The 72,089-nt window shown below is 33.2% G+C and overlaps 1 protein-coding gene and 1 long non-coding RNA gene across 2 annotated transcripts; one reads left to right on the top strand and one right to left on the bottom strand.

Annotated features, from left to right (window-relative positions):
- Positions 1-19,979: 19,979 nt before the first annotated feature.
- On the bottom strand, positions 19,980-21,020 carry LOC107261026. Its single transcript, XR_007216548.1, has 2 exons — positions 20,382-21,020; positions 19,980-20,204 (listed from the first exon to the last, which is right to left on the bottom strand). It is a non-coding gene; the product is annotated as an uncharacterized LOC107261026 (long non-coding RNA).
- A 9,747-nt stretch (positions 21,021-30,767) lies between these two features.
- Positions 30,768-54,766, top strand: LOC8281224 (tRNA uridine 5-carboxymethylaminomethyl modification enzyme MnmG). The gene is made up of 13 exons (XM_048376868.1): positions 30,768-31,268; positions 31,362-31,528; positions 31,906-31,997; positions 33,327-33,440; positions 40,719-41,049; positions 41,550-41,729; positions 45,564-45,644; positions 47,625-47,843; positions 48,038-48,180; positions 49,566-49,732; positions 51,294-51,511; positions 52,552-52,644; positions 53,869-54,766. The coding sequence occupies exons 1-13, from the start codon at positions 31,073-31,075 to the stop codon at positions 54,061-54,063; spliced, it is 2,196 nt and encodes a 731-aa protein (XP_048232825.1). The 5' UTR covers positions 30,768-31,072; the 3' UTR covers positions 54,064-54,766.
- Positions 54,767-72,089: the final 17,323 nt, after the last annotated feature.

The following is a 72,089-nucleotide window of genomic DNA, read 5'->3' as shown; positions in this document are numbered from 1 at the left end:
GACTTAGTAGACTTTTTCCATGCTTTTTAATTAATTAATGGGCTTAGTTAGAATAAGATTATCTAATTAGAGTTTAGTATATAAAAAAGATAGTCCATTTAGGATAAAAGGTTTGACAATCAAAAAACATAATTTGTAATTGGATTAGATTAGATTGGCCTCTATTTATAATTAAATAGTTAAATTAGGCTAACAAATTAAATTGAGATTAGGTCTAAATAAAATACGCTAGATCTAGGTAGACCTCACATGTTGTAATGTTTATTTATAAGAATATAACTGTTACATTTATAGGAAATAACCTGTTAAGCAATAAAATTAAAAATGAGAATACACAAATAAGGAAATTGACATCTGGATCCATCTTTGAATGTGATGAAGCTTCCTTATGAAATCAAAAAATATCATTCAAATAGTAAAAGTATCTTGAGAATTACCTAAGTGGCGACTTTCATCTCAGCGCTAGGCTTTTGTAACTACTTATCATGTTTCCTATTAGGTTGAAAAGTATTGCAGTGTTGTAGTCACTATAGATATTTGGGTGAGCGCCTGAAACCGTAACCCATAAAAATAAATTTATAAAATAGTAATTTTAAATATGATTGATTTGATTTTCATTTAAACTATATTTTCATTTTTAATAAATGATGATTGAATTAAATATGATGAGATTTTAGAAAAAAGTATTTAATTAAAAATAAAAATGGTAAAATATCTGTAAAATATAGCATATTCATATCTCAATCTGCTTATAAAAAAATAATTAAATTAATTTATAAAAGAAGTTATTCTTAGATATGATTATAAATAATTCATGGTTACGAAAATATAAAATGATGTTATAATGTCAAGTAAAAGTGATAATAATTATTAATCTAATAGAATAATATAAGAATATTAGATAAATCTAATTTTAAAGAGTAAAATATGATTGTATAAAAAATATATTATAATCACACATTGATTTTAAAATATATTATACTAATAGTATAAAATAATAACATAGAAAGTCAAGTATTACATTATGAAGAAAAAATAACTAAATAAAAAACAGATAGTAGTAATATTATTAAAAATTTAAAAACATTAGTGTATTTAGAAGAATATTTATATTCAAATAGTGAAACTCTGTTGAATATATTTTTATTTGTGAAATCAATACTTATACTTATGAGGTAATATGAATTTTGAAATTATTATAAAAACTAATATAATAAATTGAATGCTCAAATATATTATCTCAAGTAAAGTACAATTGTAGAAATATGTAAATATACATACTTTATATAAATACTATCAAAACTTTAAGATTGTACGAATGATAATAAATTTATAATGTAATAAAAATAAATAAAATATTATTTTTATATTTAAATTATTATTACAATTTAAAAAAAAAAGAAAATAGTAATAATATATAAAATATATTTGTATGATGTATTAAATTACTATTTTAATATGATATAAATATTTTTTTGAAAAATATATATATAACAATTCGGAATCAAATTACATGAGATAATGTTTGCTTTGGGCCCCCACTGGCCTCATGGTTTTGTCCCTTTGGCGGGTTTAAAAATTTTCTAGAAGGTCACCCATCCTGAAATTTCGGGTCCCCTACTAGCCTCACGGTTTTGTCCCTTTGGCAGGTTCGAGAACTTTCTAGAAGGTCACCCATATTGAAATTTCTCCGAACTAAGAATGTTTAACTTTAGAGTTCCTATAACTCCATAGCCAAACAATTAAAAGATGCCTCATGTGATTAGTTCCAACTCTTTACATATATGTTATCAACTATTTCCTGCCCCATTTTGATGTGCAATTCGATTCATTCATGTACCCCGTATTTTAGAGTATTGCCATCCTAGAAGCTTGCCAGAAGCCGCTCCTTGTCCATGTATCCTACCTTTGCCCCGGCTTCCACTTCCTGCCCTCATCGGATCGCTTCTCTAGCTGTCACATGCCCACCAGCTTCCGCTTGGTTCGTCCTCGAAACACATCTCTACTAGAGGGGTCATTGCCAAGTATCATAGGGGACCCGGATTTGAATACTCTTCTTTAGAAAAAGGGGTTGCATGCTCTGATACCATTTGTAACGATCCAGAACCATATCACATAAGATATTGTCCGCTTTGGCACCCCACTGGCCTCATAGTTTTGTCCCTTTGGTGGGTTCGAGAACTTCCTAGGAGGTCAGCCATCCTGAAATTTTTCCGAATTAACCATGTTTAACTTTGGAGTTCCTATAACTCCACATTCAAACAATCAAAAGGCTCCTCATGTGATCTAGTTCTGGATCGTTATAATATATGTTAGAAGAGATTTATGTATAGCGTATTTTTAGCAATAAAATATGTAAGTTAAATGATCCTATCACTAAGCAACTAACAATGGTATTAGCATTTTTCTAATTTTTGTTATTGTCATTGTAATATAATAAATAAATAAATAGAATTAAATTGTTTGTCTTTTGTTATGAATAAAGAATGTAATTCTTATATGTCATTTATATCATATTGTCAACTATACGGTAACATTATAGAAATATGTTATAATTATTTATATTCATGATTAATGTTTGTTATTGATTGTATTTGACAATTATGACATGAAAATAAGTGATATTTTTAGTCAATTACATATTTGAGTTTTGTGAATTTTGTGTGTAGTATACAAAACAATCATATTGTATTAAACTCATTAGAGGCTCTAAATTTTTCTATCTTTTCCATTGTCCAATGGTATTATTTTTTGACTTTAAATAACTCAGTTGTTATATTTCTAATGGCTATAATTTAAGAAAGCCCAACATATTAAAAATAATGACAAAATGAATTTTGAAGTTGGTTTTTGCTCTTACATTGATACAGAACTATTTTGTAATGTTCTTTTAGGCATTGATGTCTAATTTTGGATGAGTTTACAATGTATATATGTTTTATATGTTATAATAATAATTTAGATGATTGCATAGTAATGATACTATGCTTCTTCTTTTTTAATCTTTTCCCTTTAATTTAGAAAGTTTAAATTTTAATCTTAGTCTTAATAAAATGATTTATTTTAATTGGAATTAAATAATCTTTTGATACTACAAACCTACACTTTTTAGTTTGATACTACGAATATCTTTTTTGGTACTAAAAAATGTATTTTTCCCCTTTTTTAAGTTGTAGAAAAATAAAACTTGTGCATCAAATATTTAGTAATTTGCTATCCGCATAATAAGACATCACAGATTTATATTTACACAATTGGCTTATGAGAAACACATATCAGACCACATAGACCTATAGATACAAATATCTATATAGTTCATTTTCTCAATTCATTGCAGCTTTTCATATTGTGAACATATACATTTTTAAGTGCAAGCTATATTTTATGCAATACATGGATTAAAACGCACTAATTTCTAGTACGAATCTTTGCATTCATCACTCAAATTTGACACAAATTTCTTTTTAATTTTTTTTTACAATTTTGGTTAAGAAACTTTTATTTGCATAATTTTTAATTTTTTAAAAATTTTGTGAGAAAAAATAAACTAAAAGTATACATAAAGGATATCATTTAACTTTCATCATTGTCAAACCAGCAAGTGAGATAGATTCATCATCTTTTTTGCATCTTTATATTTAGTATCCATGGATTAACGGATATTACATGTTTTTCTATAGCAGCTTATGTGTTTTGACAACAATGGAGATGTGTGTTTTACCAAAAATATACTCAAAATGCAATTAAAAATACATAAAGATAAAATTAAAATAAAATAAAAATATCATTTTAATATGCAAAAAAAGGATAATAGTTTTGTATTTATAATAGGTATTTAGATTTTTATGACAATAAAAACGTGAATAGAAATGAAGAATGAATTTGATTTTGTCATCACTTTACTAAGAAAAATAATACTAAAAGAATATCAAAAGTATACCAATAAGATACCATAATACAATTCAAACAATAAGGTCGTATAAATAAAAAAAATTAAATTATAAAAAAATTGAGCTGTTAAAAAAATTATGTAGCTCTTTTCCCATATATATAACTCGAAAAACAATCCATAGAAAGCTATACAAGGAAAAAATTCAAAGTGTCATTTTGAGGAACTTCTAGACGTGCAATTTTGTTTATGATAAAGAAATATGCAATTCTAATTACAAGAATGAATTGGAAAGAATCTATTGTAACCAATAATAGTAGTGATCACAATCCAGTTTCAATCTTTGAGTTATTCTATAAACCGAATTAAAATTATTAATTTTTCATTAATAAAACTTAAACCAAACAAAATTAGAATTTAGTTTTTTTATTTATAAAAACTTGAATCAGACGGTTCGATGTCGTATAACCGGTATATTTTCTTTATAATTTTCTATTAATTTTCATAAGTCGCTAAAGCACAATAATAATAATAATAATAATAATAATAAATTGATTATTAAATATAATTTATAACAGTAAATAATAATATAAATAACTACAAATGTCCAACCATAATTCACCTGATTATGAAAAAATGACATTACTCATAGTCTACAAATCTAAATAATAAAAGAAGACCTTAAAAAAAATGATACAAATTCGAATGATACATGGAGACCTCCAAAAATTGTAAGGGGTAAGATAGTTTAACAGTCCCAACATATTTTCTCAATCCATAAATAACCAAAAGTCTTGGCAAATGTAGCCAAAATTTTTATTTATATAAAAGTCTCCTAAATTACATCCATTGCTTCCTCGGTCCCAAAACTTAAAACAATCACAAGGGGATAAAAAATAAACCAATGAGAATAATAATATTCTCTTTGAACAATAAATAACTAACTTTTGATACAAAAAAATAAGCCCATCCACCAGCTTTTACTGCAATCTTACTTCTGAATCTTGAGCATAGGAAAAGCAATCATGTTATATGACCCGATCTGTGGGCCCGTGACCAGCGCTAGGAAATTGGTAGGCATAAGGCCACCGAAACCCGTAGCAAGCCTGACCATTCGCTATCTCAATCAAAGAATAATCCAAACTCTATCCATTGAACACTAATTCATAATTAACTTTTAACCACCAGATACTACATAACTAATTCAGTGTGCCAGCATAAATAGGCAATACCTGAATTTACATGCCATTACAAAATGATAAGTTTTGAGATTACTACTACGGAGAATCTAGAATTTAAAATCAAACATACCAATAAAATTAATTAAATTAAAACCCGAAGATGAAGGAAGTCGGGTTGCTAGAGGAAAAGAACTGCGGAAACTAACAAACACCTAAAAAACAGTTAAATTTGAGACTATTAGTCTCGAAAGTGAGTTAAAATCATATATCCAAAAATAAATACAAGCACTTTACTAAAATATTTTTTTAATTAAATAGAATATTAGGTCATGTAAAAATACGTGTCATACCAATAATTCAATAAAATATATTTTTTGAGCTATGGGACAAGTACCTCAGCAAAATCCTAACCCCAACACTTTTTGCTCTCTCATTCCAACAGAACTGGTGCCTAAAAAGCGAAGCTCGACCAACGTCCTTAAATCTAGTCTAGTCACTTAATTTCTCATAAAGTCGGAGCCCAGAGAGCAGCGCTCGACCAAGAACCTTTAATCCAACACTCAAACTCTACATAGCCGAGAGAGTTGAACTCGCCCAGGACAAGTCTTACAATATTCTTTTACTACCTGTCTCAAATCTATATCGGTGCGTACGCGATCCTGATGCAACCCATCAGATAGTCTGTCCTACTGCCGTCTCATCCCGAGTCAACATGCAATTACAATGTCAATGATAATACATATATATGAATAGTAAATAAATAAATAATTTAAATCTTTAAATCATTCAATCAGAATTGCTACGTAGAATTTTAGCATGAATATGTATAGCGGGATATAATAGATATATGACTTTAACTCACAGTTCTAACGACTAAGGTTGAGCACGGATCGGTCCAATTCGGTTATCTATAAATCACCAGTACCATACCAAAACTCACTTCTTTTAAAACTGAAGGTACCAGTACCGTCCCAAACATAAAAGGATCCGTATCGTATTGTACCAATTTTTACGGTTAAATACAGTTCGTTTCGGTGCTATTTTCGGTTCTAAAAAATTTAAAAAATACAACTTTAGTCTCATCTTTAATCAAATGCATTTAGAGAAAATATGATTACCAACCTAAAGAAAGTAGCATGAAAATCTGAATTAGAATTGCAATCACATTCTTGAACAATCTGTTTTCTAATTCAGTCACTTGCAAGTATAATAATTCATTCAATGTTCAAATATAAACTATTAAAATATATGTTAATATATGTTACTGCTAGCATAAAAATATTTTGCAGATGGCAATCATTAAAATAAAATATTTTTCATAGTTGCAGCCAATAATCTACCCATCAAAAATAAAAATAAAAAAAATAAAAAAGAAAATAAAAATACCCAGGACTAAGCAACAACGACACAGTTATGGAAAGAGAGAGTACTAAAGAGGAAGACGTCTACGCGAGCCAATTATACGTGGCGCTAAAGAGGAAGACGTCTAAGCGAGCCAATTTCTTCTTTCTTCCTTTTTATTTTCTGTCTAGAAATTTACCTTAGGGATTTTGTCTTTCTAAATTGAAAATTAAGAGGTGCGGCGGTGTGTTTCTATAGAGGAAGACGTCTACGCGAGCGAATTTCTTCCTTCTTCCTTTTAATTTTCTGTCCAGAGATTTGCCTTAAGGATTTTATCTTTTTGAATTGCGAAATCGGAGATGCGGCGGTGTGTTCTAAAGAGGAAGACGGTGTATTCAAATTGTTAGGTGTAGGCTTGTAGTATGTGGTAAGAACGGGCATTAGGGTTCAATTAGTAGATAGTAAATTATAAATTTAGTATTAGAGTATGTATATTAGTATCAGTATACTATATGATATATTAATATATCACTTATATTTTTTTTATAGAGTATAAGATACATTATAATATTATAGTTATTTTTAATATGTAGTATTTTTTTCTTATTTCGATAATAATTGCTTGAATTATATAAAATGATAAATATAAAATAATTTTTTTTATAGAGTATAAAATATTTTATAATATTATATTTATTTTTAATAGGTATTATTTATATAATATAAATAGTTATTAATAAATATATATACAAAATTCGGTTCTATGGTTTGGTCCATATCAGTACAAGATGGATCAGTTCTGTTATGGTTATGGTACGGTTTTTACTAAAGAACCAGTACCATACCATAATAAAAAAAAATTTGGATCAGTTCAATTCGGATCAGTTCAATTCGGTTATAAAAAATTTTGATTATTTCGGTTCTAGTATTTTTCGATATGGTTATTCGGTTCGGGCGGAAATTACCGAGATCCTTGCTCTGCTCCTATGCCTCGGGTGAAATGAGTTGAATTGATGGATTATCTATTCACGGAAATAATTCAATCAATAAAAGTAAAACATTTAATAAATAACCTTAAGCCTAGACTCCTAGAACTGACTATCAAAGAATTTCGACTCTGATAAATTCTATTAAAAATTCGGCAGAATCTCCCCTTAAAATACAGATGTTTACCCCCTGTATAACAGGTCTAGGACCTGCCATAAACACTTCTAATATTCATCAATTAATTAACGGGAGTCAGGCCACCAAAACTACATTATCTTTTTCGACTCTGTAACACGCCACAGATCACAATTATTAGCAGACGGTCCTACAAACTATTATTTTGACAATCAATCCACATATAATTTTTTTTTTCTAGTAGTAAACTAATTTGACTCCATCACATCCACCACACAACAACACAATAACTAATCAAATAATATTTAATTAACAATCTCTAAAAATCAAGGGCTAGAAAATTATCAAGACGCATGATAAATCGGTCGACTCGCCTTCAGCCGCCGGAGTCCGATAGATGATTCGAGCGCGCCTACGGACTCGAAATAACACGCAGACGATGATTCTAGCATCTAATTCTTTCATCCATTCTCCGATCATCCGAAGAAAATCACGGACAGTATAGACCGTTGATTTTCAAATGGAGTTCGATCGCTGCAAAATTAGTGCCATTGAAAAACTTGTGACGCATAGGTCCTGAATATGTCCTCTGATCAACCGAGGCATGACAGCATTGGCCGGAAAACCTCAAAAGCCAACCCTTATAGCTTTCTTTCGCCAAAACTCTCTTCTCTGGCCACCCCTACTCCAACTGCTACCCTTAGATGGAAGCCCACTCTCCCACAAGTCGATCGCCACTACAAGTAGGCGATTCGCCTCTTCTCCTTTTTTTTTTCTTCACTCACTACTACGGTCGCTACTGCTGTACTCGCTGGCATCTACTCTTCCACCTGCCATCACCACCGTGCCTCGAGCAGGCCTCCTTCTCCACTTGCCATGGATGCAGCCCCGAGCTCTCCTCTCCCTCTTCTTCTTCTCTGATTTCTTTTTCTCTTTTCTTTCTTTTCTTATCACAAAATGGTCCCTAAATTTTTGCTCAATAACTAATTAGACCCCTCATTCTTTTTAATTAGTAACTATTACCCTCTGCAAAATTTATGTTTAACCCTCTAGCTTTCCTTTAGTATTTCAATTAAGCCCCTAACTACTTAATTTGGGCCAAATTAAAATTATTAAAAATAGAGAATTACTTATTCACCCTTGCTTTTAATAGTAAAATTATTAAAATGCCCTTACCGACATATTTAATTACAAAAAATAGCACCCTTAAAAATTCTTATTTAAACCCCCATTTTAATGCAATTATACTTTTAGCTCTTATTTCATAATTAATTGTCAAACTAATCCTAACATTTAATTAACTTAACTAATCAATTTGTTGACTATTTTCCAATTTGATCCAATACTATTGCTAATTAAAATTTTACCATTCCTAAATCAATTCATTTATAAGAATATTATTTACTTACTATTTCTTTCATAACTTTCAAATATAATATTTAATTCATATTTGAAGGAAATTTGAGTTTGACCTTATAAAATATAATTTATGCTCTATGGAACTCACTTAATTAATTTCTGGAAAAAAATCAAACTAATTAGATATAGTTAAATAAATCCCTTTATTTTTATCTGGCATTAAAATTCTATTTTAATTAATCCCAATTAAATTAATTAAAATAAAGTAAAATTAAATTAAATGAAAACTCGTTATTACTAATATTATTATTATTTTTAAAAAGAAAAAACTTCAGGTATTACATTTTTTCCCCTTAAGAAAATTAGTCCTCAAATTTTAAAAGAAAAAAAGGCTTATATTAAGACTGAAACTAATGAGAGTAGGAATCTCTTATCTCCTACTCGGCTTTCTGGGTACTTTTCTCGATAGAGTAATTCAGCCACAACACAATAACCATCGGAATAACCTTAGTGCAAGTTGGCGAACTTGAGTATCCACGATCATGACTGGTTATTCCTCGCAAGTCAAATCTTCACTCACTTCCACATACTAAGGTTGCAACACATGTGAAGGATCAAAAATATACTTCCTCAACACGGATAAATGAAATATCGGATGGACATGCGAGAAAATTGGCGGCAAGTCCAACTTGTACGCCACCTCACCAAACCGCATCACTTCTTGTATAAGAGACGCCTTAGGAATACCTAATACTAATCTCCACGCGCTCCCACTTCGGGTCCGCATAACTTCTCTGCCTACTGAAAGCTGTCTTTAATCGCTCGCGGATAATATGAATCTTGTCCAAAATAAATGATCTGAACCAACTCTGCTCCTGCCAAATTCCATTTGCCAACTTCTTTCCTAATGACGCGTCCCTTACACGTACTGAATGTCTTTAATATCCACATCATATCATCCATCTGGTTATGATAACTGATTCAAGATTATCTGGGTATGAAATCATGTCATCCTGAAACAGAACTCCACCTCAATTGGAATCTAGAAAGTCTCCTATATTCCTCTATAGTCTAAAATGGAGCATGCTGAGACACAGATCCATTCTCATAGCAACTAAGCTTGTCATCCAGATAACCCCAAGCTAACACAATTTACTTATAATCATTATTAATAAAAATTATTATTATCTTAAAAAAATACTTTTATAAAATCGTAAAATATCTAGTCATTCTTCTTTTTATAAAATCCTATAATATCGCGCACCAGGGTGATGATACCCCTTATCACCAAGAGTTGCAATGCATGTCCTGAAACTGAGTTCTGGAAATGTGCATGCCTAAATGATCAAATGCTATAATGAGTTTCTTACAGGACTGGGCACAATATTGTAGTTTAAAATACTTTTGTTTCTACTTAGAAAAATAAGTAGTGTTCGCTTAAACTTCTCTAGATTTCGAGCGCCTGAAACATACACGCTAATAACTATTCTTATTCTTTTTACAACCATAAGACTCAATCTTAATGCTCTGAATTCTACTCGATATTCTAAGTACTGAGGTCGACTTTACCCATTAAGATGATAACTAATGTGATGAGAGGCAATTTATGGCACAACCGCAACTACAGGTTGGGGATGTCGACAGGCGACGAAAAGGAAAGAAAGCAGCAGCCTTTTTTGACATCGTTCATGGCATTTCTGGCGTGGGTAGCCACTTTTATTGGTGGCAAACAACTCCTCTCGACCTGAGCTTCAATTCTGCGGTGGTAGTAATGCAAATGGTGTTCGGAGTTGGAAGTTACGGTGGAGAGAGAAGATAGGAGCAATTTAGCTTTTTCTCTTTTTCTAGTGAGTTTCGGCGAAGGATGCTGATTAAAGGGTATATTCAAACTCCTCTCAGGTCAAGCTTTCTACTAGTACTAGTTTTACGGCGATCGAACTTCATTTGAAAATCGATGGCCGAGATTGTCTGTAAATTTCTCTGGATGATCGGGGGTCGGATCAAAGGATTGGGTACTGGAATCATCATCAGCGCATTATCTTAAGTCCATAGGCACGCTCGGATCGTCGATCGGACTTTTGCTGCTGGAGGTGAGTCGATCGAGTGATTAAGCGTCTCAGTAATTCTCCAACCTGTTGATTAAAAATTATGTGATTAATTATTGTATTGAGCATTAGAAAAATTATATGAGGTTTTTTGTCAAAATAAATAGTGTTAGACCGTCTGCCAATTTGTGATTTGTGATGTGTGGCGGAGTCGGGAATAATAATGTAGTTTTGGTGGCCGACTCCCGTTAAATAAATTATTGAAATGTTTGAAGCATTTTATGGAAGGTCCTGGACCGGTTATACAGGGGGTAGACGTCCGTGTTTAGGGGAGGTTCTGTCAAATTTTTGGTAGAATCTACCCGAGTCGAAATTCTTAGACAGTCTATTCTAGGAGTCTAGGCCTAGGGGTATTTGTTAAATGTTTTACTTTTATTGATTGAATTGTTTTCGTTAATAGATAATCTGCCAGTTCAACTCACTCCACCCGAGGCTTAGGAGCAGAGTAAGGAAGTCGTCAGAGTTAAAGTGATATATTTGCTACATGTGTGTCATGCCAAAGTTTTACATAAGTAATTCTGATTAAATGTTTTAAGTTGTTAATTATTTGTTTTAAGTACTATTCATATATGTATCATTTTCTACAATATTGCATATTGACCCGGGATGAGGTGACGGTAGAACATGCCACCTGATGGGTTGCATCAGGACCGCATGCGCATCGATGTGAATCTTAGATAGGTAGTAAAAGGTAAATTTGGGACTTGCCCTGGTCGAGTTCAACTCTCTGGGCTGTGTAGAGTGTGTTTGTCGGAGTAAAGGTCCATGGTCGAGCGTTGCTCTCTAGGCGCCTGCTTTATTAGAAATTAAGTGACCAAACTAGATTTAAGGACCCTAGTCGAGCTTCGCTCTCTGGGCGCCAGTCTCATTCGAGTGAGAGAGCCAAGAGGCTAAGACTGTTAGTGTTGGGAGTTAGGGTTCTGCTGAGGTACTCGTCCCGTAGTATTTAAAATTTATTTTATAAAAGCATGGAATGACACGTGTTTTTGCATGATTTAGAATTTTATTTCAATTGCGTTCGTTTTTTGATATATAATTTTAACTCACTATCGAGACTGACAGTCTTAATTTAACTGTTTTTCAGGTATTTGTTAGTTTTCTGCAGTTCTTTCCTCTAGCAGCCCGATTCCTTCATCTCTAGGTTAATGTAGAATTCAAACCATTAGCACTATTCCACAACTCAGCTCTATGCAGAGTTGGTCGGCTCTACATAGTATCGATTGACTATTTTCCAAAATTTAACGCTGTTTCACACGTATTTTTTACCTAAAATACCAAAATTGGTAAAAAGAAGTTTTTAAAAGATATTTATGATAATTATTAGGACTTTCAAATATATTTAGTTATAATTATTTAAATTTTAAATATTTTATTTTATTTTACTGGATATTAATATGATAAAGGAAAAGACAATCAATTTATTTTTTGATTTAAATAATTAAGTATTTATCTACTCCTTTAGGATTTCCTAACCTTACTACTATAAATAGAATATGATATCTTAGGTCTAGGGCTAGCTACATTCCTTAAGTAATAGACTTGCAACCTAGGAGAATTCATAGACGTACATTAAAGTAGAGAGTTTTAAGAAATGGAGAGAGAAGTTACTAAAAAGAGCTATGAAGTAGGAAAGCTTTTCTTTAGAATGACAAAAGATTCTCTCAATCCTAAACAACGCTGGATTCTCATCCGATCTTCAATTCAACTGCCTCATCATCTCTAGACTCGCAGATCAACAATCTACAGTGACAACTTGAGGATTCCCTTAAATCCCAACATCTCTTTCTCCTTTACCGATTCTTTTGGTTTTATGAATCTAGAAACATGTTAGGATTTATTTCAAATGCTTTATATCCTTTATGTGATTAAATCTAAAGTTTTTATATGTCTCTGTAATGTTTATGTATGTTGGATTTTGAACATGATAATATGAATGTCTTGGATTTTGAATATGATAATATGAATGTATTAGATTTTGGATTTGATAATTGAAATAGTTAGAGTAGCATATTAGATTTATGGCTTTTTCTATAATAATTATATGATTGTGTCAATTTTTAGGATTGAATGATTAAAATCTAGAATTTGCCATATGAAATTTTATTTATCTTATATCAGTTTTTTTTTTTTGCGTTCTAGGATTTGTATTATTTTATGTTTACTGGTTTAATTTAATTTGTTGCTATGTCCTTGGTCTTATTTTTTCGAGTTTAATTTATCTCTTGTGCATGTTAAATTAGCTTTAAGATGAGAGGATCGAAGAAAAAGTGCAAAACCGACTGTTACTAAGCTCTAAAGCCAATCAGCTCTGTGCAGTGCTGATTCGGCTCTAAGCTAAATCGACTTTGCATCAATTTTGACCATATTTTCATATTTTTATGCACTTTTTAAAAAATTTTATACACTATGACTTAGTTTATGCATTTATCTTTTGATTTTAGTTGTAGGAAGGTTGTAATAGTTAGATTTACTGCTTTCTTTATTTGTATTTATTTATTTATTACTTTATTTTGATAATGGCAAATAACTTTTATATGATTGTTAACTAAAATTGGACATCTAAACTTAGGCTAAAATTTGGACTTTGACATGCAATTTGTAGTCCATTCGGTTAACATATTGGTATGTTTGTGCTTAAATTAAAATCTAATTAGACTTAGTGAGTTTTTCCATGTATAGTTAATTAATTAACTCATTTAGAATAGGATCACTGAATAAGGTCTTTGTAAGCAACATGTAGCCCGTTTAAATTTAAAACTTGGTAATTAAAGCATAATTTTTAATTGCGCTAGACTAGGTGGGTCTTTATACATAATTGGATAGATAATTAGATTAATTATTTGATTGAGAATTGGGCTTAAAATAGGCTAGACCTAGACAAACCTCACATGCTGTAATGGATGCTTTTAGAAATACAACTATCGTATTTATAGGGAATAACTAGTTAAACAACAAAATTAAAGACAAAGATACACAAATAAGGAAGTTGGCTTCCAGATCCATCTTTGAATGTGGCGAAGCTTTCTTATAGAATCGAGAAACAACACTCAATTAAAAAAATAGAGAATTAACCCGGTGGCGACTCCTATCTCCTTGCTAGTCTTTGTGATTAGTCAGCATGTTCTTATTAGGTTGAAAAGCTTTGCAGTGTCGTAGTCGCTAAAGATACTTGGGTGAGTGCTCGAAACTGTTGCCCATAGTGACGACTCCATTAGGGATAATAGAAGTTGATTTCAGTATATCCTTCTTTTCAATTTTATTATTTAACAGTCCATTCTTTCATCATTACACCATTTTCATACATTGTGCACTTTGGTTCCCTATAGCCCTAATGGTTTTGGTTAGTGTTTCTTTAGTTCTACCCGAACCTTGAATTACGATACTGGCTAACCATCACTCACAAGTAATGATTGAATTTTCTTTGTTGCATGGATCCTTTAGTGGGGAGACGAACCAAAGAAGGACACTTTTTTAGTTGTGGGAGCCTTTAATCCTTACCCAAAACTCAACTAATGGTAATTACTGTAGTAATCTTCCTTAGGAACTCTATTGCTTGCTATTTAAGATGTTTCTCTTTTAAGTACTTAGCCCACATATTGAAAAGCTTTGGCCCAGGAACATGCAGAATTAGGCCCTATGCCCAAAATATGCAAGCTTTATATTTATACTAAGAAATATCATATTGTTTGTTTTAAATTTGCTTTAAGAGTTTATGATATACGCGTCGGGCCTAATATCCCTTGTTGATAATAAGCCCATACCTAAAATTCTAGGAAAGAAAGACTCACATTGAATCATGTGTAAAAATAAAAAGGTTGGAAGGATGATTGTATAGTACTTTGTAAATTTCTTTGTGTTTTCTAACCTTTGTGCATCTTATGTGCATCATGCATACCATACATCTCATGCATCAATCTAACTTATTATTTTTAAGCCATTTTAGATTATCATCCTTAGTCTTAGATAAGACAAGAATGAATATCAAGAGGGTCCATTTCACTAGTAATCAAGACAAGAACCCAAGAAGTAGCACTTCAAAAGTTGACACAAAGATAGCCCACAAGCAAGACTATCAAGATTATAATAATAGCTAACCTAAGGATTATGATCCCAGAGGAACTCTAGCAAGCTTTGGCTGAGATTTTTAGGAAACAAACTATCCAAAAAGATTACTAATGCCCCTGCAATAACTACTCACGATGAAGAAGCACATGGTGAGAACCTCTAGAATCTATAAGACTATATGCTAGAACAAGTTAAAAAAAAATGTGCTTTTACTGCAAAAGCTGTTATGGAATCCAAGATTGTGCATAGTCTGGCTAAAAGACTTGACAAGATACAAGATATGCTGAAAGATCAAGGTTTAGATTCAATCTTTTATTTTGACGAATTGATGCTGATTGGAGAAGACAAGTTGCCTCCCAAATTTCACATGTCTGAAATACAAAAGTTCAATGAAATTGGAAATCTAAAAGTGCACTTGAAGCAATATGTTATTTTCATGAGTACTACTCATTTGGCTAAGACCCAAATTATCAAGTTGTTTGTACTTTCATGAGAAGAGCTAGCTGTGAACTGGTACCATGAGTTGGAAATGCCTATCAAGTCTGATTAGAAAAAACTTTATGATGCTTTTGTGTAACAATATGACTACAACACTCAGCTAGAGTCTCTATAAAAGATTTAAAACCGACTTATGAATCTTTTTATGACTATTTGACTAGATGGAGAAACAAAGTAATTTTAATTAAGAACAAGCCTTCTGAAAAAGGATCAAGTTCTGATGATAGTCCAAATGTTCTCCCATCTTTGGTGAAAAAGCTGCAAATGATGAATCCAAAGACTTTCGCAGGCTTGTATGATGATGGCTTATAAATAGAAAAAATTGAAAATGCTAAAGTTGATTGGAGCATGGAAAACTTTGAATATACAGAGATTGAAAAGCTACCATCTGAATATGATGAAACTTCACAAGATTCAGCTCCTGATTTGTTTTAAGATAAAAATTTGATTATGCTTTTAGGATCAATAATATAACTTTGATTTTCGCTAGTTTTATAATGTTTATCTTAATGGTATTTTGCATGACAATGATTACTATATGAGTATGTTAGATATTAATTCTATTGGAATTGGTTTATTTAATATGGGCACAAATGATAAATCCCATGTATATTTCTACTATACATAATATAACTCTTGAACAGAGAAAAAAGTAAGAATAAAAAGAAAAGCAAGGAGATAGTATTTGACATGCAAGACTGAATTCAAGGTAGTGTAGCCATTTAGCACATTGGGGGTAAACAAGTTCAACCCTCATTACATTAATTACAACCTTGAAGCAAGGACCCTTAAAGATTAGTGCTCTAACCCTAAAAAATGCAAAACCAAGTGTATTTGACTCCAAAGGAAATTTAGATCGAGCTGGAAAACTTCCATATTAAAGAAAGTAAAGATTAAGCTCAAAGATGCTGAAAGGAGTTTAAATCTCAAGGGCAATAAGTTCCCAAGTCAATCTCGACTATATCAGATACTATCTTTAAAAAAAGAAATAAATAGAAAAAAAGTCTTGTTGATTAGAAAACTTGTATAGGCTGGCCATAAGGAAATAAAGTGAGGATAAAATATTCGACTAGAAAATCTGAACGAACTAGTTGATAATAAGAGTAGTATTATGTAAAATAGAAAATGTACTCGTTTGTGCGCTTATTAAATGAAAAAAATTTGATAAGAATTTTTGTCAAACTTGCGTATCAATTTTCATTACTTGCACGCTACCGTAAAGAAAAAATAAAATAAGAAGCAGAATCTATGAGATCTAAATAGGAGCAGGATCATTGTTTCTTCAACTTTTGTTCTTGTATTTATCATAAGAAAATCTAAAAAGTTATAACACTTAGGTTTCTATCAATCTTGACATCGCTTAATGAATTAGCAGAGCTAGAGTCTTTCAATCTTGCCTCAAGAGAAGTCTTGAAAATTAGTGGAATCATCTATAAACTTGACAAAGGGGACTATGAGTGCTTTAGTTCACACTTCTCAAGCAATCAAATCTCGAAAAAGAAAAAAAGAAGAGAAAAGTCTACTAAGTCAAAAACCTGAAAGGGCAGTTTAGACAAAAGTTGAGGCATAAAAGTAAGAAAAGAAAATACTATGTTGAAAATCCGAAAGGGCGGGTTAGGTAAAAATGAAGTCTGATAAGTTGAAAATCCGAAAAGGCAATTTAAGCAAAAGTTATGATATTAGCCTGCTAAGTTAAAAACTTAAAAAGACGATTTAGGCAAAAGTTAAGGCGTCAAAGTAAAAAAAAAAAAAAGAGAAGAGATTTGGTTGTTATTTGCATGAGATTATGGCAAAACCAATTGTCATTGCAGAAATATCATCGAGCATGTTTTCCAAGTTAATGGGCATGGTCCCTAAACCAAACGGGTATGGTTCCTAAGTCAAAGCCAGATAAAAAGTCTGCACCAGCACGAGCTAAAATTGAGAATAATTGAACTAAAATTGCTTTCATAGAATCAATTTGGACCCAATTGCTAGAAAAAATTAAGTTTGAGGGGTGAAACAGTAGTTTTTTTATAAGTTCAGGGACTAAATCGTTAAAATTTTTAGAACTTTTTACCCTTGAAGCTAATGTGCTCTGCGTACAGCCGAATTGGCTCTACCTAGAGCCAATCAGCTTAGCGTAGAGTCAAATCAGCTCTATACAGTGCCGATTGGCTATTTTTCAAAATTTGATATTGTTTCATGCGTATTTTAACCTAAAATGCCAAGATAAAAAAGTTCTTAGAAGATATTTATGATAATTATTAGAACTTTAAAATATATTTATTTATAATTATTTCATGATAATTATTGGAACTTTAAAATATATTTAGTGATAATTATTTAAATTTTAAAGATTTTATTGGATTTTAATCTGATAGAGAAAAAAGATAATCGATTCATTTTTTAATTTAAATAATTAAGTATTTATCTGCTCCTCTAGGGTTTCCTAACACTACTACTATAAATAGAATATGATATCCTAGGTCTAGGGTTAGCTACATTCATTAAGAAATAGACTAGCAACCTAGGAGAATTCACAGACGTTCATTAAAGTAGAGAGTTTTAGGAAATGGAGAGAGAAGTCACTAAAAAAGAGCTATAAAGTAGGAAAGTTTTTTTTTAGAACGATAAAAGATTTTCTCGACCCTAGACAACACTAGATTCTCATTCAATCTTCAATTCAACCGCCTCATCATCTTTAGAGACTCGTAGATCAATAATCTATAGTGACAACCTGAGGGTTCCCTCAAATACAATATCATCAACATCTATTTTCCCTTTACTGGTTCTTTTATTTTTATGATTCTAGAAACATGTTAGGATTGATTTCAAATATTTTATATCACTTTATGTGATTAAATCTAAGGTTTTTATATGTCTTTGTGATGTTTATGTATGCTCGGATTTAAATATGATAACATGAGTGTCTTGGATTTTGAATATGATAATTTGAATGTATTGGATTTTAGATGATAATTGGAATAGTTAGAGTAGAATGTTAGATTTATGGCTTTTCTTTAATAATTATGTGATTGCATAAATTTTTTAGGGTTGAATGATTAAAATCTAGAATATGCCATGTGAAGTTTTATTTAACTTATATCAGTATTTTTTGCTTTCTAGGTGTAGGCGGCAGTTTCGAACGTGCACCCAAATGTCTTTAGCGACTACGGCACATAAGACTTTTTAACCTAATTAGAAACACGCTAACTAGTCACTGAGACTAGCGCGGGGATGGGAGTAGCCACCCGGTAATCATAGAGACGCTTTTACTAATGAGTGACATTTTTTAGATTCCATACAGAAGCTTACGCCACAAATTCCAGAGATGGATCAGAAGCCAACTTTCTATTTGTGTTTATTAGCTTTAATTTTATTGTTTAACAAATTATTCCCTATAAACACAAGAATTTACACACGGGCATATCGAATAATACACATAATTCACCTTAGAGTTGTTAGTCTAATTTACTAATAAATTATGTATATAGTCCATTTAATCTAGCCCAATTACATATTATGCTTTTAATTTCCAACCTTTAGGCTTAATGAACTACTTATCATGACAAGGATCGTTCCATGTGAATCTAATTCTAATAAAGCGTAGTTCTAACTAAAACATGCCAAGGTCCATTGAGTCTGCTTCAATTTTAGAGTTTAAACCCGATTAACATTGATTAGCCTATTGGACTATAATGTTCATGTTGGGTTCAATTTTAATCCTAAGTCTATATGGCCTATTTTAATTAATCAATTACATAACACATATTTAGTCATACAATAAAAAATAAACAAAATAAGATATAGGAAATAAATCTAGCTATTATAACCCGGCCTAAGACCTAAAAACCTAATATAGTATACAAAATACATCAAAACTCGGCAGAAGCCAAAAATTGTGACAAAATATTGCATAGTCGATCGGCATTACGCATAAAGCCGATCGTATGCCGATTAACTCAACGTAAAGCTAATTGGCTTTGCCTTGAGTCAATCAGCTCTAGGGTTCCAAGTAGGTTTTTCTGATTCGTTAGTGTATTCCCCGCATCCCAGATTCTCACATGCACATAGAATAAAAATTAATTAGATATGAAAGAAGTAAAATAAAAAAAATAAAATAGAAATCACAGAAACCAATCGATTGATCAAAAATCCTAGAAACTAAGAATGTACAGTAAACAAAGATGGCAAATTAATCATGTAATCCCATTAAACATACTTAATTATTGAATTATAATAAAAATATAAATCTAATGCATGTCTCTAATCAGATTCAAAATCCTAATTGGCAAAATTATCAGATTCAAAATCCTAGTTGTCATGACCCATTCTGTGGGCCCGTGACCGGCACCTAGAAAATGGGTAAGCTTAAGGCCACCGAATCCCATAGTAAGCCATACAGACCAATAATTCAAATAAACAGTTAACAAAATATAATTAATCATGACTGACATTTCATAAGTAATTCTATCAGGTCTTTATAACATCCCACGTCCAATATGGACCAGAATAATCACAACAAAATTAAAAGTTCTCTACTGCGGGCAGTCTAGAGTAAACAATAACAAAAGTATGAAGTACAAGTTATTTACAAAAAAGTCCGAAGGAGAAGAAGTCAGACTGTCAAAATGCAGGATGACGAGGAACTCTAACTGTCACCTGAAAAATAAAACTGAGACTATCAATCTCGAGAGTGAGTTAAAATCAAATAATCTTGTGACTATTGAAGTCTTCACAAAAAATAATAATTATTCAATCAGTATAACAAACCATGTACATCAAATACGAATCATATTATAATCATACCATAATTTTAAAAATAAAATAAATTTTTACATTTGCAGGACGAGTGGCTCAGTAGAACCTTAACTCCAATTACTAGTAGCCTTTCGGCTCTTTTAATCCAACAGGTCTGGCCCAGAGAGCAAACCTCGACCAGGGTCCTTACCTCCAGCCTGAACACTTAATTTCTAACCAAGCCGACGCCCAGAGAGCATCGGTCGACCAAGGCCTTACCTCCGACAATCAACTCTACTCAGCCCAGAGAGCAATGCTCGACCAGGGCAAAAATCCATAATAACCTCGTTAACTGTCTTTAATCATTACCGGTGCGCACACAGTCCTGATGTAACCCATCAGGGGGCATGTTCTACTAAAGCCTCATCCCTAAATCACAATCAACAAATATAATAATAATAATCATGGTCTAATAAAATCATTCAACACATTGAAATAAAGATTTAAAATTTCGAGGATCATGCAATTTGTGTGAAAAAATAATAAAGATCGTATTAATATAATATTAACTATCAAAATAACAATATATTATTACTAATAATAATATTAAAATTATTCTCAGTAATTAATAATTAAATGAAATTATTTATATTACGATACTAATAATCATATTAAACATGATTTTTAAAGTAGCATATCAAATTAGACTTGGCAATAATGCAGAGATTATGTGACTTTAACTCAAGGCTGGATTATCTAGTCACGACAAATATTCAATTAATAGACATTCTTAAATTTCTCTTAGACCTAGACTCCTAGAGTAGACTGCCTAAAATTAAATTAGACTCGAGAAATCTGTCGAAAATTCGAAAAAACTTTTCCTAAATTACAGACATTTAGCCCTCGTAAAATGGGTCCAGAACCTGCCAAAGACACATCAAATATGCTGCAATTAAATAACAGGAGCCGGGCCACAAGAACAACATTAATATTTTCCGACTCCGCAACACCACAACACAAAAAATTAAATTAAATTTATTTTTAAACTAGCCATCACAAGTAATTAATAGTCAAAGTAATTTTCTAATATTACAACATAATTTTTAGAGTCCAAATAAAATTATAAAAACAGAGTTGAAATTGAAATACTTCGGGCGTTTGGAAAACACCGGCGTCCGGTAGCCGGTCCTGCCAAAGGTGTCAAAATTCGAATCCGGAAGCGCCTGCCCAAAGCTCGAGTTGCGGAAAGTCCGGAAGTACAAGAATTTCAGCCGGAAAGTGGTTGGAAGGCGGCGGATCGGGGCCGGAAAGGTGATGCTTCGGTGACACTTCCCAAGGCTGTCGGCGGAGGAGAGTTGATTCCGGGGTTTTCTGGGGTGAGGAGCTCATTTCCAGCATCGGATCGCTGAAAACACACCGGCAAGAGGGCGAATGGCAAAACAGGCCCCTTGCTCTTGAAGGCGCCGGCGGAAAGGAGGAAGGGGAAGGGGGAGCTGCTGCTGGGCGGTGGGAGGGGAGGAGGGCGCTGGCGGCGGCACGCAGGCGGCGGGGAAGGGTGGGGCTGCCTGCGGGAAGGAGAAGAAAATGGGGGAGGAAGAGAAGAAGAGGAGGGAGGAGCGGGAAAGAAAAAGAGAAAAGAGAAGGAAAGGGGAGGGGAAGAAAAAGAGGGAAAAATAATTTTCTTTTCTTTTTTTATATATATATAAATATTATTATTATTATTATTATATTATTATTTAAAAATAAAATACTAGATATTACACTAGTGTTCTTATTATCAAATTTCAAAACTCAATTAACTAATAAATATGCATATCCATAAGAAATTCTAATCTAATCATATTAATTATAAAAAATAACAACAACCTTAATCATGTGTCTAAGAATAAAAAAATTAAAAAAAAAGGCAAAAAAACCAGTTTAGGATGGTGATAGATGTATGTTTAGAGGAATCCTCAGGTTGTCATTATAGTTGATGGTTTTGCAAGTCTCAGGTGATGAGGATGTAATTGAATCAAATATTGACTGGAAATCAAGTGTTGGACTTGAGATTGAAAATCTTATCTCTATAAAAATGTTTTCAAAAAATGACACTTTCATGACTGACCTTCTTTCTTAGTATTTCTTAAGTCTTCTGCCTAATAAATATCGATAATTTATTTTCTCTTTTTCTCTCTTGCTTGTTTTCTCTGAGTGTCATTCCCTTCAAAATCCTAAATGCCTTTTTCTATTTATAGAGGCAATATCGATAATCTCTATTTTTTAAAAAAAATAAGTTGATAAATTTCCAAATTTAATTCTTTAAATTAAAAATAATTATCATTAAAAATCCATAATTATCATAAGAAACCTTTTAGAATCTGTTGGACGTAAAATCGTTAAGAAAAATGACATCGAAGTAAAAAAAGCCCCAATCAGCACTGTGTACAGCCATTGGCTCTACACAAGGAAAGTCTAAGAACAAAAATTTGCAATTAGGTCCAGAATTTTGACCCTTGAATTTTATTTTTCTTAACAATTTAAGTCCAAATTGATTTTGAAAGGTAATTCCAATTGGATTAACCTCAATCCTAATCTCAGATTCGCCCGCCCTTCATCTCCTCAGACTCGAGAAGGCAGTAACTTTTATCATAGGACTTTCTATATTTTCCTCGATATCTAGATCCGACAAAATGGGTGGCGACACAAGAGTTTGTATTATTTTATTTTTTTTCTGGTTTAAATTAATTTGTTTTATGTCTTTGACCTTGTTTTTTTGAGTTTTAATCATGTTTTTATCTCTTGTGCATGTTCAATTGGCTTCAGAGTGAGACAATCGAAGTAAAGATGCAAAACTAACTATTACTAAGCCCTAAAGCCGATCGGCTCTGCGCTGAGCCAATAGGCTCTGTGTAGTGCCAATTCGGCTCTACATTAAGCCAAATCAGCTATGCACCAATTTTTGCCATATTTTTAGATTTTTTATTTTAGGAACTATTATACACTGTAACTTAGTTTATACATTATTCTTTTGATTTTTAGTTGTAGGAGGATTGTAATAGTTAGATTTACTGCAATCTTTATTTTTATTTATTTCTTACTTTATTTTGATAATAGAAAATAATTGTTATATGATTGTTAACTAGAATTGGACATCTAAACTTTGGCCCTAAAACTTGAACTTTGGCATGCAATTTGTAGTCCATTGGTTTAACATATTGGTAAGTTTAGACTTAAATTAAAATTCAATTAAACTCAGTGGGTCTTGCCATATTTAGTTAATTAATTAACTCACTAAGAATAGGATCAATAAATAAGGTCTTAATATGTAAGATGTAACCCATTTAGGTTTAAAACTTGATAATTAAAGCATAAATTGTAATTGGGCTTAGACTATATGGGCATTTGTACATAATTGGATAGATAATTAGCCTAATTATTTGATTGGGAATTGGGCTTAAAACGGGCCAGACCTAGGTAGACCTCACATACTTTAATGGATGCTTGTAGAAAATACAACTGTCGCATTTATAGAGAATAACCAATTAATTAAAGATAAAGATACACAAATAAAAAAGTTGGCTTCCGGATCCATCTTTAGATATGGTGAAGCTTCCTTATGGAATTAAGAAACGTAACTTAATTAGAAAAAGTATGCTGGAGAATTACCCGGGTGGTGAATCCCATCTCCGCGTTAGTTTCTGTGATTAGTTAGTGTGTTCCTATTAGGTTGAAAAGTCTTGCAGTGCTGTAGTCGCTAAAGACACTTGGGTGCATGCTGAAACCGCCGTCCACAATGACCTTGACATACACGAGCAAGGTGATGTACTAGGTAAGAGCTATTTGATAGATTTTGTAGCTTTTTGAAAGGAGGCAAGACATTTATTCGATGCTACTATCAGTGATTCTAATGCTTTTGATAAGTTTGCAGCCATGAACAACAAGCTTAAGCAAGCTAGGTATCTCTCTAGATTTTATGTACTTAAGCTGCCAGGATCCTCATTAAAGTTAGCTCATCAAGAACAAGCAAATTCAACACCTTTTTAGTCGAGTTGTTAGAGAAATGTAGTGATTCAAGTAACAAATTGAGTAAAAGAGTTTAATCTTTCACTTTTCTTTAGGTTAATATAATTTGGAAAGGATGAGTATCTTGTTTACTTGAATTTTACTCAAATTAGAGAGATCAAAATTCGAACGTACCAAAAGGATTAATGCTTCTTCTTTTTTTCTTAAATTTCAGTACTACTGAATGACAATGAGCTTAACATAATAATTAAAAAAAAAATTGAAATGGAAATAAATCTTAGAAATTGAAGACAAATTATATAAGAAGACCTTAAATTTGAAAAATATGACAAAACTATTCAACAATGCTAATAAAAGAAATTGAGAAAGAGAAATACAAATGTTGATTAGTAGTTATTTATAAAAAGAAGAGTAGTATGCTGTTACTTTTGGCTCCTTTTCTATCCCACATTGAAAGCTAAGAAAAGGAAGAAGTGGTCCCAAGTCTATAAATAATGGGTCTTCTCTCATTTTCCAAGTGTTAAGAATAACAATTGGCCTTATATTTCTATGGGCTAAATTGTATTTCTCTTCTTTCTGTTCTTAGTAATATTTCCTTGTAATTCTATTGAATTAAAGAAATATTATTTTGGTAGTGTCCGAGGAAGTAAGCATAATTTTGGCCGAACCTCGTTAAAGTTCTGGTGTTCCTTTTCTTATTATTTATTTAATAGTTTATTTATTGGGTAATTTTATAGGCAATGTATTGTACCTAAAGTTACCTAAGAATTTATTTATTAGTTGTAATTTTTCGTATAATTTATCCAATTGCAGTGGAAACTAATCCAATTTCCACAACAATTGATACTAGAGCCAGGTTGCTAAGTATGGTTTGTGGTTGCAGTTTAAATTGATCTTCCATATCAGAAAATAATCTAGGTCCTTCCGCATTGTATTTGAAAGCTACTAAATATAGGTCGGAGCAGAAATGGCTGACGGTGAAAGTACCTCTACACCAACCATAATAGTAGCACCAAATTCGTTAATTTTAATGAGAAATGCAGTGGTGAATTCCAGAATTGTGGTGGAGATAGTTGATGGTACTGGTCATTTCAGTATATGGCAAGGTGAGGTTCTAGATGCCTTATTCCAACAAGGTCTAGATGTTGCCATTGAAGATGAGAAACCAGACTGTATGGAGGAGAAGAAGCGAAAAATAATTAATGGATTGGCATGTAGTACAATTCGATCGTGCTTGTCCAAAGAGCAGAAATATGCATTCTGTAAAGAAACTTCTGCTAGTAAATTATGGAAAGCACTAGAGGAAAAATTTCTAAAAAAGAGTAGTAAAAATAAACTCCATATGAAGAAAAGATTGTTCAGATTCACATATGTTCCTGGTAGCATAATGAATGATCACATAACAAACTTCAATCAGCTTGTTGCTGACTTGATGAATTTAGATGTGACATTTGAAGATGAAGATTTGGCCTTGATGTTGTTGGGATCTCTTCTAGAAGAATTTGAATTCCTTGAGACTACTTTACTCCATGGGAAGGCTGAGGTGTCTCTCAGTGAGGTTTGTGCTGCTTTATACAGTTATGAATTACGAAGAAAAGATAAAAAAGATAGCTCCAATGGTGCAGTGGAAGCTTTGGTAGTGAGAGGCTGTTCAAAGAAAAGAAATAAAGGGAAGAAGGGAAGATCGAAGTCCAGAGTTTGGAAAGACCAATGCACCTTTTGCTGGAAAAAGGGACACTAGAAGAAAGATTGTCCGAAGCTGAAAGAAAAAGCCAAAGGGGCAGCTGTTGTAGATACAAATGTAGCTGAATGTGATTCTAATCTTTCATGAGTAATGATGCCATCAACCAGCAATTTAGGAGCTTGGATTCTTGATTTAGGCTGTAGCCACCATACGTGTCCCAACCGGAAGTGGTTTTCTGATTTCAAAGAAACAGAGGGTGGAGTTGTCTACACAGCAAATGACAACACTTGCAAAACTGTTGGAATTGGTTCAGTTCGATTGAGGAATCATGATGGATCAATTAGAATTCTGACTGATATCAGATATGTGCCGAGTTTGACAAGAGACCTTATTTCTTTGGGAGTTCTGGCAAGAAAGGGCTTCACTATTATCATTAAAAATGAAACTTTGAAGGTTATCTCTAGGGCATTTGTTATGATGAAAAGTGTTCAGCAAAGTAATAACTTGTATTACTATCTTGGTAATCCAGTTATTAGTACAACAACAACAGTTTCTAGTTATAATCAGGAACTAGAAGCAACCAGTTTATGGCATATGCGCTTGGGGCATGCAGACAAAAAATCCTTGAAACTTCTGGCAAATCAAGGATTATTACAGGGAGTGAAAGTTTGCAAATTTCTGTGAACATTATGTCAAGGGGAAACAAACAAAAAAGATTGAAGTTTAGTACTGCAATCCATGATACTAAGGGTATTCTGGATTATGTTCACTCAAATGTATGAGGACCCTCCAAGATAGCTTCAATGGGAGGCAAACATTATTATGTTTCTTTCGTTAATGATTTTTTCCGGAGAGTGTGGGTGTACACTATGAAGACAAAGGATGAAATGCTAGGAGTTTTTCTCACCTAGAAAAGGATGGTAGAAACTCAGATGGGCAGAAAGATCAAACTTCTCCGAACAGATAATGGAGGAGAGTATATAAGTGATCCTTTTATGAAAGTCTGCCAAGATGAAGGTATTGTGAGACACTTCACTGTCAGAAATATACCACAACAAAATAGGGTGGCAGAAAGGAGGAACCAGACTTTACTGGAGAAAGTTTAGTGTATGTTGTCCAATGCTGGGTTGGGCAGACAGTTCTGGGCTGAGGCTGTAACATATGCATTTCATCTCATTAATCGTTTGCCATCAACTACTATCAATAGTAAAACACCTTTAGAGGTATAGTATGAAAAACCTGCTACAGATTATAATTCTTTACATGTTTTTGGTTCCATTGCATATTATCATGTTAAGGAATCAAAGTTGGATCCGAGGGCAAGAAAAGTAATTTTCATGAGGATATCATCAGGTGTAAAAGGATATCGCCTATGATGCCCAGATTTAAAGAAGATAATATTCAATATAGATGTTATCTTTGAAGAATTTACTATGGTGAAAAAGGTATAAGAGCAGGATACAAATGGAGCTCCACAGCAGGTGGAGCATTCTCTCAAACAGGTGCAGTTTGATGATAGTAGAAGTACTGAACCAACAGTAGATCAGTCTGATAAATCTACTTCTATAGAAGAAGGGGAGTTAGAGGATGAATTAGATGATGAAGTAGAGGTTCCAGCATAAGAACCTCCACGACAACATGAATCAATTGCATTGAGTAAGACAAAGAGAAACACCAGAAAACCTGCTCATTTTGAAGATTTTGTAACCTTAGTATCTTCAAATGTTGATGTTCCGGCAACTTATATTGAACCTGTATAGAGCTCTGAGGCAGATAAGTGGAAAATGGCTATGGAGGAAGAAATGCAATCCCTTGAGAAAAACTAGACATGGAAGTTAGCTAGTTTGTCTTAGAGAAAGAAGGAAATTAGTTGTAAATGGGTATTTGTAAAGAAGGATGGATTTCCTAACAAGAATGATGTTCGCTACAAGGCAAGATTGGTAGCTGAGGGCTATGCTCAGAAGGAAGGAGTTGACTACAGTGAAGTTTTTTCTCCAATGATGAAGCATTCTTCCATTAGAATATTATTGGCCTTGGTAGCACAATTGAATTTGAAACTAGTTCAAATGGATGTAAAAACTGTATTCTTGCATGGTGATTTGGAAGAGGAAATCTACATGGATCAGCTTGAAGGATTTAGGGTTGCCGGAAAAGAAAATTTGGTGTGCAAATTGAATAAATCATTATATAGTTTGAAACAATCACCAAGGCAGTGGTACAAACGATTTGATAAGTTTATGATAAGGCAAAGATGCACAGAAGCAAATATGATCATTGTGTATTCTTGAAAAGGCTATAGGATGGATCCTTTATCTATCTTCTCTTTTATGTTGATGATATACTGATTATATCGAAGAACAGAGGAGAAATTGAATAGATAAAAGGCTCAATTAAATCAAGAGTTTGAGATGAAGGATTTAAGTGAAGCTAGAAAGATTCTTGGTATGGAGATAAGCAGAGATAAAAAATTTGGGAGACTTTGTTTAACTCAGAAGGAATATCTGAGAAAGGTACTGAAGCGATTTGGAATTGATCAAACGATAAAGCCTATTAGTATACCACTTGCTCCTCATTTTAAACTTAGTGCTTCTCAATCTCCAAAGAATGATGAAGACTGAGAATATATGTCGAAGGTTCCATATGCAAATACAATTGTTAGCTTGATGTATGCTATGGTATGCACAAGGCTTGACATTTCACAAGCAGTCGGAGTTGTGAGTAGGTATATGCATGATCTTGGAAAAGGATATTGGCAAGCTGTGAAATGGATCCTAAGGTATATTCAGAATATTGTGGATGTTAGATTAATGTTTGAGCAGGATGAGAAGTTTGATTTGAGTGTGGTTGGATATTGTGATTTGGATAAATATCGGTCAACTACTGGTTATGTGTTTACACTTGCAAAAGCACCAGTTAGTTGGAAGTCTATTTTACAGTTAACGGTTGCTTTGTCTACAACAAAGGTAGAATATATGGCAGTTACAAAAGCTGTAAAGGAGGCAATTTGGCTTCAGGGGTTGATGAAAGACTTGAGAATTGATTAGAAGCACATCAAAGTACATTGTGATAGTCAGAGTGCTATCTGTTTAGCTAAAAACCAAGTCTATCATTCAAGGACAAAGCATATCGATGTTCGTTATCACTTCATGAGAGAAATTCTTAAAGAAGGTGAGATACTTCTTCAAAAGATCCCAATTGCTAAAAATCATGCAGATATGACTACGAAAGTAGTAACTGGAGTCAAGTTCCAATATTGTTTGGACTTGATAAATGTTTTGAAAATTTGAAGATGGGCGCTTCAAGCGCATTTGGAGGCATTGTTAAATTTGTGATGAGAGAAAACAAAGAAAATTTAATTGGGCTTAGGAAGTCGCTAAGGTAGAGATTTGTTATTTTTGGCTCCTTTTCTATCCCACATTGAAAGCTAAGAAAATGAAGAAGTAGTCCCAAGTCTATAAATTGTAGACCTTCTTTCATTTTTTAAGTGTTAAAAAAACAACTGGCCTTATATTTCTATAGGCTAAATTGTATTTCTCTTCTTAGTAATATTTTCTTGTAATTCTATTGAATTAAAGAAATATTATTTTGGTAGTGCTCGAGGAAGTAAGCATAATTTTGACCGAACTTCGTTAAAGTTCTGGTGTTCTTTTTCTTATTGTTTATTTAATAGCTTATTTATCGGGTAATTTTATAAGTGATTTATTGTACCTAGAATTACCTAAGAATTTATTTCTTAGTTATAATTTTTTGTATAATTTATCCAATTGTAGTGGAAACTAACCCAATTTCCACAACATATGCATCTAAAGATGTCGTATAAGAGAAGGGAATATCAAGTTAAAAATAGTAACAAGGCAATTTTAGATAGAAATATTGAAATGACTTTTCTTTTCTTTTAATTTTTTAATTTTTCTTATTCTAGCATCAGATTATAAAAGAAAAGAAAGAAAAGAAAACAAAAAGAAGAAGAAAGATTTGAGATAGGGATGAGAGAACCTGATGAGCTATATGTCGTCTTTTTATTATTTGTATACTAAAAGAGTAGATCCCACATCATAAATGTTTGAATTTTATTGATGGTTGGGTCCTTGAGGCATATTTTAGGTCCAATTTGTACCTTTATCTGTTAGTAAATATGCGGTAAAATTCATTATTAAATTTCTAAATTTTTCAGTTTTATTTTATTAAGTCATTGAAATTTTAATTGATTTTATTGAGCCTTTATATTTTTATTTTTGGTTTAATTAAAAATTATTTTTATATATTTTATAAAATTTTTATTTATTCTATTGAGTTTTTATATTTTTATTTTTGCTGTGATTAAGAACTATTAAATATGCAATATAATTAAAAATAGAAAAAAAATATAAAAAAATATCTTGTGGTTTAATGCTTTTACATTTAGGGGACTGTTGATTTTTAGTAATAAAGAAATGTCTTATGATTTAATTTTTTTATATTTTTACTACTTTACAAACTAATATTTTTAAAATTTTATATCTTAATATTAATATAATATTCATTTTTAATAACAAAATCACTTATTAAATGAATTAGCATATAACTAACTATTAAATTCATAATTAACGAAATTAATATTTTTTTTTTAAATTTTATTAGAAGTAAAATAAAATAAATTTTAAAATAAAATTATAATATTTTTAGAAATATCATAATATTTAATTAAATAGTAAATCACCTATAAAATAATTTTATTATTAAAAAATTTAAAAATAATAATTTGTAAGCAGAAAAAATTTAAGAAAATTAAATCATAAAGTATTTCTTTGTCACAAAAAAATCATAACCCTCTAAATTTAAAAACACTTAATTATAAAACATATTTTTATACTTTTTTCAAATAAAAATAAAAAAAATTAAATAAAATAAAAATAAAACCGAAAAATCTAATGACTTACATATACAAGCAGGCGGAAATGAAAGAAGAAAAGATTGCAAGGACGCCATGGGACGACAAAAGTGTTAACCAACTCCCTTAGTCACTCGCTCTTTGCTGCACATTACATTATTTCCTCCCCAAACACCAAATTATACATAACAAAAAACAAACCAAGAAAAAACAGAAAAAAACGAAGAAACAATGGCAACGGTTACCCTCAATCTCTGTCGCCTTACCCGCCACTACTTCCCGCTCTTCGCACCTTTCCTATTTCGCTCCTCTCTCATCCCCTCCAAATCCCCTCCTGCTCTCTCCCGCAATTCCCACTCAATCCCTTCTGCATTGCGCTTCTCCCGCCGTCGAATCTCTATTGTATCGGCTTCAACAAGCTCTCCAGGTCTCTGTCGACTCACTTTTGGAATTCAATTTATGCTTTTTTTTTTTGTTTGTTTGGTGTTGCTTTCTTACTGAAATTATGAACATTTTGCAGAGTGGAGTTGTAGTAATAGAAATAGCAGCGATGGAACAATTGAAGAAAGATATGATGTGATTGTGGTTGGAGGAGGACATGCGGGTTGTGAAGCAGCCCTTGCATCTGCTCGTTTAGGGGCTAAAACTCTTCTTCTCACTCTTAATTTAGATCGAATTGCATGGCAGGTCAGGATATCAATTGTTTACCAGTAATTGTTATGTACTGTTAATTTTCATTTTAAGAACAGTTCTATTCGTTGTTTTTTGCACCAAATTTGTAAGAATTTTTTCTAAATAAAATTCTTATTTTAGGGTTACTAACAAAAAGGAAAGGCCTGCACCTTATCTGGCCATGACACTCAAACGAACAAATATTAAAACAATTTCCATTCTGTCCTTCTCCTTTCTCTCCACTTCCATCGTATCATGAAGAGCTTAACTGTTGACTATCAATCTCTTAGATACTCAATCGTACATGCATATGCACACACACACACTCACACGAATAAAGAAAGATGGTGCTTCAGAAATGATTATTATCGAGAAGATTTTTTGTTTTACAGCCTTGCAACCCAGCAGTGGGTGGACCTGCAAAATCACAGTTAGTTCATGAAGTGGATGCACTTGGAGGTGAAATTGGGAAGGCTGCAGATAGGTAATTTCTAGTTGTTTTGTTATGCATGCTATAGAGAATTTGAGCGCTATATTCAAAATGTGCTGCATCTGCTTTTGCTGTGAGCAATGTTGCTAAAGTGCGGATTACTTCAGTACAATGAATGAAAACAGAAGCATAAAAAAAATTTCTTTAAAAATGTTGCGTAATTGGGGTTCGGCTTCTCCAGGTTGATTAGTATGAAAAAGTGCTGTTTTCCAGAGTATAGAACATGCTTTGTGGAATTAATCATGTAACGCATTTGTGAAAAATGCTAATGATTTGCTAATATTGAGAAAGATCTTCTTATATCCTACAACTATTATGTTGTTTTTATAGAAATTCTATCTAAATACTTTAGTGCTCTATAAAAATGTTGGAATTTCAATTTTTTTAACAAAGTAATAATGTAACTAAAGAAGGAAGATTGCAGCCATATTTTGAAATTGTGTCAATTAACGTAAGAAAGTAGAGAAAACTGATGGCGGTTGGGAGTACTGTGAACAGTACCTGGGATATTGTAGAAGGTAGGAGAGAAAAGAGAATAAGAGAAAAAAAGAGGAAGGAAAAAACTAGGGATGCATGCCTTCCAAGCCAAATAAAAAAGTCACATTTCCATTATGAAAAACCTTAAAAGTAACTAGTCTGTTACGTGTTTATATGTATTACTGTTCCTTCTTCAGCTTATACTATGACCGGAAAATATGGAAGATCCCTACACTTGCTATACAAGAAGAACATAATTTTGTGGTTGAAAAAAGCTTTTAAATGAAAATTAAGTCACTCATTAATAAAGCAAATTTTTATGAGTTGCAATCAGCTCTAATATGGAAAACTTTTGCAAGAAAAATCTAATTGTTTATTCAAAATTGAGAAGTAAACCAAAATACTTCTGAAATTCTTTTAGTTGGGCTGCATCAATGACAGTTTCCTGAAATTGTTTTCAAGGGTGGTAACTGAAAAATCGTTGAATTTCTACCTTTTAGCTTGGTTTGAAAGGTGTGATAATTGGGCATATCATAAATTATAAGGATTTGCCTTAGTGAAATTTGGTGATGAGGTAGGCATGAGGCAACCATGGAATGAGTGTTTTGACTTGTAGTTATGCTCTCTTCCATTCGGCCATGGGGCTTATTGATTCTATTGGATCAACAATGGTAATTGAGTCAATAGTTAGTGCATAAGGATGCGCTCCTTAAAAGTAAAAATAAGTATAAAATGATTCTAAATTTACTTGCAATTAGTGCATAAGGATGCGATCCTTAAAAGTAGAAATAAGTATAACATGATTCTAAATTTAATTGCAATTGCCTTTTGTGATTAATGTTTTAGGTGCTATTTACAAAAGCGTGTGCTGAACATCTCAAGAGGCCCCGCAGTTCGAGCTTTGCGTGCCCAAACTGACAAAAGGGAATATGCTATGCTGTTGAAAAAGATAGTGGAGAGGCAAGTTAATTTATTTAATATTTTTATTCACCTTTCTTGTACCTATTTAATTTGCTTGATGTGCCTTATAAAAAATACTATCCATTCTCATCTTTTTCGAAGTGTTAGATTGATGTTGCTAATTTTCTGTTGCATCTCAACTTTTCCAAATGCTTAATTTGGGGCTAGATTAATTCTTCAATGAGCAATTTTGGTTATTGTAAAACAAAGTTTGAGAAAATAGTTTCTTGTATTCAATCCATTAGCAACACACTTCTTTATATACAACTAAGAAATCCTAAACTAGGAAAGAATTCTATTCTAAGTAGGAAGATCAATTAGAATCCTAATTGATTCCTACAATTAAGCTATACATATTTCCTATTTTATTTACATTTTGTAACACTCCACCTTAAGCTGAAGCATAAATGTTAATCATGCCCAGCTTGCTATCAAGATATTCAACCTGTACTCTGTTTAGAGCCTTAGTAAAAATATCTTCCAGTTCTCTTTTTACATATCCTGTGGGAACCAAACCTTGTTGTACTTTCTCACGAACAAAATGACAGTCAATCTCGATATGCTTTGTACCCTCGTGAAAAACAAGATTAGAGGCAATATGAAGAGCAAATTGATTATCACACCACAATTTGGCTGGAACTGTAGTCTTAAAGCCTAATGCAGTCAAAAGCTGATATATCCACATTATTTCACACACAGACTGTGCCATTGCTCTATATTGATTCTGCACTCGAACGTGAGACCACATTTTGCTTCTTACGCTTCCATGAGATTAGACAATAACCAGAAGTAGACCTTCTATCCTCCTTGGGCCCTGCCTGATCAGCATTTGAAAAACACTCAACCCTAGAACGACCGTAATATCTATACAAGATTCCACGTCAAGGAGCTCCTTTAGTAACACAAAATCTATTCTACTGCTTTCCAATGATCAACTGTTGGAGAAGACATGTATTGACTCATAGTGCTAACTGAATATGCAATATATGTACGAGTCACTGTCAAGTAGTTTAACTTCCTAACTAATCTTCTATATCTTTCAAGATTTTTAAAAAATTTACCATCTTTTGTGAGTTGTAAATTAGGCATCATTGGAGTACTACACGGTTTAGCTCCCAACTTGCCTGTCTCATATACAAGTCAAACACATATTTCCTTTGAGGTAATATAATTCCTTTCTTACTCCTTACTACTTTAACACCCAAGAAGTACTTTAACATTCCTAAATCCTTTGTGTGAAACTGATTGTAAAGAAAGGATTTAAGAGATGAAATACTTGAAGCATCACTTCTAGAAATAACAATGTCATCCACATAGACAACTAACAAAATAATGCCATCCTCAGATTATTTGTAGAAGACAGAGTGATCAGATTTCCTGTTCTTCATTCCAAATTGCTCAACAGCTTAACTAAACTTGCCAAACTAGGCACATGGACTCTATTTTAAGCCATACAAAGGCTTCCAAAGACAATAAACTTTCCATACTCTCCTTGAGTAACAAAACCAAGAGGTTGCTCCATATACACCTCCTCAAGATCTTAATGAAGAAAGGCAAGTTGTAAATGACAGCCATAGATGTGAATAACTTGACAGAGGTCAACTTAGCAACAGGTGAAAAAGTGTCAGAATATTCAACTTCATAAATCTGAGTATATCCCTTTGCTACAAGATAGGCTTTTAAACAAGCAACTGACCCATCAGGATTTACTTTAATTGTAAAGACCCATTTATACCCAATAGCCTTCTTCTTTGCAGGTAAGTCTACTAAGTTCTAAGTACCATTACCATCTAAAGCGTTAATCTCCTTTACCATAGCATTACGCCATCCAGGATGGGATAGGGCTTCTTAGAGTCAAGGGATGCAATAAAAGAACAAGTAGTAGGTGACATATGGTTGTAGGACACAAAAGAAGAAACAGGGTAAGTATATTGACGTTTACCTTTGCGAAGGGCAATGGAAAGATTATCACTTGATACAGAATTTGATGGCGAAGAATCTGGTTCAGGACATGTATCAGGAGGATTCTTTCGTCTAGAGCACACTTGAGTGATTGGTGGATGAGGAGGAATAGAAACATCTGAAACTGAGACAAGAGACGTGATAGTATATACCAACACATCATCCTCATTCTTGACTTGGGCATGTGGAAGATTGATAAAATGACATCGTTTAGAAAAGTGACATTAATTGACACCAGGTACTTGTTAAGACTGGGATAATAACATCTATATCATTTTTGAATGTGAGAGTATCCAAGAAAGATACATTTTAGTGATTTTGGATCTAGTTTCTTGATCTGATGAACATCTCGAACGAAACAAGTGTAACCAAATATCCTAGGTTCAATAGGAAACAATGATTTGTTTGGAAAATATATTTGGTGAGGAATCTGACCATTAAGAACATATGAAGGCATATGGTTAATTAGAAAGCAAGCCATGGAAACTGCATCAGCCTAGAAATATTTTGGAACTTGCATCTGAAACAATAGGGCCCTTGCAGTTTTAAGATGTCTATTCTTTCTTTTTGCCATCCCATTCTGAAATGGTGTTTCTACGCAAGAAGTTTGATGAAGAATACCATTTTTAATCATGTAAAACTGAAAAGACTCCGATAAGTACTCTTTTGCATTATCACTTTGTAATATTTGTACAAAGATATTAGACTGAGTTTTGATCTCTACACAAAAGGCACTAAAAATAGAAAACAACTCAGAGCGATTCTTTATCAAATACAACCAAGTCATATGAGAGAAATCATCAACAAAAGTTACAAAATATTTAATCCAAGTTTAGATGTTACTGAACATGGACCCTAAATATCTGAATGAACTAATTCAAAAGGAGCACTCGCACATTTATTAACCCTAGAACTCAAACTAAGACGATGATGTTTGACAGACCGACAGGATTCGCTATCTAACGAAGATAGATTATGAAATTGAGGATAAAGTTTCTTTAATAGAGAAAGAGAAGGATGACCTAACTGACAATATGCTTCAAAAGGAGTTACTACTCCAAAACAAGCTACAAATTTTGGTACTTGTGTATCTAAGACGTAAAGACCTCCAGATTCATGTCCTTTACCAATAATTTTTTTCGTCATAAGATCTTGAAATATGCAATGATCAAGGTAGAATGAGACACAACAGTTAAGTGCATGAGTAAGTTTACTGATAGAAATTAAATTAAAATAAGATTGTGATAAACTCAAAATAGATGACAAAGGAATAGATGGAGTTGGGGTAATTGTACCAGGCCCAAGAATATTAGATGTTGACCCATCTGCTAAAGTAACAGTAGAGATGGAAGTATTTGGTTGAGAAGTAGAAATAGACTAGAATTACCTGCCATATGATTTGTGGCACTAGAATCTATGACCCACTTGGATAATGAGGAAACAAGCACGAATTCACCAGACTCAGCAATGGCAGTGATAGAATTTGCTGAAGACTTTAATGAATTTTGGTACTGTTGAAACTTAATAAAATCATCTGTAAAGATTAGAGCGAACTTCTCGGATGTATCATGAATAAATGCAGTATGGGTCAATTGAGTTTTCTAACCCTTATTTTGAAATCTCAGTAGTTTCCTATAGTCATGCTTCAAATGACTCGGTCTATGGCAATACTGACATACAATCCAAAGATACAGTCGAATTGTTTCTCCAGTACCAATAATTGAAGCTCTTAGGCTTCTATTCCATGATGCTTAACATCGAAGGAAGCATATCTACAAAAAATTTTCTTAGCGATAATACCAAAATATGCAAAGAAAACAAACCAAAATATTCTGGAACTAGAAAAGAAATACAAGAACCTGGACTTGTGAAACAAGGACACCTTCACCCTAATGTCCAATCACAAAACATAATACATGTATAGATAGTAGAGAGCAAGGTGACCCAAAAGCAACAAACCAAAAAAAAAAATTTCAGCAGTAGACGTGCCCTCACGCGCCGGTGTATGGAATGGACCTAGAAAACTTTGAGCGGCACGTGTGGCTCACATGCGAGGCTTCTGGTCACTGAAAACTGCAGAACGCTGATCGACTGATGAAGCTTCTTTCTTGGCCGGCGGTGATGATAAAAAATGACTTGAAGATAGTGTCCTAATTTCCAACCCAAAACTACTGTATATTTTATAGCAGCCCTAAACCAATAAAATTTACTCAACCAAAAACAAAACCCTAATTTTGCATTGTTAGGGCTCTGATACCATGTAAAATAGAGTTTGAGAAAATAGTTTATTGTATTCAATCCATTAGCAACACACATTTATATACAAATAAGAAATCTTAAACTAGGAAAGAATTCTATTCTAAGTAGGAAGACTAATTAGAATTCTAATTGATTCCTACAGTTAAGCTTATATGTATTTCCATTTTTATTTACATTCTATAACATCCACTCAAGATGAACCATAGATGTTAATTGTGTCCAGCTTGTTACAAAGATATTGAACCTGTACTTTGTTTAGAGCCTTAGTAAAAATATCTTCCAGTTCTCCTGTTTTTACATATCCTGTGGAAACCATACCTTGTTGCACTTTCTCATGAACAAAATGACGGTCAATCTCGATATGTTTCATATGCTCATAGAAAACAGGATTGGATGCAATATGAAGAGCAACTTGATTATCACACTACAATTTGGCTGAAACTGTAGCCTTATAGCCTAACTCAGTCAAAAGTTGATATATCCACATTATTTCACACACAGACTATGCCATTGCTCTATACCGATTATGCACTCGAACGTGATACCACATTTCGCTTTTTACTCTTCCATGAGACTTGATTTCCTCCAATAAAGACACAATAACCAGAAGTAGACCTTGTATCTTTATTGGACCCTGCCTAATCAATTTTGTCTTGGTGGTTTTTCTCAATCTAAAAAAGCGATAGAGAGGAGAGAGCAAGTTCTCGTATATTGCTTGTGTTTCTCTATATGGAGGGAGGTGGGAAGGGAAACTTAAAAAAATCCTTTCCCTAGGACTAGGACTGGGACTGGGACGTGACATTTTCTGCTGTTAAACTTAAAACCTAGGGCCTTGATAGGACTGATGCTGCGTTTTAAACATCATGGCAATTGGATAAAAGAAGAAGCATACATGGTTGAAGAACTTGAAAATTCAGACATGGTTGAAGAACTAAAAATTCAGACATGGTTGAAGAACTTGAAAATTTAGACATGGTTGCAGAGGATGTGAAATTCAAGACTTAAAAAGTGTTGGTTAAAGCAAGTGAAAGTAACTTCACATGTTCTGTAGCAGAATGGTGTGGTGACCTTCGAGGGTCACTTGCTGTTGGAATTATATTTACACGATGGAGCTGTAAGGTTTTGGTTCAATTAGAATGCAAAATCCAATTTGCTGACTTTTTGGCTATTAGAGAGACTGATGCTTTTCTCAAGTTCAGAATGTAAAGGCAGGTAATTGAGCATTACTCTAGGGTTCTGTTGTCTTGGATAAAAAAGAGTAGAGGAAAGGCCTTGGAGGTTCATTTCGTTGGAGAAATATAACTTACGGTAGATGTAAATTAATTCAACCCATACATTCATAAGATGAAACTAATAGTAGCTGGTATTGTAGCATGGGCAGAGTGGATTTAAATCATGCTCGGCCACAGAAAATGGGAATGGTATTATCATGAGTGTAAAGTGGAGGTTGCATATGACTGCAGAATTCTTTTCGAAAATTTTGCAACAAAAAATTAATAGATATTAAAGAGGTTCGCTATCACTAAGAAATACATCTAAGTGCAGACATATTAATTAAAGCCTTTTAATCTATGATTTGTCATCACCATTATTAATCAACTAAAGTAATAAGTAAAAAAACATCATAGAGGTTAAAATGATTATCAACTTAATTTTTAGTCTATTTATCACAAGTATAGCATGATCTAATATTTAAGCAAAAGACTCACAAATTGGAAGTAACCAATAACCAACAACAACAATAATGTCCAAGTTATTTTTACCCTTTTCAAGGATGGTAGGAAGGATCCCTAGTTGCTCGACCTTTCACTTGTTAACAAGTAAAACCATCTATAAGTTCTGAAGCTGTGAGATTTTTTAAGGTGAAAGTGTTTTGAAGATCAGAAAATATGGCAATAAAGGTTGGAGATGCAAAATCAATGGCAGCTAAAAGAATCCTACTTTTATAGGTGTGAGGGCTGTTATAGCTGTTACTTTGCTTGTAATGGTCCAATAAGGGTTTAATGTTCCCCAAAAAGATTGTCCATTATTTGGTGGCGTAATGGTAATGCCCCCTTCAACATCCATCAGATGATGCTACTGTGTTATTTAAACCCTTGCAGAATAGGCAGGGCAGATGTATAATCTTGAAAGTTCTTCTTCTGGCTTTTCTTTTTTCCTTTTATTGTTTTTTTTTTTCCTTTTAGCAGAGTTAGATGCAGGCTTTTTGCATCTTGCCTAGTTACACACTCCTGTGTGTATTAAGCTGGGATTTGTGTTTCTTGTTCTCTTTGTGCAGTTTGTCTTTATAAATATTTCTTGTTTTGCCAATCGAAGTGGATATTTCTTTTCAAAAAGAGAAGCATACACTCACTTTTGTTGAACAACTATCAACTATTTTCCTCATTATGTAGTCAATGGGCAATGTATGTACTTTAGCTTTGCTGAAATGCTCTATTACTGAGCCTTTTCGCTTGACCCATTGTTAGACACTTGGACATCATGGAGTCGGGTAGGTTAGTAAATTTCCTTTTTAATTTTAGTTTTATTGTTTTTCTTTTTGGTCTGACCTAAAGGGGTGTTTGGTGAAGGCCAGCGCTAATCTCTTGTTATGCTAAAGAACAGTGATAGTTGGTATTCTTATATTTGAATTTCTTTTATGATTTTTAAATAATAAATGTTGATCCGACCAATCCCTTGTATGGACTTCTGAGAAGAAGTTTGGGTGGGAGTATAAACTTTGTCTAATTATGAAGTTTTGAAAATCTAGTGAATTAAATCTTCTTCTACAAACATAAAGAATGTGAAAACTTTAATTCAGGTATAAGCATTCTTTATATCTATAAAAAAGCATAAACTGCATCAGTATATAGTTGATGTTATTTTTCAGTCCACTCTACTTTTCTTTGTTTAATCTAAAGCTTTTTCATCTCTCACTTCCAATCAACAATTTAACTAAATGTGTACTTTTTTCTTTACTGTTTTCTTTTTTTTTTTTTTTTTTTTCTCAATTGATAATTGTAATTGTAGATGCCCAAGTGTCCATAACTAATTAGTGTGATGTATTTTGCCTTTCAGTACTCCAAACCTTTTTATCAGAGAGGCAATGGTAACAGATATCTTGCTAGGAAAGAATGACAATGTGGAAGGTGTTCGCACTTTTTTTGGGATGAATTTCTATGCATCTTCAGTTATTCTCACGACAGGAACTTTTATGAGTGGTAAAATTTGGGTTGGTAGAACTTCAATGCCTGCAGGAAGAGCTGGTGAGTCATCTTCAGAAGGACTCACAGAGAACTTGCAACGCCTTGGATTTGAAACTGATCGGTTAAAAACTGGGACTCCAGCTCGTGTGGACATTCGTACGGTTGATTTTTCTAGATTGGAACCTCAGCATGGGGATGAAGAGGTCCTCCCATTTAATCTCATATGTAGGTTCTGTAGATTAGTTATCATAATTCCAGATTTCAAAATGATTCTTCAAAGTTAAATATGCAAAAAGATTCAATTTAGAACAAAATAGTTTGTGTTGTTTATCCTTGGTAAAACTCGGTCCTATGCCCTCACCTACTGGTACATACCGCCATTCATGCAATTGCCAGATGAGCAGGTTTAGGATGTTATTTCTTTTAGTACTTATGAAAATTATAAAGAGAAAGAAATTAACAGGGCTTGAACCACTGACCTTCTATAGTAAGAGAATCGACCATTACTAAGCCAGTCATTTAGAATTAGTCTTTTGCTTCTTTAGGCAGGCTTCCTTTTGCAGAAACAGAATTATTACTCTATCTGTCATTGGCCCTGAGAAATAGAAAATATTGTTTAATACATGAAGAAAGACCATTTGTTATTTTCTTCTGGTTAGTTTTACATTTTTTGTTATTTTGATTGTGAGTTGATGATTTGCAGGTCAGCTGGTTTAGTTTTGATCCTGATGTACACATTGAAAGGGCACAGATGTGTTGCTATTTGACACGTACCACAAAAATCACTCATCAGCTTATAAAGGAGAATTTGCATGAGACTCCAACTTATGGAGGGTGGGTTGAAGCAAAGGGGCCGCGATACTGCCCTTCTATTGAAGATAAGGTATGCTCTTGGGTTTATATTCTTCTCGTTATATTTCTTTTCGTTCTTCGTTTATGGTAAATAAAATATCTTATAGAAGGGCACTGAAGTGTCACTAACCCCAGTAGAAAGGAACAAGGCATGAATTGGAAAAGTTGGGTACTTGAATGAACTTTGCACATCTGCAGAGAATTTGTTTGCTAAACTAAAGTTGACATCTTGAGCTACATATCCTTAAGAATGGAGAGGCAAAACATTCTGCTATTCCTTTACCTCATCTCAACCATTATAAGAGGGGTAGGATCAAGTTGAACAACTTTTCTTATCTATAAGAGATTATAACAACATGGTAGGAAATTACAATGATGGAAACCTATTCACTGATTATTGTCTAGCCAAGAACATTGCAGTAGAAGATTTTAAACAGATTTTCGTTTTCTGAAAATGATGTGACGTTGCCATTTTGGTAGCTATCAGTAGTTAAGATACTCTTTCTTTTTTCTTACAGTACAACACATCTTGCCTTCCCTCCTTCAACCATATTTCTAGGATTAAAGGATCAATTTGGCCCCTTAACTTGGAGGCAACAAGCAATTTGCCCATATGTTCACTTTCTGGCCAATTTGCCCTGTAACTTGCCAAAAGTGGCCAATTTACACATTCAAAATTTTTACTTCATAATAAAAATCCAGTTTGACCCTTGAACTATAATAAGTATTAAACTCTAAGAATATTTTATTGAGTTAGTTTTTGTATCTAATAAAAACTAATAGTTACCAACTAAGATAATTAAATAGAATTGTACAAATTTTATAAATAATAAATATTTCAAATATAATAAAAATATTTCAAAAAAGTCTTCTCATATTTAATTAAGTAACTTTAGAAATATTAAGTCATATAGAGTGTCCTCACCAGATCAAGTTTTGAAGATTTGAACCAAGTCTAAGATTGAAACAATTATTAAATTATTTTCATTAGAAACTATGATTAAATATTGCTACTCTAATTTTGCAAAGCATAAAAAATATTATTTAATTATTTATGTTAGATATTAGGATTAAATTACATTAAAATTGAATAATTTTATTACAACTCAATAAAAACTTATTTTTATACAGTTTGACATTTAGTGTGAAGTTCAAGAACCAAATTGAAATGTTTTTTTATGGAATAAATTCTTTGATTGGGGGGAATTGGTCATTTTTGGCAAGTTGCTGGGAAAATTGTCTAGAAAATTAAAATCTGAGTGAATTCAAATTCAGGGGGCAAATTGAGACTTTAGCCATTATTTTCTGTTTTCAGAACAAGACTAGAATAATCAGGAACTGGACTAACACAGCCAGTTTTTTTTGCTTATAAATCTTTTGCTCCTTAAATCGGCCTTCACTAGCTTTAGTTAACTGGGTAATCAATGAACCACTTGACCAATTTCGTTTCAGAAGTTTGTTGATTGATTTGTAAATTTTGCAGGGCACCCCCTTAAAAAACAACAGTTCAACTTTGTAATTGTAGGACTTGAGACTTGATACTGCAACTTTAATAGAACTGCGAATGTTGTAACTATTCCAAAATAAAAACTTGGATATGATACTTTGTTACAAAAATGTAGTTTATTTGATGCCTTAATTTTGGTTACTCTCTTATCTCATTTCTTTTTGGATTGTAAAATAACAGTTTATGAATTTATCATGTGTAAACTGTATCATAGACGTTCTGATTTTATTTTTCACTAAAGAAGTCAAGTTAAAAAGAAGGAACAACAATTGACGTCTGCCAAAAAAAATCAAGTTTCCTAGACATTGAGTTGGGCTTCTCTCTTTTGTAGTGGGATGTATTCAGTCAAGATTTACCCCCTTAGTTTGTTGCTTGTCTGAATTGCTATTTACCCCTGATTTTGTTGCTATTTTGGATTTGAATTGAAGAACGGCTTGTCTTAGTTTTATTTTTTGTTAGAGAGAATTTATGAGAAAATGAGAGAAATCTGAGGCAAGAAATGAGGTGATTTGTGTGTTTGATTAATGAGAAGATGGGAGAAAATGAAGATGAAATGAAATAATAGAGAGTATTATTTTTTTTTAATATTTACTTTTCAAAATTAACTTTAAGATTCAAAAGATTTATCAAAATACAGTCTGCTGAACCTTGATGCATTTATCCAAGGAGATTATAAGCTTTTGAAAGATGGAAAATCAAACACAATTGAACTTTAAATTTGAATATTCTTTTAAAGGATTTGAATATTTAGAATATACTAAATTGAACAATAGTTTGTTGGTAACGAAGCTCGAATATTGTAAAATGAAAACAAATAATAGAAGAAGGTTTTTAACTTTTATAGTTTATTAACTATATAATTTTATAAATAATAATTGAAAAAGAAAAGGTTGAATTCATTTGATGGGTAATTCGTTTGTGGTCTTGAAAGAAAAAATAAACTCGCAAGAACAAATTTTAAAAGTGAAATTTCGTCATTATAAAATATTATCAACCCCTTTGACCACTTTTTTCTTGGTTGACTAACAGAATATTCAAAAAGTTCTCATGGACTATTGTTAAACAAAAAAATATATGGACATTTTAATTCGATCTTGAAAAAAATCAGGACTCACTAATATTATGCCTTACCTAAAGGGGGCATATAGTAATTAGCCCAAAAGTTTCAAATAAATGTTCAGATGAAAATTGATTCAATTGAATTTAACTGCATTTTTCTGATCAATTTACTTTCAAATATTTAGGAAAGGTTGCTAATTTTATGAATCTAATAATTTCACTTGTCAGCATTAAAAGGTTTCATATTTATGTATTTGGATATTTAACTTTTTTAACTCAATTACTATTCAAGCCTAGTTGTTAGATGAACCTCATTTTTGTGAACTTTTTCTTTTTCTGGTTTAAAGGCCATAGGTTTAAAAACCTTGATGATTTTGTATAGTTAAGTTCCTCTTTGATTTTCTTTCCCAAGTTAAATGTCACCTTAGTTAGAATAAAAGTCATTGAAATTATCTTTTGCAAGTGGTGCCTCCCCTGGTTCCATCTTTAACCTTGTGTTCCACGTCAACATTCTCTCTAGGTTTTCATGGAGCATTACTCGTATGCATCTCTGACTCTATAATTACTGTAAAGAAGTCTACATCTGCAACATCCACAAAATTCTTCATTTGAATTTTTGTGGAATTATGTCAACTATTTTTGGTGCTTTTTAGCTCTCTCTCTTTCTTCATTGAGAAAAAGTATGTCCTCCTTTCCTAGTCAACACAAAGCACGAATTGAAGGAACTTTAGCATCCTTTCCACCATCGAACCACATCCCACCATTGAACTCTTTTTCCATCTTAAACTGAAAAAATCCAATCTGGGCATTCCCAAATTTTCCCAAATTTACCAAAAAGATTGTTCCAAATAGCAAATCCCCTCAATATAGAAACAAATGGATGAAACTTGGTATACTTGCAACAAATACCACATCACTAAGGAGATGAAGCCGAATGGAGAAAACCAGACTCTACAATTCTTTTGTATGGAGGTCAATTTAGTCCTTACGAAGTGGTGACATAATTGACCAGGAAAATAAGGTAAACTGTGTTGCAGAAAATGAATGTAATTGATTTGTTATGATCATTTGAAGCAAGTATGAAAAACCCAACCCCTGTTAGCACAATGCAGAGGGCAATTATTGCGTGCTTTCTCTTCTTAATGTTTAAATCATTGCAGTTTCACTTATGGTGATGTGATAAGAGAATAAGTTGTTGCTTCCGTGTCTCTAATTTTACATCATGCTTTCGGGCATTTATTGAGCAGTTACCATGTCAGTGTGTGACAAAATTTATTTCTATATCTCTTCTCTTTTCAGATTGTGAGGTTTCAAGATAAGGAATCACATCAGATTTTTCTCGAACCAGAAGGTCGAAATGTGCCTGAGCTTTATGTGCAGGTCATATTTACTATTTTTACTTTTCTTTCATGTTATATTGGTGCAATTGATAAATGTAATAATCTATGTTTTCAGACCTGGCTCATCTTTGATGTGGTCAGGTTAGAGGTCAAACTGGTACTATATTTAAATATTAATAAAATATATAAAATATATAAAATCAATAAGTTTATACAATCAAATAATAATTAAATCTTAGCTCGTAATAATTTTAGCGATGCTAGATAATAAAAATTTGAGCAATTTGGTATATTCTAATTATGATTTAAAGTTAGAAAGATAAAATGTTCAACACATATTAGCTAATTTAGTATGATTTAAAAATTATATTTTAACAAAGTTAACATAAAAAATAAATGAATTTTAAAATTTATTGGACCACTTTTTTTATTAAAAATTAGTTACTGTAATCTAATTTATCAACTCTAAAAATTTAGAAAGTTATAATACAAACAAGAAATGAGTTTAAGTATGAATTTAAAAAATTTGATTTTCAATGAAAATAAACAAATTCTTCTTAAGGTGTTCAGATGGTTTAAGTTAAGCAAAAGAGTGTCTTTAAACCAAGTTTGAGCCCTAAGAAAATTTCAATTTTTCTTTATGGATCAAAACAACATTGTTTTGAACTAACGATCAATATAACTTTTTTTTTATCAGTTTAGAGCAACGTCGTTTTGGACTTTTCATTTAAAACAACGTTGATTTGAACTGTTTTTTTTTTCTGTAAAAGTAAAAGACCTTGATACGTGTGTGACCTACTATTGGGTGTTTACTGAGTAATGCAGAAAGGGTTTTGGGTTCACCTGACCTGGTCTTTGGACTGGCTCCTAGTTTTTCCAGTTGAACTGGACAAGCCGGGCCGGGTCCTGACTATGGCAATAATAGAGAAAGCTGTTTGTGAGATGGAATATGATTCTACCTTGTCAACAGCAAATTGTTATCTTGTCAATTTAAGCTCAAGGAAAGGGATCTAGTAAATGCAAATTTGTCCATATTCAACTGTGTCTGTGACTGAGGTAATGTCATTAGCACAATTTAGTAGCTACTGCTACATTTGAGAGGTCTTCTGGATTATGTGTACTTTTTCCTTCTGGTTCATGTATTTCTTTTGCTGAAATTGGATGGCGAGCAAATTTACAATTTTGGACAATATGAATTATATACAAAAAAATTTTCACAATTCTAATATTATAGTTCCCGAAAATATTATTTTGGAATTCCACAACTTTAATTTCTCAGAAATGAATATACTCAAGACTAATGCTACCATAGCTGACTGAATGTGATAATGCATAATCCCTCTTTGTTTCTCTCTTTTCTTTTTTCTTTTTTCCCATCTCCCTATAATGAAACAACCTTATTTTTCTTATTCTTAATCACAAAAACTTAATGCCTGTGGGATATTTTAACAAAATGAGCATTAAGTTTTTGTTTGGGATATCAACCATGATATTTCAGTTGTAAATGGATTCTAATACAATAGAATTCTGGGCAAAAGAATAAATTCTTATTTGTTTGATCCCAAAAAGTCCTTCTCAGCTACTCTTTAGGATGATTAGACAAATAAATATTTAGGTTTGAGATCAGCGATGAAAGTTAGACTTTTATTATTGGGGTCTGAAATACTATGGCTGGTGTGACTACCTGTAAGTGAGACTGCAACATGAGCAATCGTGGTTAGAGAATTAAAAGAAGGAAGCCTTGACCTTCTGTGAAGTAGGTACCCCTGAACAAAATAGCTGTATATCTTTCATGTTTGTCTCACATTCTTATTGAAGAATATTTCCAAACATTATTTTTGGCCTGTTAAATTGTTGCAGAAAACTGGGTCATGGAGTTGTCTCTGTTATCACCTGATGTTACGAAATTATCTTTGTTACATGAGCTGTAAGCAGATAACAAGGGCACCACCCCTTGTCTCATTCATCATACCATATCATTTAAGATTCTGTCCCTAAATCGTCATTCTTTTCCTTGTAGGGGTTCTCAACTGGTTTACCTGAGAGATTACAGTTACCACTATTGAGAACTTTGCCTGGACTTGAAAATTGTTCAATGCTAAGGCCTGCATATGCTGTGGAGTATGATTTCCTGCCTGCACATCAATGCTCTAGATCTCTTATGACAAAGAAAGTTGAGGGACTCTTCTTCTCTGGTCAGATAAATGGGACAACAGGTTATGAAGAGGCTGCAGCACAGGTACGGGGTGCACAATTTTGTTTACACTATGGAATTTATATTTGCTATACTGCTTAGTACCTATTTGTTAGTGTCAGCAAGCTAAAGGCAATAGTGGGATTTTGCTTGATGAAAAGGATGTATTTTTCCTTTAACGGTCTTAGGTTTTCCTATTATTTCTTTCTCATATTTTTTTCTTATTTCACCTTTTGCAGGGAATTATTTCTGGTATTAATGCTGCAAGGCATTCAGATGGTAAGCCCCTTATTGTTCTTGAGAGGGAAAGCAGCTATATAGGCACATTAATTGATGATCTGATCACGAAGGATCTTCGAGAGCCATATCGTGTGTTAACAAGGTAATTGACTTCACATATCTATACTTTTGTTTCTGCATACTTTCACATTTGCTTTGGAATTATTGATATATTATGAAAGAGTAATTAGCACAAAGATACTCGACTAAGAGATAATTGTAGGGTAATCATTCCTACTCCGAATTTCTTGAATAAACTCCAGTTCTCTTTCTTATTTGATTAACTGACTATTTTTTCCATGCTTTCTTTATGTTTTCCAGACGTACATAAAATGATTCATTCATAAGCAATTATGTAGAAAAAATTATAAATTTTTTTATTAAAATATCAAATATGTCTGTGCTTTAGTAATTATATAAATGTCAGAGGGATGTCAAGTGATATTATACCTCCAATAGCAGAACTTCTTGGTTTAGAAGGCAAATCCATCATCAACCATTAATGAGTAAAGGAAAATATTTTATAGTTCTTTTAAAACTTTTGGTTTAAATTTATTAGAAAATGGCTTAAATTAGATATTTATTGTTTAGCCATCATATATTATATGGGCTAAATAATCAATTTGGCCCCTGAACTTGGAGCCAATAAGCACTTGACCCAGATTTTAATTTCTAGCCAATTTGCCCAGCAACAAGTCAAAAGTGGCCAATTCACTCCAATCAAAGTATTTAATCCATAAAAGAGGTACAATTTGGTCCTTGTACTATACTAAGCATCAAACTCTAGAAATATTTTTAATTGAGTTAAAGCAATATTATTTTAGTTTTACATAGTTTAATCTTAATGTCTAATAATTACCAATTATGAATCAATAATTAATAATTATAAATTGTGATAATGAAATACTATGGTGAAGCCGACTGGCCAAATGAACTTGACTAAACATAGTATTAGTTCTGAAAATTAACTGAAAAAGTAGACAATGAAGTAGCAGAAATCTATAAGTTTACGCACTGATGTGTGAGATCATCACTTCATCGTTATCATTCTGCACATGCAGTTGTCGTATTTGAAAACTATACTGAAGGGGTACAGTGGAAGGATGCCAATCTTAGAAGAATGTAAGCAACAATTAATAGGCAATCCGCATATTCATGTTTCTCATGTTTTTTGTTTCTGTAGATTCTGCAGTAAACCTATATGGCTTCTCTTTTATTCTTCAGCTTATTTTAACTTATAATGACTATCAAAACTTTTTCTTGAATAATAAGAAAGCAATTGCAAGTGATGTAGAAAAGTCATAAGATACAAAGGTGTTGGAAGACTGTCATTTTTATGTCATGTTCCAGTAAATTTTTTTTACTTAAAAGGTATTGTGTGTACTTAATGTGGTTATCTGTTCTCAGACTTAAAAAGCTTAATTGAGTTTGTGATGGTATGCTTTTTTAAATGAAGTCTGACCACATTAATTTTCTCCCATCTCATAGCCGCTCTGAACACCGCTTACTTCTCCGATCTGATAATGCCGATAGTCGTCTCACACCATTGGGGCATGAAATCGGGTTGATAGATGATAGACGCTGGGGATTATACCAAGATAAGCAAGCTCGCATTTCTGAAGAGAAAAAGCGTTTGAAAACTGTCAGGATATCAGGTTTGTAATTCTTAATCTTTCGCAGCTAAAGCGGAAATAACTCACAAATGAAATGGTAGAATAATTTGATATGTAAGAAATTTCTGTGCAAGATGCACTTCCCTTACTCTATGTTGTTTATAAACTTGAACATTAGCTTAAGAAAAAGAAGCAGCAGCAAATAGACCATAAATTTACTGTTGATTCAGTTTCTTGAATTGTTGTATCATGACCAATGTAGACACTTCCTTCTTGGCTATTTGCTTAAAGTCCATTTCAGCATGGAAGCTTCCTAGTACCAAGAAACTTTCCTTGTTTTGAGTTGGGACCAGCGTTTTGCTATTTCAAGTTTAGGCTGAAGCCTATTTAATTCCCAAGTAAGTTACTTAGCAGCCGATCCTTTGGTCATATGGGAACAAAGCTCTCCAACATGGGCAGCAATCACGAATGTATGGGTAGCTGCGATTGAGCAAGTGAAAACAATAGTAAGCTTGAGAGACTTAGTGAGAATGGAATTTGAGTGCAGCAGGCAAAGGGCTAGAGGGCAATTTAAGTGGTCATGTAATCTTTGATTTTTTCCAGTAAAAGTGTTCTCATCATCTTCGCCTGTGGACAACAGCCAAACATCTTCTTGTGTCTTTTGAGTTGATTATGTTTACCATTTTATTTTATCCACTTACCAATTGATGAATTCTCGAGGGCTGTCAAAGTAATAACCAACAAAAATTAATATAAGATTCTAGGCATTTGTTTATATGAGATCAAATGTATCTAAACGCCAGATCAATATTTAGTACAAATAACAGATAGACGTCTTTAAATTCCTTCTACTTTAAGGCATGCATCTTCAAGTATGCTTTTATGCTTGAAAATAGGATTCTTTTTCTCCCTCTATCGTCAAAATTATCAGTTCTTTTCTTTTCTTTTTCCTGTTTCTTGATTCAGTAAACTAGTCTGTTTCCCTAGCCCCTTCTTAGGATCCAGAGCATAACATCCTTATAAAGTGGTGCTCCAGTGAGCCATGAGGCAGCAACAGAATAAGTTTGCCAAGTAAGATAGATTTGCTGTTACTACAATTGGTAGATTCTTTAAGATCAACTGGTGTTGGTTGCTGTGCCAGCTATAAAAGCAGTTTACTTTCAGCGGCTTATTTAGGAATCTGAAAGGGGTTTATGAGCTGTATGAGGCTACTCTGTCAAATCTTCAAGAATTGATAATGAATTCTCTTATAATTATTTTTTCTCTGATCCTGCTTTCCTCTCATTATTCAACTCTCAATTACAGTCTTATATCTCATCTCTCATCTCTCATCTCTCATCTCTTAACTAATTTTTCATTGTCAGTGTTCTCTGTTTTCATAAACACTGATTCTGTTGGTGGTCCTAGAAAATGGTTTCTTAATTAGTGTTTGTTCCAGTCCTGAGAGCCATTTGCTTTATCAGGGGGTTTTGGGGTTAGCATCGTCTTGTGTTTCAAAATTTTGCAAATCTAGGTTATGCAAAAAGAAGAGAGAACATTCTAGAGTTTTGATAACTTATTTATAACAATGTAAGTTTTCAAATGCTTCCTTTATGATGTGCAGGAGGAGAATTGGCTGCTGATGTTACTTGTCTGTCTAGACAGCCTGTGAAGGGCTCCTCAACATTGGAGAGTCTTTTAAAGAAACCACACATCCAGTATAGAGTTCTTGATAAGCACGGTTTTGGTAATGAGCTTTTATCTAGAGAAGAGAAGGAGTGTGTCGAGATTGATATCAAGTATGAAGGCTTCATTATACGTCAGCAGATCCAACTCCAACAGGTTTGTAATAATTCTTATCTTGTGCGCTAAGGAACAAGAAATTTATCCTACACTTATTTTAGAAGCATATTACAGTTTTATTTTGTTTTAGAGGCAATTATTATATACCCCCTGTATTTTTTCATATTACACTATTTACCCCTTAACATTTCAACAATATATTTTTCCATCCTCCTAGTTTACGATTTTATACTAAAAAGTCCTTCCGTCAGAATTCCTATTAAACAATCGTTAATTAGATTTAGTTTTACGGTAAATACCCCTTGACTTTTGGTATAATACATAAATTGCCTCTTATATTTTGTTTATTGTACTAAAATCTCATTGCATTTTGAAAGTCTATGTAATTAAATAACTAAATTGATAAAGAAAATACAATTTGATCCTTAAAAATTTTATCAAAGTGTAACAAAATTAATAATAAGAATAAAAATTTATTTTATTTTATTTTGATAATTTAAAGTTATATTATATGCATTCTCAAAATTTTGCTAAATATAAGTACTTCTAAAATTTTTGAATTTTATTAGTATTAGATTGTGCTAAAAATTAGAATAAGTAAAAAAATATTAGTTAATTATTTTTGTATAGACCCTAAAATCGATTGTTGCTGAAAATAAGTTTTTCCTTAATTTGATAATTTTAGACGAGTCTGATACTTATTGATAAATTTAATGATTAAGTTGACTTTTGTTATTAATTTAATCTTTTAACTATCTTGACTTTGAATGAAAGAGGTAATAGTTAGTTTTATAAACGACGAGGTTCTAGTGTAATAAACAAACTATAAGAGGCAATGTGTATTATACTAAAAATCAAGAGGCAAATTGTATAAAACCAAACTTAGTTAACGATTATTTAATAAAAATTCTGATGAAAGGATTTTCTAATATAAAATTACAAAATAGAAGGATGAAAAAGTATAATTTTAAATCTTAAGGGGTAACTAGGATAACATGAAAAAAATACAGAGGGCTAATAGTAATTACCCTTTTGTTTTATCATGTGAATTGTGAATTGTTGTGGTTGTGTACTTATAGATGGCCCATCAACAAAATAGACCACTTCCAGAGGACTTGGATTATTATGCAATGACAACTTTGTCCCTTGAAGCACGTGAGAAACTCTCCAAGGTTTGTATTATGAATAATATCTGGTAGTTTTAACACTCTTCTGTAATATTCTCTAAACTCAACTCAACTAAGTCTTAATCCTAAGTTAATTTTCTCTTTCTCCATTTCAAACAATTTACGCAGAGCCACTGCATCATCTTGTACCAATTTTCTCCTTGTTAGTTTAGGCCTGCCCCTTCTTCTTGTACCAAGTGTTGTCATTAGATTCATGTTTGCTAGTTACACTGTGTCAATGCATGCTTGTTTCTGCTTTTCTTTTCGACTATTTTATTTTTCAGTATTTTGCTCTACAAATTTAGTTTCTAATACGTGAAGACCATACATGCAAGGTAATTTTACGGCTCATATACAAATCCGTCCTTTTCTTTTTACCTTCTAGCTGACCAATAAATAGATCTGCTTGACAAGGTTGGAAGCATGGTTTTAAATAACGGTCGATAACATTACGTGTCACCTGTTTTGTGAGAGGATTGTAGTCTCCCGATACATTATTTACCGATATGTTACAGGGAATTCGGAAGCACCTTGTCCTTTAACTTTTCAGAATCTACTTATGTTTCTTAACTCTTACTGTTATTTTTAGCTTCCAGAAGAGAAAGAGATGCATCATTAAAGAGCCTTAGGCCAATATATTTCTAAATTTACTCATTTAAATGGGAATTGTTCTTGAAAATTACAATAGCGCTGATCGTTTTAGTCGATAATGTGATTCGGTTCATATCATGTCCGATACCGATACAGTTCACGATACCATCATATAAAAACTATCTCAGAAGGCCAGTGGTTGCCAAATGAACTGCTGGTAGTTTTTATTATGATTTTTTAACTAAGCTTCTTTCAGTACATTGGATTTATGTAGCCTTTCTTTTTCTTATTTCTATGTGGGCTTGTTAGATGGGCGTTTAAAGAAACTTTGATCTGGTTGTAGCTTTTCATCACTACCATATTGCTTCTGAGGTAGTTTACTGATACCGACAATTTGTGCGAACATGCAGTTCTTCTAAGGACCAGATTCTTCAACTAGTCTTAACCATCTTAGGAAGAGGATGTGATCTATGATGGAATACATTACTTCCCGTTTTTCTTTTTATTTCTTTTTATTTCTTTTGTGTCAAATTGAAATCCTTTTTTTTCAGATAGTGCTCTCTTTTACTGTTGAATAATCATTTATAATTTTGAAGAATTTTGGTCTGACTAATTGTAATTGCGTTATCTTATATTCAGGTTAGGCCACAAACAATTGGTCAAGCAAGCAGAATAGCTGGGGTGAGCCCTGCTGACATCACTGCACTCCTTATAATCCTTGAAGCCAACCGGAGGAAGGCTCAGGAAAAGAGGAGGCACCAAATACTGAAATCTGTTGTGACAGATGCAAATCCCGTATCAAATGTTCCTTTAATAGAGACAATCAGCTCTTGATATGTTCCTTGTTACGTTACTGGTGAAATCCTCTGTTTGTCACTTTCAGCTCTTCAGAGTAGTCCTGCAAGAATAGGACATTTATTGAAGCTGGTTGGTGAGGGCTTATATTCAGATATTTTGCTCCTGCTGTCAGTGGACATCCTCTTGTTCTGTGCCCGTGATTCCACAAAATTTGAAGGTCAGTACAGAAGCCTAAACTCAGTAATCAAAACCGCAAGTGCAACTGAACAATTTCTGGGGAATCTTATTACCCTTGTAGTTCTGTCATTATAGCAACCAATTCTGCAGTGCATCTTTGTACTGCTAGCATTTCTTGTAATTAGGATGTATTTTATGGGTGAAGTCCATATTTATTGCTACCTCTCTCCCTCCCTCACTCATCTTTAGTTTTGGTTATTGGCACAAACACCACAAGATCTGTTTTGTAGTTGAAGAGAGCATGATAAATTTCGTTTATCTGCCTGGTTATTTGTGCGGATGGCAGACTTGTGAGGGTGTCTAGGCCACAGCTCTGCTATTGTCATTGATCTCAAAATGCCAGAAACTGCATTAGAAGGCGGTCAAAAGTAAAAGTTGAAAGAGAAATGCCCGAGTTTCTTTGTAATTGTAGACGTGTCTAATGGTATGAGCTACTGTAATGGTTTATGTAGCATCGGCTTCCTTGATATTTAGTTGGCTGTGCCCAAGGATTATTGTGAAAGCTAGATACTTGCTGTAAGGATTTTACATCATACTTGCTCAAGGGAAAAAAAAAAGAGAAAAAAAAACTTATACAAAAGAACATACCGGGAAATAGTAATGTACAATTAGTTCTATGCAGTGTCATTTAAAGGCCAGGGTATTAGGATTTGAATCTGTCAAAAGGTTTTAACCTTTTATCTGAAAAGCAATTAGGGAGTTTTACTAAATTGAAATTATATTATAAAAATACGATAGTATAATTTTTTATATAAAATAGTATATGCTATTATATGTTTTCATATTTTATGCAGTATTAAGTTGTTTGGTATATGTTATGTGTCTATTGGTAATATTCAGTATATATAATTAATAGCCTGAAACTATTTTTTTAAGTAAAATATTTAATAAACATGAAAACAGAAGATTCCTCACATCAGTTACTGAACTGAATTGTTCTAAACTAAATCAGTCTCAGTAACTAAACATTCCTAACAACAGTAATTTAAAGTGAAAGACGAGCGAATCACTAAATTGCAACAGTAACCAAACTGCAATGATACCCACAAACCTAGTACAAAAATTGCAAAGACAAAGCACAAAATAAAGATACCTTCGCCAATACGCATCTAGCCATCAACAACTAAAGCACCCAAGGGAAAAGGTTACAAGAATCGGAATGTTCTATCGGCATCATTGAACTAAAAGAAATAAATGACCTATTTTCCTAAACAAAAATAAATCAGCAAATACTAAAGATTTGTTCTTAAACCATCATCAAATGTACATATTGCGATTTGGATTTGATTATAATAACAAATTTAATAGAACTAGTCGTGTACCCGTGTGCTGCACGATCGTTTTATTATTTCGATTATAAAATTAAATTAATAAATATAATTTAATAAATTTTTTAATATTTGATATTAATCTATAATATTTTAAAAAATAATAACATATTGACGATCTTTAAATATCTTTTTTTTTTTAAATTTTCTTAAGATTTTAAAATCTTATTAGTATAATAATATAAATATTATTTTTAAAATATTTGTTAATTAATTTTTAGTATTATATACTAATACTATCAATATATTTGATATTACTATTTTTCAAAATTAAAAATTTAAAAACTAATTTATTATTAAATATAATATTAAAAATATATATTTGACATAATTAAAAGTTAATTAATTAATAGCTAGTAAGCATATATTGTGGGCGGTGGTTTTCGAGCGTGCACCCAAGTGTTTCTAGCAACTACAACACTGTAAAGTTTTCCAATCTAATAGAAACATGCTAACTAATTATTGAGATTAGTGCAGATATGAGATTTCACCTGGGAGACACTATCTAATTGAGTGACATTTCTCGCTTCCATAAGGAAGCTTCGCCACATCTAGATATGGATCCGGAAGCCAACTTTCTTATTTTTGTATCTTTATTTTTAATTTTATTATTTAACAGGCTATTCTCTATAAATGTGATAATTGTATTTCTACAAGCATCCATTACAACATGTGAGATTTAACTAGGTCTAGCCCAATTTCCAATCAAATAATTAACCTAATTAACTATTCAATTATGTATAAAGGCTCATCTAGTCTAGCCTAATTATAAATTATGTTCTAATTACTAAGTTTTTAACCTAAATGGGCTATTTTAACTAGATTTAACTAGGCTCATCTAGTATAGCCCAACTTTTTTTTTTCCCTTGAGTAAGACCTGATTCAGTGAACATATTTTAAGTGAGTTAATTAATTAACTAAACATGGCAAAATCCACTAAATCTAATTGGATTTTAATTTAACCCCATATTTACTAATATGTTAACCTAATGGATTACAAATTGCATGCCAAAGTCCAAGCTTTAGAGCCTAATTCTAGAATTTCAATTTTAGTTAATAATCATATAACAGTTATATACCATTATAAAAAATAAATTTTAAAAAAAAAGAATAAAAGAAAGTAGTAAATCTAACGATTACAACCCTCGTACAACTAAAAATCAAAAGAAAAATGTCACGACCTGATTTGTGGGCCCGTGACCGGCACTAGGGAATGGGTAGGTGTAAGGTCACCGAATCCCGTAGTAAGCCTGACCACTCACTAACTTAATTACATCTCACCTAATATAACTGGTGTTACAATTTCTTAACCATTAAATTCTACACAATTAATTCGGTTTACCAGAAGAATTAGGCGAGACCCAAACTACATAATATTACAAACGATAAGTCTATTACTTCTACTGCAGAGAATCTAAGATTTTACAAGTCAAACATACCAAATCAATTACATCACCCGATGATGGAGTCGGGTTGCTGGATAAGAATCGCGGGAAGACTAACAATCACAGATCTGAAAAACAGTAAAATTGAGACTATCAGTCTCGAGAGTGAGTTAAAATCATATCTCTAAAAATAGTTACAAACACTTCAATACCACATTTATTTAATTTGAAATAAATACTAAGTCATGCAAAAATAAACGTGTCATGCCATGCTTAAATAAAAATAACTTTCACCTACTACGAGACGGAGTATCCTCAGCAGAATCCTAATCCCAACACTAAACATCTTGACTCTCTCTCATTCTAACAGAACTGGCGCCCAAAGAGCAAAGCTTGACCAGGGTCCTTAAATCCAGTTCAGTCACTTAATTATCCCTAACACTCTTAGTCTTTCGACTCTCTTACTCCAATAAGACTGGCGCCCAGAGAGCGAAGCTCGACTAGGGTCCTTAACTCCAGTCTGGTCACTTAGGTTTCCAAATAAGCCGGCGCCCAGAGAGCAATGCTCGACCATGGACTTTTACTCCGGCACACTCACTTTACTCAGCCCAGAGAGTAATGCTCGACCAGGGCAATTCCTAATTTACCTTTTTAAAATTTACAAATTCTTACCCCTTTATTTTTTGTCTCTGATTTATACCGATGCATCTCATCGATAGCAAGTGCTACAATCGTCCCATCCCGAGTCAACACGAAACAACAAAATCATAATGCAGAAAATGAAACTTATATAAATAGCGATTAAAATAACTGATTAAAATATTAAATCATGTAATCAAAATTATTTCATAAAATTTCAGCATAACACATGTAAACGGACATATGACTTTAACTCACAGCTTTGACGGCCTCCTAGCTCTGCTCCGATGTCTCGGATGGAGCGAGCCGAACTGACGGATTATCTAATCATGGAAAATAAAATAACGTTGAAACATTTGACCATTCACTCTAGGTCTAGATTCCTAGGACTGAGTATCTAAAAATCTCGACTCGGGTAAATTCTACCGAAAATTTGGCAGAACCTGTCCTAAAATGCAGACATTTACCCCCCGTAAAACGCGTTCAAGACCTGCCAGAAAACACTTCAAATATTCAAAAATTTATTTTAACGGGAGTCGGGTCCCCAAGACTTCACTTTTTTTTTCCGACTCCGCCACACATTACAGATCACGACCTAAGGCAAGTAGTCCGACAAATAATTATTTTAATTCACAATATTTTCTAATGCTCAATACAATTCAATAAATACATAAGGTTTATCAATAAATTCTAAAATCAACGGGTGATGTGCGTAAAATACACACATCTAAATGGGGTTTTTAAGATTGATTTTATGGACATTTGGATGTGAATTGGTCCCAACACTCACCCTATGCATCTATTTGTATGCATTAGGTCCAAAAGAAGTCAAAGGATGATAAGGGAAGAATTGGAGCATAATTGGACGCCGAAGCTGCCGAAACAAGCTAAGTACGAGCAAGAGGAAGCTGAACATGGTCGTGTTGGTTTCAACACTGGCCGTGTTCCCAACACGGCCGTGTTGGTGCATCAAACATCAAAGTTTTAGGGAGCACGACCATAGAGAGTAACACGGGCATCAACACCAGCCCGTGTTGGGAGCACGACCACTAACACGGCCGTGTTGGCAGGCGATAGGGGGAATTAGTTAAAAGAAAGAAGAGAGGAAAAAAAAAAGAGAGAGCGGGGGAGAATGTCCCAAACCCTAATTTTTCTCTCCCTAAGGGTTTTCTGAGCTGGAACCAAGGGAAAAGGAGATTTGGATCAAGGTTTCAATCGGATTCCCTTCAAGGATTAAAGATTGGGCGAGGTTCGTTGATTGGTGTTCAAATCGAGCAAGAGGAACAATAATCGATTCAATTCGAGCAAAAGGATTTGGGGCTGTTTACTCTCATCCAAGGGTGTAATCGGGTTTCCTCTACCTTTACTCTTTGTTGTAATTGTATTATTGTGGATTTTGATAATGAACATGATTAGCTAGATTGATTAAATCCATTGGGATTTCTTTACTATGTTGGCTTGATATTATATTGTTGGATTGTTTGGGTTAGTTTTGTATTCTTTTTACTTTCAGTATTAATAAGATAATGCATTATTCATGAGACGTTGTGAATTGTGTGTTTAGATTGCTTTGTATGATTGAGAAGTCCATTTCGCAATTGGAATTTTGAATAGCAAGAACTGGTTAATAATCGCTTAGAGATAAGGATAATTAACTAGCTGGATTAAGAATTAATAAAGCTTAATAGAGGCAGATTAAAGCTTAATGATAATTTAAGAATCAATCGTTAGGAAGAGATTCCAACTTTAGGTTATTAGGTTTAGGAATTCGGTTATCTCGAGAGAGAAACCGAATTCGGTTAAGAATTCAACCACGGGTACCATAATTAGACTCACCAATCCTTTATCTTTTGTTTAATTGCCAACTAGTTTAGGTTCCTTTTGGGTTTGCTTTCTTGTCTTGGTTATTTTAGTTATCAATTACTCCTGCATCTTCTTTAGAACTTAGATTGTAGCTATTAGTTAGTTTAGAAAGTATTCATCATTTATTTTAGGTTAATATAACAAAGAACAAAGGAGTAACTCTAGGCTTTCACTTTTCCGAGGAATACGACCTTGATACTCGCCATTAGCGCTAGACTGCATCGATAGGTACACTGCCTTAGATTGTAGCTAACACAATTTAGCCCATCAAGTTTTTGGCGCCGTTGCCGGGGAATGTTTGAAAACTAGAGTGAAATTTGCTATTTGTTAATTTAGCCATTTTATTTTATATATTTATTTTTGTTTTATTTGTACATATTTATTTAGTTAAGTTTATGATTCAGATAGTGGATGATAAGGAGGTTCAATGCTAAACTCTTTGTATGACACATTGGAAAATGGGATCAGGAACCAAGAGAGTGCTAAAAATTGGGATACCCGTGCATCTTTAGAAGCTCGAGTAGAATCATTTTACAGGGCTACCGATCAACTCTCCACTCCTATCCTTTCATCTCAAGTCTTTTATGAATTTTGTTGTGGTTTGCATTTGAGTAATGATTGTCCATTGTATAATGATGTTGCTCATTATTCTTATAACTATGAACAGGTGAATTATACGGGAAGTTGGCCAAATGACTCGTATGGAAGCACCTACAATCAAGAATGAAGCACTCATTCACCCTTTGGATGGAGCTTAGATGGCCAAGAACCACCAGAATTTCAGTAGCCTAATCTTGCACCATCAACTCAAGGTGAAGAGTCAGTGTCAGAGGAGCTGATAATGAGGTTTATTGCAAGTCTTGAGGATAGATTCCAACAAACAGAGAGGATACTTGAAGATCAACAAGCCTCGATTAAGAACATAGAGTATCAAGTAGGCTTAATCTTCAAGTTACTAGCTGAAAAGCAATTGTGAACTCCATCAAACGCTACTGAATTCGAGGAACACTTGAGCGCCGTCACTTTGCGTTCAGGTGAGAATTTTTCTGAGTTATCTATTATGTTTGACGATGATGCTTTTGTGCAGGATGACTCTTTGAACATGGAGATAGAACCAGAAAAGGAAGAGGCAAACATGATTCCTCTAAAAGACTATCAACAAGAATGTACAGTTGATGATGCTGAGTTGCAGTTAGAGGAATTTTTGGTGGATTTTTCACAAGTCCCTTCGATGATGGAAGATGAGCATGAGTTATCTAATGAAGAAGTCTTGGAGGAGCTCGAGTTTCTTCTAGCAAGTGAACCAAGCCAAGGACTAGAGAAAACCATCGACGTTCCTGAAGAAATTGCCCAACCGTCAATCCTTCCAATTGTTGAAACTCCAGCTTTCAAATTGGAAGAGCCCTTAGAGCATCAAGACTACATGCAATTATACGAGGAGCGAGTTTTGCCCATCATACTGGCAGTTTGCTTGATAGTCGGGAAGAGGAAATCGACGATTATCCCTCTAAGCGGATACTTGAAGCCATTTGCTTGGAAGAAGGATGGATGGTCGTCAATCCCCACCGTTTGCTTTTCACCATGAGTCCAGCTAAGAAGACTCATCACATAAAAAAGAAGCACTTTTGGGAGGCACCCCAAATTCTATTTTTCAATTTTAATAATTTACCCTTTATTGTGAACTTAGTTTGAATAGATTTTACAGTTTGTTTTTGGTAAGTTTTATTTATGTTGAGTGTATGAGTTGAGGACTTATTGGTTGTGCAGGTGAGAAAGTGCTGAGGATTGCAAGTTTTACATTTTCTAGAGAGCAACACAGGCGTGTTCAAGACCGTTTTCATTAACACAGACCGTGTTCTAATTGAAGAAAATCAAATTAAGATGAACACGTTCACAGTAGGCCACACGGGCATTTATGCCCGACCGTGTCCCTAACACGTCCCCGTGTTCCATAAACACGGGCGTGTTCTCAGAAGTTGGTAAGTCAGCACGTTTTAATTCGCTTAACATGGCCCGATATCCAGACCGTGTTTATGCCCTATTGGTGAACACGGGCGTGTTCCGTACACTGCCTATATATACCACTTCATTTCGAAATGGCCAAAAATTTTGCTCTCCTTTTAGTTTTAGCAATTCTCTCCTCTCTTACTCTCTCACTTTTTATTTCTCATCTCGAAGGCTTTGGATATTGCGTTTGTCAAGTAAGTACCCTCCAACTTCATTTTCTGTTATTTTATTTTGATATTAGTTCGAATTTATATTTTTCTTTGTGTTTGAATTTGTGTTTCAATTTTTTTTATAGTTTATTTCCTTATTTTATTATTTAGTGCATACATTTACATTCATGTTTGTGCTTAATTTTCTTTTATTTTATTTAATTTAGTTTATATACTTAACTTGCTCATATGTTCCGTTTTTCTTTTCTACCATTATTCATGATTGTGATTAATTCTTTATTTTTCTCTTTATTATTATTGTTGGCAGCTAAACAATAGGCTCTGTCATTTATAGTGGACTCTGTTGTATCTGTTTTATATTAGCATGTTGGTTTGCCTTGTGATGGCGAAGTTAAACTCCATGTGGATAAATTGAAAATTTAATTGGTTAGAATTGGTTGGTAGTATTGTTGATTGAATTTTCTTTGCAGGACATTGAGCGGTTTAATTTTATCAAGTTAAATCGTTCGGTTTGTCCATTTTATGCCGTTATGCTGCTAGAATTTCGTTGATCCTTAGTACTAAAAATTTCCTTTTCAGATACCATGTCCACCAGACGAGGATCAGGAGTTTACAAGAGGAGGCGGACTGATGGTTCCTCTTCCTCTCGATCGTCAGGCGCTGAACCGACTAGTTCAGGCCAAATTAGACCACCGCAGCGCCATTGATTCCTACTTTTCCAAGGGCAGCCCACCTTTGAGCAGAGATATCAATTAATGAGGCACAACAATTTGGGAAAGGGGCGTAGGATAGACTCGCTGACCGCTTGCGATATCTTGAGACGCCCCCATTTCAGCATTTCTTTGAGATAGTTGAACCAACATATAGGGAGTTGACTGTGGATTTTGCCAACACTTTCTTTCTGCAGAGCCAGTTGCGGGACTTCCAACAACCAGATGCGACCAGTTTCAGACTAGCAGAGCAAACTTTCACGATGAGTGTGCAGCAGTTTGGGGTACACTTGGGCTTGTGGTCTGACAAGGATGTAGCTGGGGAGGTTTACAGTTGTTGTATACACACGCCTGGTATGTCAGATCCACAGATGTGGGTCGAGATTTCTGATGACATTGAGGGGTACAGTGCTAGCTAGTCCAAGGCATCTAACTTGCCTGAGGGACTACGGTACTTGCATGCATTGCTGGCTAGAACCATCACTGGCAGGGGAGATAGCGGTGGTGTAGTTATCCAGCCTGACCTATTTATACTTTACAGCATGCACCAGCACCAGTCCGTCAACATGGGATACTTATTGGCCAGACAGATTAGTGCCTTCTGCAACAACTCAAAGAAGGTATTTTTCTGTTTTAGGACTTACATTACTCGACTGGCTAGGAGCTTAGGAGTTTTGGAGGAGGCGATACCACATCTGACAGAGCTGGGGGTGATGAAGACGTTGGGACTTCCCCAATTGGTTAGTATGGGGATTGTGACTCGTAGGTAGGGTCCGCTAGGACCAGAGTATAGACTGAGGAATGCTCTCTTGGCAGCACTCGGAGAGGAGCGACCTGCCCCACGAGCCCATAGTACACAGGATGTCCCACGTTCTTCTGATATTCCAGAGTCTTCCTCCAGACCATCTACTTCAGCTCCTTCTGGTTCTTCATCAGCTGTTTTAGGAGTCTCTTCAATTGAGTTTAGAGCTGCGACTTCACGGTGTAGAGGTTGGCGGGAAGAGCGTGACATCATTTCTTCGACAAAAGGCTTTTCAAATAGGGACCTTTACGTGTCAGTCGAGTTTGAGCCGATGATGGCTTAGTTTGAGAGGCAGAGGGCTATGCTTCAGGCCTTGATTGAGCAGGGAGGTAGGTTAGAGGCCTCTATGGCCAATGACATGTTTGATGATATTTTTGCTACAGATTTTGCACCTGCCTGTCCACAGAGCCGGGTTCCAGAGCAAAGCCATTTTGACATCCCTCTAGCGGATGATCCAGCTGGCCCTCCCTCTCCGACTGAGCACCCTTTAACACAGTAGCCTGACGAGCCTCCTATTGACGTTGCTCCTGCTGATCCACCAGCTCCTGCATGTGACACTACTTCCGATCCTCAGAGAGCAGCCACTCCTCCACCACAGACCAGCCAACGCCCTGATATACCTGCTGATGCACCTCTTTTCACTCCGGAGCTATAGTTAGGGCAGTATTAGTTCTTTTTCCTTTTTCATTTCTTATATTTTGTATACTGAGGATAGTGTGTCCTTCAAGTGTGGGGTGGTGATATTAATATACACTTGTTTTCATGTTTTATTGTTTTGTATATAAAATTCAGTTCCTTTTCTAGTGTATATATCGCATTTCATTTATCCCATCTCAGTTATTTGTTTATTCTTTGTGCAATTTTTTGTAAAATTTTGAAAATTTTTCACTTTGTTTCAATGCTCTTACTGTTGACTTGCTTTTGAAATCCTGTTTATGTCCATGTGATCGGGTAAAACCGATAGTGTTGAGTTTTGCAGAAGAATGTAAGATAATTAGTTTGAGTTTTGCAATAAGTTGCTTTGGTTTATTTAATTCTGTTTTGATGATTTTTGTTTGGAACCTACTCAAAAGCACACTTGTGAGAAATTGAGCCTAAATTATAAGCATACACTTTATATGCTTGTATTTATTTCTTGTTGAGAGTGCCAATTACTGTCTTTACTTTTAGAACTTGCTCGGTAATGCTTATGAGGGCCATAAGGAGAGTTTAACACTTTAGTATGATAGAGGCACTTAGGTTTTTCATTCTAGCCAAATAGCCTTCATTCGTTTATTGATTCTGTAGATAACCCCTTCTTTTACCATTTTTTTATCATATTCTATTACCACTTAGTTTTATTCTGCTTTGGGTTATGATTTTGCACATGAGTTGTTTTTATTAGGAATTTTTGTCTCGGGAATAGTGTGGAATCTTATAACAGCTTTCTTCAATCCAAAAGTAATTCACTCTATTATGTGAATGTTCTTCCCTTATGAAAAAAAAGAAAAGAAATAGAAGAATAAGAGGGAAAGGTGATGAAAAGAAAGAAAGTAAGTGAGCTAAACATTTTGACTTGATTCCTATTTCCCACCTTAGACTACTGTCTATTGTTGACCCCTTGTGATCATTGTGACTTGTGTGCATGTCATGTATTTCATTGCAGAACACCATAGGTTCAACTCTGACCAAATTTACCTACCCCTACCCCATTACAACCCTTATAAAGACATCTTGACATGGTTGTTGACTCTCCATAAGTGGTAAGAGTAGGATTTAAGAGCAAGCATATAGTAAGTAAGGCAGTAGTTGATGCATTGAGCGATTAAACACTACCCTTTAAACACTTTGAGTGATTTAGAGTGAATCTGGTGAGGAGTTGGTTCTGAATAATTTGTTAAGACAATATTTTGCGAATTATTGGCATCTTGGTTGTGATACTTGAATTGATTGCTTCGTTTCTTTTTATTTGACGTACGCTTATTAAGGATATGTGCAGGAGCTCTCTAGCTTGTCTGTCAGTTTAAGTATTGTTGCTTAGTGGTTTATTTTCCTTATTTTACTTTTGATTACTTGAGAACAAGCAATGAGCTAAGTGTGGGGTTATTTGATGTGCATAAAATACAAACATCTAAATGGAGTTTTTAAGATTGATTTTATGGACATTTGGATGTGAATTGGTCCCAACACTCACCCTATGCGTCTGTTTGTGTGCATTAGGTCCAAAAGAAGTCAAAGGATGATAAAGGGAAGAATTGGAGCATAATTCTACATCGAAGCTGTCGAAACAAGCTAAGTACGACAAGAGGAAGCTGAACATGGCCGTGTTGGTTTCAACACTGGACGTGTTCCCAACACGTTCACCAACACGACCGTGTTGGTGCATCAAACTTTAAAGTTTTAGGAAGCACGACCACAGAGAGTAATACGGACATCAATACCAGCCCGTGTTAGGAACACGGCCACCAATACGACAGTGTTGGCGGCGACAGAGGGAATTAGTTAAAAGAAAGAAGAGAGGAAAAAAAGAGAGAGCGGGAGAGAACGTCCCAAACCCTAATTTTTCTCTCCCTAAGGGTTTTCTGAGCTGGAACCAAGGGAAAAGGAGACTTGGATCAAGGTTTCAATCGGATTCCCTTCAAGGATTGAAGATTGGGCGAGGTTCGTTGATTGGTTTTCAAATCGAGCAAGAGGAACAAGAATCGATTCAATTCGAGCAAAAGGATTTGGGGCTGTTTACTCTCATCCAAAGGTGTAATCGGGTTTTCTCTACCTTTACTCTTTGTTGTAATTGTATTCTTGTGGATTTTGATAATGAACATGATTAGCTAGATTGATTAAATTCATTGGGATTTCTTTACTATGTTGGCTTGATATTATATTGTTGGATTGTTTGGGTTAGTTTTGTATTCTTCTTGCTTTCAGTATTAATAAGATAATGCATTATTCATGAGATGTTGTAAATTGTGTGTTTAGATTGCTTTATGTGATTGAGAAGTCCATTTCGCAATTGGAATTTTGAATAGCAAGAAATGGTTAATAATCGCTTAGAGATAAGGATAATTAACTAGCCGGATTAAGAATTAACAAAGCTTAATAGAGGCGGATTAAAGCTTAATGCTAATTTAAGAATCAATCGTTAGGAAGAGATTCCAACTTTAGGTTATTAGGTTAGGAATTCAGTTATCTCGAGAGAGAAACCGAATTCGGTTAAGAATTCGTCCACGGGTACCATAATTAGACTCACCAATCCTTTATCTTTTGTTTGATTGCCAACTAGTTTAGGTTCCCTTTGGGTTTGCTTTCTTGTCTTGGTTATTTTAGTTATCAATTACTCCTGCATCTCCCTTAGAACTTAGATTGTAGCTATTAGTTAGTTTAGAAAGTATTCATCACTTATTTTAGGTTAATATAACAAAGAACAAAGGAGTAACTCTGGGCTTTCACTTTCCCGAGGAATACGACCTTGATACTCGCCATTAGTGCTAGACTGCATCGATAGGTACACTGCCTTAGATTGTAGCTAACACAATTTAGCCCATCAACGGGCAGAGAATTACCGAGATGCTTGATCGCTTGGTCAACTCGCCTCCAGTCGCCGGAGTCCGATCGACGATCTGAATGCACCATTAGACTCAAAACGAAGCGCTGATGACGGTCCCTGCTTTTGATCTTCTGATCCAACCCCCGATCATCCGGAGGGACTTACAAATGATCTTGGTCGTCGATTTTTGGACGAAGTCCGATCGCCACGAAACTGGCGCCATTGGAAAGCTTGAGCTAAGGAGAGTCCAGATATGCTCTCTGATTATCCATCCATCGCCGGAGCTCGCTAGAAAATGCTGGCTGCCACCCACTTTCTCTCTCCACCGCAACTACTAACTCCGGCCACCATTTGCAACACCACCACCGCTAAAATGAAGCCCAGGCCGAGGGGAGTCGATCGCCACTAAGAACAGCGGCTACCGACGCCGGAAACTCACACACGCCGGAAACTCACACACTTTCCTTCCCCCTCTCCCTCTCTTCCTCGGCGACCATTTTTCCCATCTTCCTCTTCTTCTTCTCTTTCTTTTCTTTCTTTACTTCCTATCGATATTTGGTCCCTGAACTTTTCTTCTTTACCATTTAGTCCCTCAACTTTTTTAATTACTAACAATTTCGTCCTGCAAAATTTCTAATTAACCCTTAAACGTTTCTTTAGCTTTTCAATTAAGCTCCTAACTATTTAATTTGAGCCAAATTATTGAAAATATACAATTACATATTTATCCTTGCTTTTAAATGTACAATTACCAAAAAGCTCTTGCTGACATATTTAATTATAAAAATACCAAACATACAAATTTTCATTAAAACCCCATATTAATAAAATTATACTTTTAATCCTTATCCCAAAATAAATTTTCAATTTAGTCCTAACACAATAAAATTTAATTAATCAATTTGCTAAATATTTTTCAATTTAAAATTTAACACCACTAGCTAATTAAAATGTCCTTTTCCCCAATAATTCTTTTATAAAATATCCTTTACAAGTTCTTCCATAACTCTCAATTATAGAATTTAATTTGTATATATTCATTGAAGAAAAATTTGAATAACCAAAATATAATTTATTTCTCAAATAATTTACTTAATTAATTTCTTAAAAATTAAACTAATTGGATATAGAAAATAACTCCTTTATTTGTCTAGCATTAAAATTTCCATTTAAATCATTCCAATTTAAACCAAATAAAAATAAAATAAAATTAATTTTAAATAAGAACTCATTTATTAATTATTATTAATATTATCATTATCAAAAAAAAAATTCAGGTATTACAAAAAATGCATAAACGAAGTGACAGGGTAAAAAATTTCTAAAAATTGCATAAAGATATGAAAATAGGCCAAAATTGGTGCAGAGCCGAAACAACACTACACAGAGCCGATCGACTGTAAGGCTTAGTAATAGTTGGTTTTGCATCTTTTCTTCGACTCACCCTGAAATCGATTTAACATGCATAAGTGATAAAAAAATATATGATTAAAATTCAAAAAAATAAGGCCAAAGACATAAAATAAAATAAAATAAAATCAGAAAATATAAAAGAATATAAACCTTAGAAAACAAAAATATTGACAGAAGGTAAATAAAACTTCACATGGTAGGTCACATATTATTAAATAATTATTAAAGAAAAGCCATAAATCTAACATGCTACTCTAATTATTCTAATTATCATATCCAAAATCCAATATATTCATATTATCATATTCAAAATTTGATGTACATAAACATTACAGAGACATAAGAAAATGGATTGAGAAGATTTGAACAAAAAATATTCTTTGTCATAAGAGTTTCAAGTCATCTTGAAGTCTAGACACACCAAGAGTCTCCATGAATTTTACGATATGTTCCTTGGTATTTCTATTTTTATTGTTGATGTCTTTGTTATCATAAAAAATAAACTAGATATAATTAATATAATTAGTTATGATAGCAATTATATAATTACTATAGATCAAGAGAAAAATAATGCATGTTTATAGACTATTAAATGTAAAATAATTAAGAATTAAAGATATTAATATAATAAGTAAATGATATAATATGGAAAAGTTAAGAGATCATCTATAAGTAGAAAATAAAATAAATAGAAAAATTAGAAATTAAAGTAGAAAATTTAATTAAATGGAAAGATAATTTAAAATTTCAAAAAATAAATGAAGATATAAAAAATAATAAAAAAAATTTTCTAAAATTTCTGAAATGTGTCTGAAGAATTGTGATATTTAAAATGTGTTTAACATGAAAATATAACCCATTTTAGAATTCTGTGCAATCCATTTTAGAGTTTCTATGCCTATACATAAGAAAGCCTCAAGTCATACACGGAGTTTCTCTAAGTCCTCATTAGTGATATAGGAGGTGGAGTGTGGTGGGTGTGATCCGATTCACCTAGAGGAGCAGTATAGTTGTAAAGGGTGCAGTTAGACTTAGAGAAGGAAAACTAGAGTGAAACTCTTAATTTACTATCTAAAATTACCCATTCATGTATTTAAAGATTTTAAGCAAATTGTTAACTTAAACAAAAGGATTTATACATGATTCTCAATGGAGAAAAAGGCACCAATATGTTTTAGGTCTAAAATTTATAGTATAAGAAATGGAAAAATCAGAATCAATATCATTATGACTAATATCCATATCTGTTAATTGCAAAGGAAAAAAGCTTAGAGATAATAGAAAAGAAAATGTTATAAAGGCAACATCGGTGAATTGTGAAATTGAAACAAAAATCTAGTGATTCTTCTACAAAATCATATTTGGAACTGGTCAGATTAAAAAGAAAACGAGAGAAAGAAAAAGGTGACGATAGTATGAGCAGCTCAAAAGAAACTTACGAAGTTAAAGATGAGAAAATTTGAATTTGGAGAGCATGAAGAAGAAGGAAAAGAGAAGAGACAAGGAGATAAAAGAGTGGATACTAAAATGATGTGTTTAGTCAATTTGTCCACGTCATTAAGAGATCATGCCAACTCATGGAGCGTGTATCTAACGCTTCCAAAAACTCCAACCTAGTGTATAAAAATATATACAAAAAATAAAGTTTATGTGTTTAAAAAGTTAGTAAAAGTTCAACCGGTCATATTACCAATTAGTAAAAGTTTACAAATATAAGTATATATTTGATTTTAAATATATCAATTTATTTAAATTTTTTTATTATAATATCATAAATAGTTAATTTATTTATTTAAAATTTAAATTCATTTGATATGTATTAAAAATTACTAATATTAATTATTTTATTGATGTTTGGAAAAAAATATTATCAATCACATAACAATATTAGCCTTGTACTAAACAAAGAATAATTTTTCAATTGATTTTAGAAAGTTGAATTATGGGAAAAGGTTCAATTTCGCCCTTAATGTTTATAGCAGGGAACTAATTGGCGCCTCAACAAAATTTTTTGTCCAATTAAGCATGATTCTTGTCAAAATCTCATGTTTTGGCCCCTCCTTAAATGGACAGCTAACTTGCCTCTTTTTTTTTTTTTTCCGTTAGTACACGCTGATGTGTCAAATAAAACAAAAAAATGCAACGGTAACCTATTTCCCTTATCTTTACCTTAATAGGAATTATAAAATACCAATTTGTAAAATTGGAGACAGCCCCCCTTAAATTTTAATAACACTTGTTTTTGGCAGAGTGACAATGTCTTCATCTTCGTCGTCAACATCAAGAACAGTGAGGAAGAGTAATATGAAATTCCATTATGAGGGTGAGGTTAAATACTGTAGATGTCGAGTAAGAGGCTGGAGAGTGAAGGCACCTAGATAGACGTCATGGACAAATGACAATCTAGGAAGAAAATTTTATGGATGCGCAAATTATGAAGTAAGTATATATTGATCAAATTTGCTCCCAACAGAAGTACGCGGAGGAAAAGGCTTCTTGATACTGAGTAATGGGTATGATGAAATTGAAAATAAAATTTGAGTAATTTTTGTGTGTAAATTACAAGTTAAAAGTTGTGGTTTTTTTGAGTGGCACGATGAGCCTATAAGTGACAGGATAAAGGATTTGCTCAATTTGCTTAAAGAGAAGAAAGTGCTACTATTAGCTGAAAATAAAAGTTTAAAAGCAATGAAAAGAGCTAATGAGTCTGGTGGTGATCTAAATGGTCAGATTGATGAGTTATGGGAAGAGGTGATGAGCTTGAAGAACCAGAATTTGATTGAGTGTGAAAGAATGAGGAAGAAAATGAGAATAGGATATGTGCTAGTTTTAGTGTCTTCTCAGCTTTTCTTTTTCTTAATTTTTTGCTATTGGCAAAGCTATATGTATAAGCCTGAATGTAACTTGTCTATGAAATGGTAATATGAGTAAGTTGTGGCTAAATTTGCAGAACCCTCAATTGACATAAGTTTGTGAAAATCAAATAAAGTAAATGATTGAAAATGAAATGGTAGAAAATGAAATTGCAGAAAATGGAGCTAATAATATGAGATGTTTATCTGTTAATAACATAAAAAATAAGAGTTACTTTAGAGTACTCACAATCACATGCAAAAAGTGATAGTGATTGGTACCTAGGAATATAAACCTTTGTTAACATCCAAAGTTAAAACCCAAAATGAGCCTAATAATATCATGTTGTTCAAAAAAATGGTGCAATGTATGTAACACCAACAATTGGCAAAATACTAAAATCACAACACCACAGTTGTGAAAAATTCTAAAAATTGCTAAACTATGAAGAGGCAGAATCACTAGCATTTTTTCCATTGTTCTTTTGTCTTCCCACCATATGCTCTCTTTCAGTTTGCAATTGTCTTGAAGTCATGGCTGCACCTCCTCTCCACTGCAAACTTGGAGGCTGATAAGCCAAGTCAGTTGCAAAAGTGACTTGACTTAATAACCATCTAGAACAAATTGAATATTCCTTCATTCTATTGATGCAAGAACTGAAGGTCTTTGTTTCCTCAACTCTCTCTCAGAGGGAATTGGAAACCTGGTTTGGGAATCAAGATCTACTACCATAGTCATATCACCCTCATTAATCACTCTTTCACTTAACAATCTAGGTTGCAAATGATAATTCATATAACATAAGTTTCTACAGTATGCCTGAAACACAAATATAACAATTTGGATTTAAAGTTTCACATTGTATATTGTTCTTCCAGTATTTTCATCAATTAGGCATCAAATCCAGTTGTCACTCTTGATGCTCGTACACAATGTTCTCCAAGGCTTCTTGCTTTGACATCCATATTTAAAGGAGGAATCTTATTGATGGTACATGGTCTCATGGTTGCTGGTGATGTAGTTTGAGAGGCTGGTGATGGTGGTACAACTTGAGAGCTTGCTGGTGGTGGTATAACTTGAGAGCCTGCTTGATATGGACATGGCCAAGCTTAAAGATGGACTTGATGGAGAG

Source organism: Ricinus communis, chromosome 7, assembly GCF_019578655.1.
Source record: "Ricinus communis isolate WT05 ecotype wild-type chromosome 7, ASM1957865v1, whole genome shotgun sequence".
Classification (NCBI taxonomy): Eukaryota; Viridiplantae; Streptophyta; class Magnoliopsida; order Malpighiales; family Euphorbiaceae; genus Ricinus; species Ricinus communis.
The sequence above is the reverse complement of the archived record's forward strand: the minus strand, read 5'-3'. Positions and strand labels throughout refer to the sequence as shown.

Excerpts from the sequence above, each read along its gene's own strand:
- LOC8281224 (XM_048376868.1), top strand. The coding sequence starts at position 31,073 with ATGGCAACGGTTACCCTCAATCTCTGTCGCCTTACCCGCCACTACTTC. Across the intron at positions 31,998-33,326 it reads ATTGGGAAGGCTGCAGATAG|GTGCTATTTACAAAAGCGTG; the intron begins GTAATTTCTAGT and ends TTAATGTTTTAG. Across the intron at positions 49,733-51,293 it reads GAAAACTGTCAGGATATCAG|GAGGAGAATTGGCTGCTGAT; the intron begins GTTTGTAATTCT and ends TATGATGTGCAG.